Genomic DNA, 72,089 nt, shown 5'->3' on the forward strand with positions numbered 1-72,089 from the left:
TGTAGTAGTCCTTTCAGCCATCTGAATATACCTAATCAACTTTTTGTGTCAGGTAATTCCACAATTTTGACTGGTGGTTAGTAGGTGTGTTTATATATTTTGAGCTGATTCACAGAGAAGGAATAATAGTTGCTTGGAGCTTCAGACTGTCCCCCAAACAGAAGTAAAAATTAACAGTGTACAGGCTACATAATGCATACTTACCACTTGCAATGTGCCATGATAACTGGAGCTGTTACAACACTGATATCTTACCTTTGTCTTCTTGTAATCACAGAGGAACTCCACCTCATAGTCGTTGATATTGGTTCTGGTGACTCCGAGCTCTTCACAGTGGAGCTTCTCACTGCGACACAGGGCTTCCAGCTCAACCCAGGACGTTTTACAGGCCACGCTGCAATCTGACAACAGCAAATCCCTTAAACCAAATTAACTTCGCACCAAACTCCATTTAAAAGTCAGTCAGTTTTAACTGAGGCTGCCCATTGCTGAAGATGCAAAGCACATGAACATGACTTTGACATCTATTAATATTGTCTGGATGCATGACTTAATACGGCATATATATATATAATCCAGTGAGGAGCATTTTATCGCAATAACATCTACTTTTCTGGTAACTCCGCCTTCTACCGCCAAACACCGCAGAGAATGAAACTGCACGTTAACCGTGGAACGTTGACTTAAATAAACGGTGACTTCGTTGTGTCAGTGGGCTGGAAAACATTTGGCTCTCGAATATTGAACCTTACTTTTTAGTGTGTGACGGCTCCTGAACAGAAAAAAAAGAAAAGCAATGTGTGCTTTTAAGAGAAAACGTCACTGACGAGAAGTCCCCGCAGTAGGAACAAGGTTAGAACCAGTTTTTAGTACTTGAATCGTTGGGTGCACAACGTCACCTCTGACGGGAACATCAACTAGCCAAAACAGGTTTATAATTCAATTAAACATAACGTTACGCTGCATGGCGCCTGATGCTTGTGGAGGAACTTATCGTTAGTTTTGCCCGCTAAACCACACCGCCTGCCCATAAACTGCACAGGGCTAAAGTGACTTTACTAAGTCATTCATTTATGCTTCCTTAACAGATAACATACATCTAAACTATATCAGAGGTACTGTGAGTACACACGCGGAGATACCGAACAAAAGAGGCTGCATTTAACTGCACAAGTCCTCCGGACAACTGACGGCTTCCTACGGTCACCTTAACATACAAGCCACCGCTGTCGTTGATCTTATGTGAACTGGAGGATAGAAAATTATATTCGAGGGCTCCAAACAGTTAACACACAGACTTTACCATACACCAAGAGTAAATAAATATATAAAGTCATGAGTTACCTTTCAAATTTTCCGCCATGTTTTCCGCACAGCCGCCAAAATAGTAGAAACTGAACTGGTGGGGAGTATCGGACTGCGGAGATGACTGTAGCGGCTTCTGATTGGATAAGCGTCATCTATCAGGCCTCTCATTGGCTCAGGCGTAGTCAGCAGGGTCTGCCCGCCCGGAAGACAATAGAAAGCCAACCTGAGTGAGTGCAGTACAGGGCTGAATGGTAGTGATGGGAAGTTCGGCTCTTTTCAGAGAGCCGGCTCTTTTGGCTCAGCTCCCAAAGAAGAGCCGGCTCTTTTGACTCCTGAACGGCTCTTAATTTAGGATATTTTGTAGGCCTTTATTTCACAATAACTTTGCAAAAATTAATGGTTTGTGTTTTCATGTTTCATGTTCAGTGTTTTTATGAGAAGCCTTATAATTGCCTAATTTTGTGCATTTAGCCAGCCAGATGCTGCTTCGCTTTCGGGTGTCACTCATAGTTTCAATACACAACTACACAAGGCACTCACACACAGACAGAGAGAGACAGGGGCGCTCAGACAGACAGACAGAGAGGGGGGCGCTCCAGGGGGCGTTTTCACATAATGGTATGATCCTATATCCTCACATCTGATTGGCCACGATACTGACCAATCAAAACAAAGTTCTGCCTTGAGCAGAGCTCAGGCTGAGCACTGAGGTAAGCAGCGAAAGGAAAAAAAACTGGGAGCCGGCTCTCACTCCATGCGAGCTGATTCACTACAAAGCATCGGCTCTCAGAGCCGCATCTTTTGTGCATGACACCACATCACCACTGAATGGTTTAGAGCTGCGAGTGGTTTATAGTGTTAGTTCTACACATGTTAAACTCGTAACAGAATAGTAATCTACAGGTAGTCGGGTTAAGAACCTTAACGTAAAATCACTTACTATTCATTTCATTTTCCTATTAAAATGATGCATTTTAATTGCATAATTCGTACAGATTTCTCTGAAAGTCAACACTGTCACAAATTGACTTTTTTTTACAGGGATCTAAAGTTATTTATTTATCATTTAATAACAAGGTTGTAAAATAAGATTTAGTTGTTAGTAATAAAAACTTGGTAATAAAATGTATATATGAATTCACCTTGATAAACACTAGGGTTGCAAATTTTAAGCTCCTTCCTTAACTGATCATTGACAAAATCCATGCTTATCATCATACTTACAAAAGCTTAAAAAATTTTGCATATACCAAACAATAACAAACAAACCCCTCTCAATCGAAGTTTTATTGCCACAGCAACACGTTGCACATTCTCTGACAATGTTACATACATCCTTAGAGATGAAGCTGCTAACTAGAATCATATAGGGTTTTTGGGTTTGTCCTAATAGGAGAAGCATTTCTGGTTTGTGTTTGAACTTCTTCTAAAAGTTCACTTGTACCTTTTTCAGAGAGTTCTACCTAGAGCCCAACATAATGGGTTATACCAAGAACCATCTGTGAAAGGTTTCACCTAGAACTCCATGTGAGAGGTTCTACAGAGAATCCTTTTATGGTGAAATGGTTCCACCCAGAACCCTCTCTAGAGGTTCTCTCCAGAACCTTTTCTACTTTCAGGGTTTTATCTAGAAACAACCCAGGGGGGTCCACCGAGAATCGTTTTCTATTATGGTACAAAGAACAATCCTTGAAGAATTCTTTCTTCTGAAAAAGGGTCTTCGGATAAAAAGGGTTCTTCAGAAGCAAATTGCTCTGGGTAGAACCACAGCTCTTCAGGAGGAACCCTTTTGGAACCCTTATTTCTAAGAGTGTAGCCTATCAAACATATGAAGGGCTACGTATTCCAGATGTTTATTTGATAGAGGATTGATTAGTTTTACATGATTGACCATGTAAACTGTTTAAATCTTGTATATTCTTCTACTTTTTTCTTACATAGTGTTGAACGATGCAATACAGTTAATCCATTACAATTTAAGGGTGCAATTTTACAGATTGGTGAAAAATAATAACTCATCATAGTTGTTTATTTTTTCATATCAGCACTACATTTTGATTAGTGTATTAAATAAATGCCCATGTATCCGTCTGCACATCTCAACTTTCATAAACAAGTCACATCCATACAGTCTATGGTCACTTCGTTGTGAATGGAGAATATTGTCCCCCTGAAGCTGCCGTACATCTGACAGGCCACAGTTTGTCATAGGAAACACTTGTGGACTTACAACTAGTATGATTGCCACTGTCACTGACACTGTCAAACCAAGAGTTTAACAGTGTTTTCTACTCTCATGTGTGATCAAACCACCAATTGCAGCAAGTTTTACCCGATCACGGACTGCAGTCAAGCCAGCCTCTACTTCGAAAAACACGGTCAATCTAGCCCCCACTTGTTTTGTGTGCGCATATATACAAGACATTACGGTAAGGGAGCATCGAGGACTGATTTAAAAATAAAAGTACCCTTCTTTTGGGTGTGATCTCACTTCTATTCAATCAGTCAGTCAGTCAGTCAGTCTATGAATCAATAAATAAATAATTAAATTAATTCATCTATTAATTATTTAAACAAAACAATACAAATGAATACAATCGATGCAATTAATATAAAAATATATGCAGTATTTCCATCTAAATTCAGATTGATATTAAAAGGAAATTGCCTGTTTCCACAGACCAATTATGTTTCAGATTGATAGTATTTACACCTAAATTCAGACTGCTTTTATAAAGACACTATGGTTCCAGAGACAAATTTTAATGCAGATTGATAGTACACCACCTCACTGTGTCTCTCAGACAATATCAGGGAAGTCTGATGTAGATTTTCAAAATTAAAGCCCTGAAAAAAGTCCAATATTTTCAGCATTTCTACCTAAATTCAGATTGATATTAAAAGGAAACTACCTGTTTCCACAGGCAAATTTCAATGCAGAATGATAATACACCATCTCAGAATGTCACTAACACAATATCAGGGAAGTCTGGTGTAGACTTTCAAAATTAAAGCCCTCTAAAGTGTCAAGTATATTCAGTATTTCTACCTAAATTCAGATTTGCCTGTTTCCACAGACCAATTATGATTCAGAATGATAGTACACCACCTCAGAGTGTCACTGACACAATTTCAGGGAAGTCTGATGTACATTTTCAAAATTCACCTGAATCAGTCTGAATTCAGGTGGAAATACTGAAAATATTGGACTTTCCTCAGGGCTTTAAGGTGGTGTACCATCATTCTACATTGATATCGTTTCCTTTTAATATTAATTCGACTGAATAATAGAAATACTTTTGTATTGTTTGCATGGTTGTATTTCTTTTTATTATTATTATTATTATTATTATTATTATTATTTTATTGTTTTGCTTAATTAATAAATAGATGAATCGATTAAGGAATTTATTAATTGATTCATATACACACCGACAGGCAGACTGACTGATTGAATAGATGTGAGATCGCGCCCAAAAGGTTACTTTTATTGAAATCAGTCCCAGTGTTGCCAAGTCCGCTTATTATAAGCGACTTTGGGCTTGTTTTTCCGTTAAGTCGCTTATTAATATTTGTAGTCGCGGGTCGCGGTTTTCTTGGGCTTGTTTCTAAAGTGTAGTTGCTTATTTGGGCTTGTTGCCAGCTCCGCAATAAGTTGTCAAGCAGATAATTTCAAAATGTTATTTAAATGTAGGATAATTTGTCCTGCCTATATTCTGCCTGTTCCCTCTGCCCCCAACCCCTGCCACGCACAGGCACACACAGGCACACACACACACATTAGGTACGTTCGAGATGAACTGCGCCTCGCCTGGAGAGTAGACGAGATCAGGCGGCCGCAGCAGGAGGTGGAGACAAAAAGCTGCAGTCAAGTCGGACAGTTTTCAACAGACTTAGGAGAGACTAGAGGAAGAGACACGAACATCCTGTTAGATCACCTGTAGGTTACCTGTAGTCTGCAGATCACGCTCATAGCTGAAGAAATAAAGTGCGTTCTTGATCGCTAATTTAAGTTAAAATAGAAGAGATCCTCCTTTTGATGCTTGTAACATCTGTTCTTTTATCTGCCTTGTAAAGCACTAAACTGTTCTTTTGATAAGTCATATATATATATATAACCTTTATTATTATCAGACACTAAATATCTGCTTGCTGACAGATTAAAACTTCATTGCAGAACAGAAGACGGATATGTCGAGCATTAAATATTACAATTACACAGAAAATTAGTATTTTATACAACACGTGGTGTTTGTTGTCAAAGTTAAGAACCAATCAGAGCCTGTCAACTTGTCGATCAGGTAACAGCCAGGCGTTTGCAGTCGGTGGAAGGCAGCTGCGGCGCCTGGCTCTACAAACTGCGGCCGCCTCGATCTCGTGAGGTTATCGTTGCCCACGTGTGCATGACGTCAGAGCAAGTCGGGATCAAGTCGGACACAAATCTAACCGGCATGCATTGTGCGCTGACCGCCGCTGATCGATTCTGCGCAGGCCTGGCTCATCTCGAACGCACCTATTCACAGAGGAGACAGCAGAGTCTGTTCCCACCCACATCCTGCTTCTAATTGGCTCTGATCCTGATGGCAATGAGTACTAGCCAATCAGCGTCAGACTGAGCAGGGCAGTGTTTTTTTCTGTTACGGTAAAAACACGTCAGTGAGGTTTGAATGAAAAAGCGCGACTGCCGACTGATGGACTGTGGGAGAGTTTTTTTTTTTAAGCAGACAAAGTGGGCGAAATACGGGAAGAAATACAACAAAGACTGGGAGAAAGAGAGCGGGTTAAAAGAATGGATTCAACCTGTCGTGGGGGACGACTCGAGAGCCCTGTGCAGAGTATGTAAATGTGAAATGATGACATGACATATTGTTTCAAAGTCATGTAGCTAAAAGAAAAAAGGAAGATGCATAAAAGCAGCAATAAAGAATTTGTGAATTCAGGATATTTATTTGTGGGGGTTTACTATGTATATAATGTACTTGCATCAGTTTATATTTGTTATCCCATCTGTTTTCTAATGGTAAAAAATGTGAAAAGATGGTTTAACTCCCTCTGGTCATTATCCTGAAGCACAGGGGAAGAAAAATAAACAGTACCGTCGGTACAATTTTCCAAAACTGCGCACAGTTCACCAGTCTGTCCATATGGATGTACATTGGCAATCTGTAGTACCCACAGTTTACGATCCATCCACACAGATTGTAAGAATATGCACACAATTTCTGTATTTTTCTCTCCCCAGAGCCTAGGGGGGCTCCTTAGAAAAAGTCGCTGGTTTTGGGCTTGTTTTTAAAGGCCTGGTTGCTTATTTGTCTCGCGAGATCTGGCAACACTGATCAGTCCTTAATGTTCCCTTACCGTAGTATATGTGCACCACAAAACAAGTGAGGGCTAGACTGACTGTGTTTTTCGAAGAGGAAGCTGGCTTGACTGCAGTGATCACGGACGGAGTTGGACGGCTCTTCAGCAGGCAGCGGGTGGGACGAAGCTGCATTCAAGACGGAAATACGAGACAAACCCCGTCCGCACTGATTCAAAACGGGACGTGTTATTTAATCCTCGAATACGGGACGATTCCGCATTTCAGCAGACAGGTGACAACTCCAATGGCGACATAGACCACAGACTGTATACACAGACACTCTACCTAAGTCACGTGACGCGATTAGCCGCGCGTTAATTCTTTATAAGGTGTTATTGTTTCCAGATTAATCTCATGCGTTAACGTGTTAACTTTGACAGTCCTATATATGTATGGGTGTGTATGTGTATAATGTAAATGTAAAAATAAATGGCTGAATAATTTTTAGATCATCAAAATTGTGCATTATAGCCATAAATTCCGTATATTCTAACTCACAATGTCGTAGTCCTCATTGAACTATGAATGGAATTCCAGTCTGACAAAATATATCAGTCTTTACCAGTGACAACAGCTGTACTGCATGAAAATTGGTTTTATTGACAGTTAGAATTAGTGTTTGCTGTTAAATAGTTGTAATTGTTAGGGAAAAGGCCTTTTTTTCGTGCACTCTAAAACGTATAATCTGGGAAGCATTTCTAAAAGCTACTATTTAGATGTGAAAAATGCTGTGTCCTAAGTGACTGGACAAACATGGTGTTCAGATTTTGCCAACAGTGTGAGCATAATCAGTAATATCAGGAGGACGCATTAAATAGAAACCTAATGTGGGTTGTTGTTTGAAGTCTGGGGCTTTTGTTGTGATGCTGTGGTCTAGCTGATAGTGTGATCATCTGCCTATGATGTCACTGTTTTATGCAAGTGTAACAGGGTAGACTGTATCGGCACCTTCATCTTACCTGACCTGTATTACTACAGTGGTACTGTTTGGGGGTGGTTTGTGTGTGCTGTGGTGTTCTCTGTGTGTATGTGGTTGGAGGGACTTCACTTGTTGCGAGCCAATGGATATGGGGCAGTTACTGATTGAGGACTGATTAATCTGCAGACCTAAGACTGCTGCATGCCGCAGCCTTAAGGCCAAGTTGCAATTCCAGAGAGGCCCAAAAGTGATGCTGGCCTTGTTCATGGTAGCAATCTGAAGCCAGTCATCAGGTAATGATTAGGTGTGACAATGAAGGACAACTACAGAAGCAACCAAAAAGTGAACAAAAGTGGACCCTGGCCGGCTCTCCTCCTCCCCCTCAGCAAGTAAAAAAACTGACATTAACCTGCCCCTTTGAAACTAAAGGACTGACCATTTCCCCTTACCAACATTAGATTATCAGTCTGATTTTTATTCATGTGTAAATAATAAAATTGTATTTTTTTAACCAATTTTAATGGTGTTGTCTTTTGCCTTTACAATCCTGGTTGTGAAATTGGGAGTCTGCAGACCCACTGCAATTATCGCAGTAGGGGAGTTATACAAAAGCAGTTTAAAATGAAACAATTTGATTGTCTGTATACTTCTTTGTATACAGACAATTTGATTGTACATGTTTTTACGATGCATTTACAGAACCTTGTAACTTTGAAACCACCTGATGATGCACTGACTGGTTTGTAGAACCACTCTGCTACACAAAGTCTATAGAAACACCTATAAAAACTTCAGCATAGAAATGCAATCAAAAACAAACAGGACATTTATTGTCATTTTCTGATGTAACTGTATTAAAATCACTGCATAAAAGCAGATTGAAGCCAACTGTAAGGAGTTCTCCAAGTCTGTTAAATAACTGAGATTTCTGTCTGTCTTCAGAAGCAGTATATACATGAATTATGAGGTATTTTTCACCATGATAAAAACAATCCAACTTTAAATGCCGACCTGAAATAATGAATAATTATAATAACATCTTGAGATTTAATTTTGTATTTCTCCTGCTGTCACCATTACCGCTTTTTGTTTGAATGAAAGAGGGAGAGCTCGCTTGTTCTTGTTACAGAGAGCCCCTGGATGACGTATTTCCACTTTTACATCAGTCCCATTTGAGAGGAGCTACTGTGATTGGTTTCTTTCTGTGAGGAACCTAGCATGTGACCAATTGCATTTTAGAAAAAAAAAAAAAAAAAAAATGCAACAGCTGACTTCAGCGATTTGCTCAAAGTAACAAGTAACAACAACCTTTCTAGAAATGTGGTGGAGTCTAAAGTACAATATTTGTCTTTGAAATGTAGTGGAGTGAAAGTCAGAAGTTCCCAAAAAAAACAAATACTCAAGTAAAGTACAGATACTCAAAAAATGTACTTAATTACTGTCCACCACTGCACACAAGTTGCTAATACTTGTATTAATAGTGTCTCCAGATGCATCTTGTGACCAATTGTGATCGACCCTGCTCCATACGCAAATGGAATGTCCATTACTGTCCATTTAGCCGTTTAATCTTAAGTTTTATTTATCTTTTTGTTCCTTTTTTTTAGTTCAGTGCCACACTAAATTTCTATATCATCCTGCAGGAGCGTCATGTTTTACCACACCTGGCAGGAGTGATGCTGTGTGAGGCACTAGGACTGTATAACTAACTATGAGCAGGACACTTCTACGTGGTTTTAACGTGGAAAGGAACAACTAAATATATTGCATTTCATTGCTGAACTTACAAGAGAGCCCAAACAGTTGAGAATTTATCGTAGACAGCATTTCACAAATGTTTCTCCTAACTCAACTCACAAATTGCACATTTTTTAAGGAAGACAGCAACAGATATGTAGCCTATATTAGTTACCATTTACCATTTGTAAAAATGTTCAATAGAATGTTTCCTGTCATAAATCTAGTGTAAATGGTGAAATCAGTTTGAAATGGTGTGTTGCATCACCTACTAAACGTTAGCTGGTAGACATGGAGTAACCATTGGTACAGTGATGCCATGACTGACACGTGTCTCCCTGGAAATAAACAACTTAATGTGTTGCATTTAATGTTGAATTTACAAGACGAAGGTGGCACAAATGATTAAGAATTTGTTGTACCTGTTTCACAAAATTTATTACGTTTCTCCTAACCCAACATCTCTCAAACGTGTGATTTTTTTTGAGGGATTGTGGGGATATTGAGATTACTAGTTGAATGGTGAAACCAGTTGAAACAGGTGGTCCTTCAGTGTGGCAGCCCAGGACACATTGTGTACACACTGATGAAAGAATGTGTTCACTTCCAGTCCAATCCACCTCCAAATGTGGTCTGAGTGGTCGGATCTCTTATGCATTCAGATCTGTACTTACTTGTACTTGTTGCTGTCCACTTGTGATTGGATCAACAAGGCACATGTTAATACCAAGTGTAAGCATGCTAAAACCAGGTGTGAACATGCTAATGCACCTTAACACCAGGTATGAACATACTAATAAACATGATAATGCCAGACCTGAACGTGTTAATGACAAGTGTGAACATGCTAATAAACATGTTAATACAAGGTGTAAACATGCTTATAAATGTGTCCATACCAGGTGTGAGCATGTTAATGAATATGGTAATGCCAGGCACAAACATGTTAATACAAGGTGTGAATGTCTTTTCACAGGAGAGCACAGGAAATACTATATGTTGTAGCAGATACTATATTTTGTACTACAAAAAAGAAAGATGTCATGCTTGGGAGGGAAAAGAACTCTCTTTTATTTGGCTGAGGCTTTTGTGCAAAGTGTGGAAATGGGCTACAATCTAAGTAACTACGGATCAAGGAGAAGATGTGTTGCAGGTACATGCAGCGAGGCAGTGATGCTATACATTGTAGCACAGGATTTCAAGAGGTGAGCATTCCTCTAGCCCTTTGAAATCCTTCAGTGATATGTTCTCATGTATCCATCATGCCTTTTGTGCTCCACAAATTATCTCAAGTAGTGTGTGAGATATTAACAACTGCAAAACAAACACTGTTAAGAGTACATTAGAAAACACACATGGATTGAAGACCATGTGGTGAACATTTTGTCATTCTGTAGCGGCAGTGGACAGCTTGGAAGGTTCAAACTGTTTCCTATATGTCAGGTTAATGTGCATGTCAATGTTTGCCTGTTCTTCACCTGTTCATGCTCCTCAGGACCCCACACACACCCAGGACAGTTCCAGCATTTTCAGTGGTAAAGCTCAGACTTACACTGTCTTTAGTCTTCTGTTACAGGTCTTTCACAGACAGTCAAACCATAGTGACCTCTTTAGCATCCTCATAGTTAATATCAGCCCCCACAGTAATGTGGGTCAGACCCACACCAGGTTCCTCTGGTCCCGGCAATCCTGACTGCTGACCTCTGGCCTGAGGAAAACTGAAACCCTCCAGAGGTGCATGTTCTATCCTGCACAGGCTGTCCTCGCTGTTACTGGTGCAACTAGGATTGTCGAGGCAGTGGGTAGGCTGGGCCTCCTCTGACAGCAGAACGGGCCTGTGACATGTCATCTGAAAGTTGTCTGTCTGAACAGCTTTCTCCATCTGCCACACACCCACAGACTCCGCTGCATCCTCCACCACACTGGGCTCCACCTTACGGAAAGTGTGGCGGGCATACAGGCTGATGCAGAACATCTCCACAATGACACAGTAGTGGTATATCACTGAGGGGGGACAGAGGACATAAGACATCAACAGCTACTGTCTACGATGATATGATACATGTTTCCTCAACACAGAGGAACAGATATATGTATCACTGCCTTCTGTTCCACTTGTCTGGCAAAAGTGTCAATTCAATTTTCATTCATAAAATTCATTTTGAATGACTTTTGTTATATGTTATAATTGTGAGTAAAAGAACCAGTGGCCATTTAGAAATGTGAAAATCCAAATTCTAAGTTTAGTCGGAATTTATGGAAGCCAATGTCTGCCAGTGAAAGAAAAAAGTATCCTTAAGGTCAAAAAGTTGAAATTTTGAGATAAAAAGTCAAAATGATGAGATAAAAAAGGTATAGTCAGAATTATGAGGTTAAAAAGTCTGAATTATGATTAAAAAGTCATATTTATGAGATAAAAGCCATAATTATATAATAATAATTTAGATTTCCACATTTATTTTCTTATTCCCCTTCAGTTTTATTCTTTTTTTTTATGGCACTCTTATGACTCCATATGTACATTAGCAGCACCTTTATAAACAGATTCCTTGTGTTCTAGGCTGGCATCTATTTTCTGAGAACTAATATGTAATACCAGTATAACATCTGGCGAAGCTGAGATTGGAAGAGTCCAGATGTGCTGGGACTTACACTGGGACCTGGTGAGGACAGAGAAAGGTGGTGTACAGGGGATGACCTCCAGAGCACCCATGGTCTCTAAGATGCTGCTCTGCAGGCCACACAGCACCAGTACCATGATGATGCAGATGAACTTGGCTCTCAGTCCGTAGCCGTGCAGAGCGCTCTTAGTGGCTTTGTAGAACAGAAGGTGACCATAGAAGGACACAAAGGTGGACACGCCTATAATACCATTCACATACAGGTTGGGGTTCACTGAGTCCACCTGGAGGACAAGAAGGCAGTTGTCACAGATTTTATACTTCAGCTAATCCAGTCTGTTTGGAGCAGGACCTGTCCCAGAGTGTACACTCAGTCCACAGTCGTCCACTCCACAGTCCAAAGTCATCCACTGTTCTAAAGGTCCTCACTGGAAGACTGCACTGCCTCTGTGACTTCCAACAACTCTGTGTTTTGTTGTTGTATTTGAAATACTCGTATACATGGAGATAACAGCACCTCCTCACCCACCATACCTTTCTTTTCTTTTCTTGTTTATCTTCTTTCATTTTTGGTCTTTTTCTTCTGGGTTTATGACTTTTTTCCATTTATTTTTTTCTACTTCTATTTTTTTTTCTTTTTCTTCCAGTTCTGTTTTTCTTTCTTCTATTGAGTTTTCTGTTATTTTTTTGTCTTTTGTCTCCTTTTTATCTGTTTTTTTTTCTTTTTGTGTTTTTTTTTTGTTCTCCTTTTTGTCTTTTTTCTCCTCCTTTCTGTCTTTTTTTATCCTTCTTTTCTTGAGTTTTTCTTCTCTGTCATTCTTGGCTTTTGCCTCCATTGGTCATCTTTCTGTTTCTTTCTTGGACTTTTCTTTCTCCGTTTTTGTTTTTTTCTCTTTTTTCTTGTATTTTTTCCCTCTGTTTTATTTCTTTTTTGGATTTTTTCTGCTTCTTTTCAGTGTTATTTCTCCTAATTTTCTTATCTTCTTTCTGTTCTCACTTTTAAAAAACAGGTGTTGTAAATTAAAGTTGCTGAAAACTCTACAGTGTATCTGGTGCTTGCACATGTTATTATATACATATTTTGAAAATACAGAGACTGTTGAACACTTTAATAAGGGGAGTTTAAGACACTGTTACATTACCTGATACCCTAACACTTCATCTGAAGTATACAGTGGCCTTTACTCCTATTCAACTCAGCTTCCATCTAAACACCTCCAAACACTTCACACCTAGTCAATAAAGGTTGAAAATCATTATGAATGAGAAGCTGATTGTTGTAGTTTACAAAGTTACAAATGGGCTTTAAAAATACTCAGTTAAAGAAAGTACTGTCAACTTTATTTAAACAGTGGTTTAACAGGTAAGTTTTACTTTGTTTCCGTTGAGTTTGAAAGAAAATGACAATGATGGTGCTAAGTGTACAGTTTTTGAATATCTGGTTAGTTTGGCAAAAGCAATAACAGCTGTTTCTGGCTCAACAAAATGCATCTTTTTAACAAAAAGCATTATCTCTGTAGGGATCTTTTCCATAATGCCATCAGACGCTTGACAGTTCACAGTTGCACATGAGCCTATTTCGCAATCTGTTGTCCCCATTAGTCACTTAGAAACATGGGGAAAAGGGGTCCAAGCTGAAAATACTGAAGACTTTTTAAGGGAAGAAAATCAAATGTCTTAATGTGGTCAAGCACTGAAAAATAATCTGTTATTGACTGACAGATTAAAAAAATCTTTAGGCACACAGAAAATTAGCAAAAAGCTCCACAGAAGAACTATAATTTAACCAGAGCATGTAAAAGAAGAAGGGCAGGCAAAAGGCATGGATCCTCCTTAAAATAAAACACAACATATTACACCACCAAAAACCAATGCTCACCGGGATAACAAGCATAGATAGAGTGAATAAATGTCTTACATCACCATAGTCATACTGTTCATCTGTCCACAGGACCAGAGTGACAAAGAACAAGATGCTGCGGATTACAGAGAGCTGCAGCACGGCAGCCATCATCCAGCCACGGCTGCTGCTGCACACAGGAAGAGATATGTTAGCAGTAAATCAGCTCACACTTTCTGCACACTGACTTTCATACTGTTCTCTGTATACCAACACAATCGCATTAATCTGTTGAATATTTATGCTTGCAAACTGCCCCAGGTAACTGTGGGATCACCACCCAGAGGTGGAAGTAACCAAATACAAATACTTTGTTTCTGTACTTGGGTAGATTTGTCAGGACCTGTACTTGAGTGTTTATTTTTCTGACAACTTTTTACTTTTACTTCCTACATTTTAAAATTAATATCTGTGCTTCATACTCCTAACAGTTTTAAAATAGGCTCACTACGTCACTTTTAATGCATTTGATGGGAATTACTGATTATTTTTATTTGGCACATTATGTGCCACCTTCCAGAATCAAGAATTAGGGGTGTCCCAATCCGATATTGATATCGGATATCGGGCCGATATCAGCCAAAAAACGAGTATCGGATTTTATCGGACTGCATCTAAAATCTCCGATATAAACACTCCGATATGCAGTCCATTTTCCGCTCCAGCACTTCTATCCATAGGTGACTCTGGTTGCTGACTATTGTTCTCTGTTTGAGTAACATCATTTGATCAAGCCTTTTCTAACATTCCACACTACAAAATAAGTAATAAAAGTATGTATGATTCGTGCTGATATCGTATTGGATCGATATTGGTATCGGCTAATACTCAAGGCTGCAATATTGGTATCGTATCCGAAGTGAAAAAGTTGTATCGGGACATCCCTATCAAGAATGATATCACCCCAAATGTTTGGGACAGTAACACAGAAAAGAACATTTCTTAGTTTGTCAAACGGTGCATATCATGCAGGACAGATCCAACAAGATGAAAATGACAAAAAAGACATAACAAGATATGATATAACAAAACAAAAAACGCCATTAAAGAGATACCAAGATAAAAATGATGTAATAAGATGATAAGACATCAGAAGATAAAAAACAACATAGACAACACAGATGTCTAATACAAGACAAAAACAGCGTACAAAATATAATAAGATGAAAAAGACACAACAAGACAAAAACAAAGGTACAAGATCATAAACAACATAAAAGACATAACAAAGCAAAAACAAAGTCAAAAAATAAAAACAAGTAACAAGATGAACCAAGTGGAAAATGACATAAGATGAAAAAGACAGCAAGACAAAAACAACTTAACAAGACAAAGGCAACAAAATAAGAAGAAAACCACAAAAAAGATGCAAGGAGACAAAAACAATGTAACAAGACAAAAAAAATGCCTGATGAGATGCAACATGACAAAAACAAAGGCATGAGATGAAAACAACCTAAAAGACATAACAAGATAAAAAAAAAAAGACCTAACAAGACGCAACAAGACAAAAACAAATGGGATGAAAACAACGTAAAAGCTGTAACAAGACAAAAATGACAAGATGAAAAAGACCTCACAAGACAACAAACATTGTAACAAGACAAAACAGAGAGGGAGACGCATCCTCAGACAAAAAGATGAGGTTGTTAGCTTTTCACTGAAACAATCAGTAGTAAAGAATATGTGTACTTTATCCTCCTTTTTATTCTATATGATAGAAAAAGACGACATTTTGAGTGCAGACGTGTGTGTGTGCTCTAAATGTACCTGTTGATGGCCACCATGGGAAGACAGCAGCAGCAGCAGCAGGGGAAAGGATCTGGAGATACCTGTTGTCCAGATAGAACAGCCAACATACGAGCTTTCCCTCCAAAGAAGTCTGTGATCAGTCCCATAAACTTCAGCAGGGTGATGGAGTGGTACCTGCACACACGCACGCACACACACACACACACACACACACACACACACAGGAACAGCAGTGTGGAAGGACAGTGTCCAATGTGTGATCACAGTGTAGAGTGTGTGTGAAGACTCACAGTGAAGCAATGAAGTTACACAGTGAGGAGGAACGAGGCACGTACAGCGCTATGAGGGAGGTCAGGGCAAACACCTGAGATATACAACAACAACACAGCTGCGATTTTCATTTACATTGAAAGAAGTCCAGCTGTCAGAGAAATGTGTGTTTGTGTGTGTGTGTGTGTGTGTGTGTGTGTGTGTGTGTGTGTGTGCGCACGTGTGCATGTGTGTTACCGGGTACATTCCCAATATCCACAGGTAGAGGTGTTTGCGTCTGGATGAGGGGATGTGGCGCAGGAAGAAGCCCACCTCCTCCAGAAACAGGCCCAGTACGATGAGAGCCAAGAAGGCCGGGATGAGGAAAAGCCACAGCTCATCTTTAACGGCTTTCATGACAACACACACATCACACAGTCAGGTAAAACACACTTTTCTGTTTTAATCTACTCTTGTAGTTTCCTTAATTATTTCCCCTATTTATTTTCTTTCCCATTTAATTTGCCACTTTATTTATTAAAGGTAGAATCAGTAGATTTGCCTGAGCTATTCATAACTCTACAAACCAGAAAGATTACAGTTGTGGCTCATTCCCAGGATGTGACATACCAGCATTTTGGGTTGGTTCGGGCCCTGGCTACCCTTGAAATCTGATTAACTAACCCCAACCAAGTGCCACCCCTCAAATACTGCTTATCTGTCCAGTTAGTTTAAATCAAATGCTTGACCAGTATTTTTAATCTGCATTGTTTTCTTTTGTAATAGCCTACTTTCAATTTTTTTCGAGGTTGATTCAACTTTATGGATCATTTTACAACACAGGTTTCTATAATGAGATGCTAGCTGTGGTTCCCTTTAAGCTACTCACAAAAGCATACACAAAAATATATATAGCAAATAATAACAAATAATAAAAAATAATTAATTGATACTACCTCTAACATTACTCTGTATGTTTGGCGTGACCTTTGCCAACATGAACCATGTGGTGGTGACATGGGGATAGTAACACCGAGCAAGACCTTTGTGATTGTCATGATATCGATTTCAACTGTTTTGATCAGTCTTATTCCTCTTGACTTTTTATTTTTCCTCCATGTTGTTGTTATGTCTCATGTTGTGTTCTCCTTGGCTTGTTTTATCTGTCAGTCCCTCCAGGAATTAGGGATGTGCGTATCAATCTAGAAATATCGATACTTCCGATCTAGACATGTGTTTTTTAGAATCGATCTTCACATCAAAATATCGATCCCAAGTCCGCTTTCACGAGAAATATTTATGCTTTTATGACACCAAATCTCTAATAAATTCTAAAAGAGTAAAAAGTGAAATCTGTAGTCAGGATATAAGAACTACTTTTCCTTCTGGCTTCCGCTCTCTACTCATGCTTGGCACTCACGCGCACTGATACGCACACACACGGCAGCAGTCCTGTCAGTAATAACATCACAAGGGAGAAAGAAAGAAGCTGCAGTATGGCAGTATTGTTTGGTGTTATTTCACTCCACTAAATGCAAGTGAAGCAAGATGTGACTCATGTAAAAAGTCAGTGAGGTATTGTGGCAACACCACAAACCTAAACAAACATTTGAAGTTGAACCACATAGAAGAGCACAGTGAGTTTACAGCGGAGGCGAGTAGAGGAGCGTGAGAGAGAGGAGGAAGCACAGGGAAATGCCCCCACACCTGCCACCCGAACGAGATAGACCTCCATAATGGAAGCCCTTCAGAGAGGCAGGCAATATCCAGGTATATAGTTAAAATACATCACAGTGCCCATCACAGGCATATACACGTAGATTAGATAAATTTAGCCTACATAAAATACAATAATGTATTTTTGTCAATTTAACATTTTTTATTATTTTAGTGATTACCTTCCTGAACAATAGGTAGTAAATTTAACTTGTATTCCTGCCATCATCTTAACACAACTGTCACTTTTATCAAAAGTTGGATAATGCATTGTATAATTAAACTCTATTACATAAAATGGCACATTTCAAGTAAACCTGCAGCTATTTAGTCTATTTTTGGTTGTATGTGAGTTATACTTCCCATAAAAAGACTTCCTTGTACATCAAAAATATTTTTTATTTTTCATAGATGACTCCCAAAGAGATTACAAGAAGTCTGGGAGAAATGATTGTGAAGGACCTACAGCCAACATCAATAGTAGAAGACAGAGGTTTTAATGCATTTGTTAAGATTCTTAATCCACACTACAAAATCCCAAGCCGCAAACATATGATGGAAGGCACAATTACAGAGTTGTACAACAGCTGTAAAGAGAAAGTAAAGACAGCTCTACAACGTGCACACAGCGCGGTTCTCACAACAGATATGTGGACTTCGAGGACCACAGAAGCATATTTGACTGTGTCCTGTCATTTCATTGACAACGGGCAAATGCAAGACTTTGTTTTGGAAACTCAATGTTTCCATGGTCAGCACACAGCAGACAACATTAGTCTAGAGCTGAAAAGAATAACAGATGAATGGGCCATAACTCAGAAGGTGATAGCAGTTGTCACAGACAGCAGTGCTAATATAGTTTCTGCTGTTCACAAGGCTGGGTGGAAGCACTACCCTTGCATTGCTCACACCTTAAACCTTGTCATAAAAGATGGGATAAAGGCGTTCCCTGAAGTTGCTCAGCTCCTGACAAAATGCAGCAGCATAGTCTCCTTTTTCCACCATAGTGCAAAGGCTACAGAGAAGCTGAAGCAGATCCAAAAACAAAAGAAGGTTGCAGAGCATAAATTGATCCAATCAGTGGAAACGAGGTGGAATTCAGTTTTCTACATGTTAGAGAGACTCCATGAACAGAGGGAAACAGTGACCACAGCCCTTTGTCTACTTGGGAAGAGCTCCCTTTGTTTAAATGATGAAGAGCTCTCCATGATCCACCTAACTGTTGAGGCCTCGAGACCCTTTGAGGAGGTGACGAGAGGTTTCATCAGAAAAACATGTCTCTGTGTCAAAAATAATCCCTCTTGTATCACTACTTCACAGAGCAACTGCAGCCACTGAGCATCAATGTAGCTCTCTTTCAGCAGAGCTGGCACTGCAATGTCAACGCAGATTCTGTGGGATTGAAACCTGCCACAGTCTTGCTGCCAGCACTTTCTTGGATGTCAGGTTTAAAAACCTTGTATTCCGTGACTAAGACAATGTAGAAAACATGAAAAAGCGACTCCTCACTGAAATGCAGGAAACTTATCAGCTAACCTCAGAGGTGACTTCTGCAGCCCCACCAGCAGATGCCTCAGCACCTGGGCCAAGCTCTGCCTCACCAGGGAGTCCTGCACCTACTTCCAGTTCTGCCCCAGTGAAAAAAGGAATATGGGCAGATTTTGACACTCAGGTTTTGGCAGCCCAACAGCACTGACAACAGGTACTGATGCACTTATTGAAATGCGTCGCTATGTGGAGGAAAAGCCAGTTCCAAGGGACCAGGACATATTACTTTGTTGGCAAAGCCACGAGCAAGCCTTCCCGTCCCTCAGCAGACTTGCAACTAAGTGCCTCGGAATCACTGCTTCATCTGTACCCTCAGAGAGGATATTTTCCAAGGCAGGAGAGGAGACAGACTGAAGGGGGATCATGTCAACATGCTGTTGTTTCTTAACAAAAACATATAAACTGGAAATGACAGAGAATGTAGAATGTGACTTTTGTTGTCAAAGTTCAAGTTCTGTCAAGTTCTGACCACTCTGTCTGGTCCAGAAAGAATTATATCTAAGTCAGAGCAACTGTTCTTATTTTAATTTTTTGAGAGATTTTTTTAAAAATGTTTTTTGCTTAGATTTTCAGTTGACTTGTTGATTTGCACAGATAGTCTTTAATTGCTCTGATTAAAGAGAAAACAAAGTCTGATATTTGGCAACTTGTTTAATTCTTATACAGAGGTATAAAATACATTTTTCCTAATTACATTCACAAATGTTCATTGTAAAAGTCATCATTAGATCAACAGTAGACATCTAAAAGTATCTATATCAGTATCGGTATCGGGATACTGAGCTTGGTATTACTTGGTATTGGATCGGTAGGAAAAATAGCACATCCCTACCAGGAATTTGCGATGTTGCAATCGCAACAATTAACGCAAATTCAACCAAACTCTGTGAATTCTGCGCGACCTTGCAATTTTGTCCAATCACCGCAACTTTTCCGCAATTTTGACCAGCCTCGTGTAAGTTCCACCAATCATAGCAGTCCCCCGCGTGAACGTAATGCAACTAAGTCACCGAATTCACTTCCTTGTTTATGGTATGAACATGCAGATGTGCGAGTCTAATGTCTCACATTTACCAACAAAAATTACTGCTAAAGACCGTGCAAAACAATGAAAGCGGCGGTAAACTATTTTGCACCCCGTGCAATATTGTGGTGGAACACAAACGAAAATCATCGATTGACAAGCACTTTTCTACCGCGAAACATATCAGGAGAGTGGCTGAAACGAGCGGACCACAGACCAGACAAATCACCGTGATGGAGGCTGTTGCATCCAGATCTGTTGCGAGCGCTGAAAGAATGAAGGTAAGTTAGATTAAATATACATGGTTGGAAGTAACGTTAGTTATTATAATTACAAAGTTAGAGAAGTGTGCTTGCCTGTTTACATGACAAGCAGTGAGCGTTTGTGTGTGAATGTGTGTCAGGATGGGAAATTAACTTTTTAAAATGTCTACCAAATCTACCAGCCACTGACAGATATGTTCAAATACGATTAATTCAATAGTAAATTATCATTTTGTGTCTTAAATCTGCCAACCACTTCATGTTAAACCAGTATTTGGCTGGTGCTAATTTCGCACCATGGTGTGTGTGCTTGTGTAAATGTGTTTGTGTGTGTTAAAGAAAATAGTTTAGGAATAAACATTGTCAAATAAAATGAAAGCTGAAAGCTGTCTTCAGTTTATTAAGATGGATGCGTAATGAAATCCGAGATTGAGAGCATGAGTGTGTGAGAGATGTCACTGAGACAGAGTAATGAGAGGGAATAGTCAAACACAAGTAAGTTAAAACAATCCTATAAAAGATAGGGGTTTTTTTGTTTGTTTTTTACCAATTCTCATCAGGGTAAGAATTTTACACTAACCACCAGCCAAATACTGATACAAATTTAAAGTGTCTGATAGATTTCAGACCCAAAAGAATGATGTACTATTGAGCAGCTTGTAAATTTGAACTTTTATCCATCAATCCAATCTTGATTGAGATTGCTTGTCATCATGATTGCATGTATCTTCCCCCCCTAGATTTGTGAAGATTGGGTTGCCACTTGCACTGCTGTCAACATTCTACTCTCCAAAAGTGACCACCCTGCAATGAGAAGATTCTTGAAGGAAAAGGTAGTCAATGGAGGAGCCATTCCTGGCTTTCACCAACTTCAAGAGAAATACTTAGGAGCAGTATATGAGAAGGAAAAAGAAGCTCTCAAGACACATCTTGCTAAAAAGCCTGTTGCAGTTATATTTGATGAGAGTCCAGATGTCGAGGGAAGATGTGTACTGAACATCCTCATCGCACCCCTGGAGAAGGATGACTCTGGGAGGATCCTGGCCTACCTGGCAGACACTGTTTTCCTAGAGGGGTGCAATCATTCTACAGTATCCGTGTCTGTGGAAAAGTGTCTGCAAGAATACTGTATAGCCAATGAGGATGTCATTGTGTTTGACACAGACAATGCAGCATACATGAAGAAAGCATATAAAGCTGCATTGCAGTCTTTATTCCCCAACTCACTGCATGTAACATGGATGGCGCACATAATGAACCTCATTGGCGGTGCCTTCCGCAGACCTTTTGATCAGCTGAATGCATTCATGCTGAGTTTCTCACAGATGTTCTACCAAGCTGGATCCCGCAAAAGAAGGTATCTTCAGTTCATGACAAAAAAGCTGCCACCAGGAAAGGACATGAAAGGCAACCATGCCTCCAAATCCATGTGCAACAAGGTGGAACTCCTGGTTCACTGCAGTACAGTACCATTCAGAGCACTTTGGACTGTACAAAGAGTTCATAGAGATGGAAATAAATGTAAGATACACACCCAGCAAACATTTAATCAAAGATAACAGAGATGTAAAAAAATCAATTAGTAATCAATTATTAAATTAATTCCCAGCTATTTTGACAATCAATTAGTCAGTTTGAGTCAGTTTATAAGAAAAAAGGTCAAAATTCTCTGATTCTTGTTTTTTAAATATGAATATTTTCTAACAACAATGCTGAGGAGAAACTCAGCAAGTACATGTCAGATGCCTGCCATTAACTTTCTTCAGGAGGTCAGGGTGTTTGATCCTCGTCATACTGCGTTTATGAATGATGATGTGTCCAGCTACAAATACATCCCAGGCTTCAGTGCTGTTCCTAAAGAGGGACTGAATGCTTACTTTATCCGCCTTGCTCCAGCAGCAGTCAGAGCTTCAGCATCTGGACTGGTGGATTTGGATGTGTTCTGGGATGGACTGAAGGAGAGACTTCCCGTGCTGAGCATCTTGGCCAAACGATACAAAAATGTCATTATAAACTCAGCAGATGCTGAACAAAGCAACAGCATCTACAAGCTGGTGTTGTCCAGCCGAAGGAGATCCATTACAAACAATAACCTCAAAGCCTTGGTTTTCTTATACCACAACCAACGCCTCACCAGTGGGGCTTTTGAAAGGGATGAAGTGGAAGAAGATTCTGAAGAGGACATGGAGGATAGTGAGGTCTAGTCAGTTGTCAGGATTTGTTGACTGACTACATTTGATTTTGTTTACACATTAGTGTTATTTGTGTTCAGTTATGGATACTGAAAAGAAAACTTTGTTAAGCATTATTTGTCATGGATTTCTGTGAACCTGAATGTTTGGTTTCATGACTAGATGTAGATGTAAGTGCTGAAATGATTGGGATTCAGACTTAGGTCTTAGGACAAGTATGAGGTCAAGCAAAGTACAGTGGTGCTTTGTGCTGTATTTACTTTGAATGTCTGTGCACTTTAACTTTTTAGTTTGCTTAACTACCTTTTTTCGATTCAGGTACTATGTGGGTAACAAAACTTGGTTTTGTACTGTTATTGGCATCTTTCAACATAATGATGCTTAATGTTTACTGAGAGGCTCTGTGCACTTTAACATTCAACTGCAGGATTTAAATCATTTCAACATAAATGATACTGAATGTTTACTGAGAGGCTCTGTGCACTTCAACTTTTAATCCTGCAAAATTTTAGTTTTTTCACTATACATTATGCTGAATGTTTACTGAGACGTTCTGTGCACTTTAACATTCAACTGCAGGATTGTAACTGTTTCAACATCAATGATGCTCAATGTTTATTGATTAGTTCTGTGCAGTTTAACTTTTAAGCCTGCAGAATCTGAGGTCAGTAATGCATTCAGTAATTGTTATTAGAAGAAAACTGTGTTATACATTGTTGTGTTTGTGAACATGAGTTCAATTAAGCTATTCAGTCTTTACTGTGAGATTCTTTGCACTTTAGCTTTTGAACCAACTCAATGCGTTCAGATTATTCTATTGTATTTTTTTATTTTTTTATTTTGTCATGGGAGTCACAAGGTTTGTCATTGTTACTGACATTTAGCAATCTTCTGTGCTCACAGTTTTTAGTGAGTTTGAGCTAGAAAAAGATTTTGCGTTTGTGAAAGACAGAGTACTTTTGTGGGGCCTTCCAAAAATAAAGGATATTTTGTTAGAATTTTGTAATCCTGAGCCTTTTTGAGAACCAGAGAGCACATTTTTATTCCTGCTGGAACAAGTTACCTTTGATTTTTAATGAATTATACAAAACAAAGAAAAAAAGCCGCAACTTTTTTTTGCAATTTTCACTGTCTCTTGCAATTTAATCGCAACAAATATGCTTAAAACATGGCAACTTACATCTCAATTTTTTAGAAAAGTTGCTGCGAATTCAGGCATTTTAGGCCGCAACAATCTTGAAAAATGCCAGCGAAATCCTGGAGGGACTGATCTGTTTTGTTTTTTTGTGGGGGTTTTGAGATATAGGGAATCAGAATTATGCATGTATATTCCTCACATTCAGCCTTATTCACCAATAATCTTTGTAAGTATTTTCCTAAAGTTGTTCTCAAGAACAGTCCTAAGAAAAGTCTAACTCAGATTCATGAAAGCGTCTTATAATGATGAATGCCACTGATTTTGCAAGTGCCAGTTCTTCCTAAGTATTATAAGAAATGCCCCACCAATGCCTAAATAAGGGCATGAGACAGCAAGGCTGTGTGCATACATGGAAACCACACACAGACAAGTTAACAGAGAAGGCAAGAATCCTAAATGAAAATCTAAAGACAATGGAGCACCGTCTGCGGATTTAACTCTTTGGCCATCAGAATCAGAGGGTAAGCAGTTTTTTTGTTTTTTTTTCTTTAGAATAAATACAATTTGATGTTACATTTTGTTTAAAAGCTGTAAAAATAAGACATGCTGACAAATTTAATGGCTAGTGTGTAAAACCTAAAATCAGATCATCATTTTACGGAATATGTGTTCTCTTCTCCACCTTGTCCATTTGTATAAAAAGTGTTACTAAAGTGCTTAGTTTGTATATAGAATTTAAACATTTGCTTTTGCAGTGTAGACCAAACAATGAATAATTTTAAATCCCCAAAAGGTCAACACAATGGTTCTATTTTTATCATTTATTTACAGAACAACCTCTGAGGCAGACCCTGGCACCTCGCAGCCAGTATCACGCTCCAGCCCTGTTCAGCTGCCCCACATCTGATCTCAGATGCTGTCCAGTGTCCAGACAACCACAGACTGTTACGCAGACAACCTCGACAGTGACCAAGATCTCGGAGACACTTAATGAGTAAATTAATTATGAATTTAAAAAGTAAATAAAGATATGCAGTGAAACCTGTTTCACCTGTTTCCTGATTTGTGATGTGATTTTCTTCTGATTGATTGTAAGCTATAAATAATCACACTGAAAAGGCAAATGAATCATTTATTTTAAAGGCCATAATGGTTTGTAAAATATGGAAAATAATTATCAAATGAAAATATTCTAAATTATAAAAATCTTAAATCCAACAATATAGAACAACTGTGAAACTAAAGAAAATGCACTTATAAATTATTTTTCCACAGTGTCAGCACTCAAATGTGCATAAATGTGCTCTTGAGTGCAGATTCTGTTCTTTGTGAAAACTGCATAAGTGGGTTTTAAGAATAAATTTCTTTTAAAGAATGATTGGTGAATGAGGCCCATTGTTGGCAAAAAATATTGTAAACAAAAAAGAAAAAAATATATATAGAGAAATTATAAACCATAAAAATAAAACAGCTTTTCATGGTTTGAATGCTGAAGATGAATTTGATTTAATTAATTTATATTAATTTATATTATATTTGTATGGTGCCAGTATTTATCTTTTAGGAGTGAAGAAATTGTAAGGTACTATGATGTTAGTAATTAATTAGTAGATATGAGAATTGGTAAATTAATGCTATTCTGAGATGTGCTCCATGACATCCTTCTATAAATCAGTGCTGCACTTTGCTGCCCCCAGTCAAAAAAGTCCCCAACACGCCCCTGATGGTAGAGCAGCCTGAGAACAGCAAAATAATGCTGGCAAATAAAAAAAAAATCTACAGACAGAGGGCTGCACAATCTTTATAGATCAACAGCACACACTGACAGTGGGTCAGTGAAAAGTGAAAACAATACAGAAATAAATAAATACATTTAAAAATTAATTAATAAATTAATAAATAAAATGGAAGGTTTAATTGGAAAGTAAATAATTAGGAGAGATGATATAAAGGTAAATAAATCAAAACACCAATATCAATTTATGTCAGATTTTGTAAATTAATTAATCCCTATCTAATTTTTTTCACCTCTCAACCCTATGTCCCTGTCTTGAGAGGGGAGGCAGGTAAGGTAAATCTCATAGGCCAATCACCCGAAGGGGATAACATGATTACAGATACAGATACATATACTACTGTTCAGGGTAGGGTTGTTTTTTTTTTTTTTTTGGTTTTGTTTTGATACTACCCTGGGCGGTAGAAACTGATGGTCCACATTTACAGAATCCTAAATCTCAAGGAGAAATTGAATAAGTGGATGTACGTCATTATTGGTTTTATTACAGGGAGACTGTACTGAGATCTAAAACTCATTTGTTCCTTGTAGTTTATGATTTGTTATAAATGCTCCATGATGTTAATACCAACATTGATTTTATTTCTAGCAGTATTAGTAAAACTTTCTTTCTGTGTATAAAAAATCCTTCTGTACAGCAAATTCACAACAGAAAGAAAATATAGAATACATATCAAACTGTATAACATATAATCAAAAGGAATGCCAGCATATTATTCATCCCAGTCACACTTTACATACACTTTTGTTTAAGTTAAATTATTAAAGACAGTTATTAAACGATTAAAGTCAAGCTGAGCTGAAATGGTCATTCTTAACAATGAAGAAAAGAAGCTGACTCACCACTGAAGATCTGTGATGACAGAGGGATCTCAGGCCCAATCCAGCTGCAGTTGGCTCCTCTTCCCATTCTTTATATGTTACTCTACACTCTGTCCACCTGTCTTACAACACACACACACAGACAGGAAAACATGTCTCACAGTCACCTACAAGAAGCTGCTTCTGAGCAACTGAAGGACACAGCACCAAACGCACTGTGTAGCTCCCCTGGATAGGGATCAGGGAGGCCAGGCTGTGGTGCTTGTCCTGTTGCTTCCGTGTTGACACGAACAATCTGTCTGCCTGAGACATTAATGATTCACCAGGTACAGGTAAGAGGACAGGTGGGGGGGCCCAAGTCCATCCTGCATGAGGCTACAAGTTCACCTATTGGAAGAAAGGTTTGTTAGGTAAAGATCCATTCATCAATCTAAACAGTGGGTCAGATGGCTGCATATGATGTAAAATGTTCATTCAGCTCCACAGTGTTATAGCATAGGCATAGTTGGGAGGGGATTATGCGACTGCTTCCAAGTGTGCAAGTCAGTGACCGCTGGACCTGTATCTTGTCCGCAGCTAATTCCGAATTCCACAGGAAAGATTTTTGAAAAACCTTGACAAATGTCTTTATGGCCACAGGCAATATGGCTTCAAGTTATCCCATCCTTGTGACTGTGATGTCTCACAATCATCTCTTTTGAGAAAAAAGGCAATCAGTCTTTGGCCTTTGGTTGGCAAGATCATCAGTGGAGACTGTTTTTTTTAATATACAAAAAACAGGAACAGCAAAGAGATAAATGATAAATGCATTTATAGATAAACGTATTTTTAAAATTTGTTGAATTAAAGATATTTAAATATTGCTGTTACAGTTGGAAAGATCATGGTTTGTCTCTGCCATGCTTGTCTAAATAGCCATATTGGCTAGTATTTACAAAAATGCAAAGTGCATGTTGGTGCACCATTTGGCCATTGACAAAGAGCATCTGCCTAAAAAAAAATAAATAAAAAATCAGTGTGAAGCCTCCAGGTTCATATAACAGAAGCAGCCTGTTATTGACCATTCCAACCTGAGCGCAAATGGCTCCATTGGCTATTTAAACCCGGGTGCAAATAGCCTTTGCCAAAAAAAATCAGTGTGACCCCTAAAAGTCCACACATCAGAGTCAATGTGTGTTAGATCACAAACCAAGAATTTGTTTACATTTACAGAAATATTTAATAGAAAAAATTACAAAAAATACAATAACAGCAGTAAAAAAGAATAAGCATACACTGTATAAAACAAACAAAACAACAAACAAATATTGTAACTAATCTATATAATAACGTCTCTACAGTTAAACATATTGAAATGGTTTTGGACAAGGATATCAACATTAGAGAAGGGTTATTCTGAACCTTGCCCGTCTCCACACAGCTGTCCACACGCAGGTCATGGTAGGTTCATGATGAGCTCTTCGTTGTAGTGTTCTTTCTTTCTTCACATCATATTTTTAATGAAGTCAAGTTATTGTCCTTAAACAGTCCTCTAACCCAAGATGTTTGTCTCAAATGCATTAACCCTGTTTCAAACAAGTGTGAAGAGGTTTGTTCATGAACATCACCTCCACCCGTGAAAACCACCTCAGCACAGGCACAGTCATAAATCTGTCTCAACATCCTGAGATTCACTAGTATTGGATTATTAAGTGTTTGGTGTTGCCAGCCATCCTGTCTGCTCCAATCACATCAAAGGATTAAGCGGTAAAAGACCCAGCAGGTGAACACAACCCAGTGGCTCGCCCAGTTCAGCTCAGACCACCTCTGGATGGTGTGGATTGCTGTGTAACCCTGCAGACATGAATGACAGACAAACCTCATCATTGGACTGTTTCATTCATTACAGTTTTAGTCTAGTAGTCTATTCTATTTTGGATCAATTAAACTCAACACTTGCACTCGCACAGATGTTTCACACTAAAAGGGTTCGAGCAACTCAAAAGGCACAATCCCTCTCTTTCCTGGTAGCTCACTGTCCTGCACTATATCTTATTGACATTTAGGTGGGATGTAAACGTTCCTTGGTCCTGAAGGCTCTCTTACCTCTTCTACTTCCTGTTCATCAACTCCAGGATCAAACATGGAGCCCAGGTAGGTGAGGTGGAAGATGGCCAGGAGGCTGAAAACCAGGTTCAGCAACTTCACCCAGTACTTCTGCAGAGCAGAGGGAAGAGAATGCAACTGAACAGCTGCAAGAACATCTTCACAGATCAACCAACAGCCTGACCGCATAGTTACCTAGCTCGTTACCTCTTAGTGTATTTATGTAATAATTAAATTGCACTCCCACACACTGTCTAAATTGCAATATATAATTTATTTGTGACATTTTGGTACTAGACCTTCATCAGGCAAACAGTTTTTTGATCATGAGAAGCCATCTTAAATAGGGAATGGTCATTTCTCCACAACCAATCCCATTCCCATGTGCAAACAAAGAGGGACAGAATTATCATAGGGTTATTGAAACACACAACAAATTGAAACGCAAATCTCTCTGTATAACAATCTAGAATAACCCCCACATATCTAAAAGGGAAATGCATAATATAATGAATTGATTACAAATAAATACATTTCAACAGCAAATATTGCAGATTCCCTTTGTGAGTAGGCTGATAGGGGTGTATTGACATTATAAGTTAAAAACAGACATATTAGATGAAAAAAAGCCATATCTGATGCATAAAGACACGTCATTCATCAAAATATACATATAATCACAATGATCAAAGTATGTTCCCTATCTGAACTACACACAATTACAATAAGTAATAGCAGCCAAAAAATGTTTCCAAATACCAGCAATTATGGCTGTGCCTAATTTCTAAAAAACATGGCAAATGAAAGGATTAATATCAAAAAAGTTCAAATCAACAGGGGCTCAAAAAATATGCAGCAAAGATGCTTACATGTATAAATGGACACAATCAGCAGATCACATTAATAGATGAACCTGATGATGTATGTACGTATTCATACATATCCAGAATTTTCTGGAGCTGGATAAAGAAGCCTTACAAATGTTCTTTCACCAAAAAAAATAAATAATAATTTGCCTGTGTGAGGATGGGAAAATCATCTGGTCTGCGCCAACTTTAATGATAACATGGGATCCAGTCAAACTATGCAGACAGGTTTACACCTCCTCCATCCCCAATAACCCTATGACAATTTTATCCCTCTTTGTTTGCACATGGGAATGGGATTGGTTGTGGAGAAATGACCATTCCCTATTTAAGATGGCTTCTTATGAACAAAAAGCCGTTTGTCTGATGAAGGTCTAGTACTGAAACATCACAAATAAATTATATATTGCAAGTAAGACAGTGTGCAGGAGTCCTTTTGCAACTTTTTGGTCTTCTCTCTCCGACGCAGCTGCTTTGTTTAATAGATGTGGAAAGTCTTTCCTTTATGATAACAAATCATTAATAATCTTGTAGAAAGTGTAGATTTTTATAACTGTTAAATTAAGCAAAATGTTTGGCAGGCAGTGAGACAGATAGCCACTTAACTCATCATCCAGAGTGTGGATAACAGGCTGAACTTTAAATTGACAGACAACTGACAGGTAGAAACAGCTGACTGACTTACAGTGGAGGACATGTCCTCGCTCGTTATTGTCAATATATGAGTTTGTCTCCTTCACTCAAGCGGAGCTGCAGCCTGCCTGTCTCTGCTGTGTCTGAGGAGGAAGGGGTGGGGAAAAACAGGTATTCCTATCCCAGGGAGGCCCTTCTTAACCACCGAGAGCGCATAATCTGCGCACCGGTGTATTAATGTAAAAAAAAAAAAATTCATACAATTTTTTTTTTTACTTTTTAATTTTTTTTTTCTATTTCTTTAACTTGAGCCATAAACAAAAACACCAAATACTCAATAATTGTCATATTTTTCAATCCTTTAAATGCCATGTTTGTAATCTAAACAAACCACTTTTTTTAATGCAAAAAACATAAAAAAATGTTTGTTTTTTTCCCCAAAATACTAAAATAGGATTACTTTATTTTTGATTTTTGCAGGCTGGCATATGTCAATGATTAACAGCAATATTGGTTAATATGCATTATTATTTTTTGTACTAGGTTAAATACTCCCACTTAGCACCCTTAGTGCAAAAAATGCGCACCTATAAATCAAGCTATTAATTATTATATATTGATTTCTTTTTCTACTCTAGCTCGGTCTGTTCATCCACGCAGATGTCACTGCTGAGGTTGAAGAGCTGTTGATCTCGCTGTCCACCTCTCCCACAACTCATGGAGGGCCGCCAGCTTGTCTTCACCGCAACCTCGCAGCCGGGATAGCTGGGCATCGAAGCGGATCGTGGTGTTGCTACGGGCGCTTTTTACGCATAAGTTCAATGTCATGCAATGTACACAACGTACACACACTGACATGCACATACAGACACTCACACCCACAATACACACCACATTACATGCCGCCTCAGAACCGTGGTGAAGCGGGGAACAGGGAATAGTACGACGCTGTCATCTAGTGGAAAAACATGTAATTTCACCCTCTTCCAAATATGGCAAGAGTGACGTCATGGGGCAAAAAAAACGGCCAGGTGAAAATTCAATGCCTCAGCTTTCAAACGAAGGCCAGTCATCAGAAAATGCATGATTTATGACTTAATGGCTTATGGATCAAAAATAGTGGTTTTAATGGGTGTCAATGAGCATTTTTCGCACACTTGGGAAGTAAGTGTGAGTGTAGTATGATTTTAGTGGCTGGGTCAGAATTTTAAAAATCATGCAAAAATGAACAACTTTTGAATTCTCATCTATTACAAATTGTGAAAAATAATATAACTTTCTTTAACATGAAGTGCAAAGTGTGCAGATTATGCACACCCGGATACCAGAGGGTTAAACAGGATTACAACCTATTTAACCTATAGACTACAGCTCCAACTAACTATTTGGACTGCTGTACTCATATCTGCATATACAATAACTACATTTTGCTCCCTTACATCCAGATAGTTATGGAATACATACCATTCCATGTCAAGTTTCCTCTAACTTTAAGCTTTTCCCAGACTGGTGCATAAATGTAGGATACTCGGACTCAAGATACCAAATTCAAGTATCGAAATTTGCCCTTCTGACACTAAACACAGTGGTGTTTCTTAATGCTCCCCATAACATCATTATTGCAGGATTTTATGCAGGTTACCACTGATATCTTAATGTATGTCTGTTTGTTTGGATTGGCTCCACAGCATCACAGAGCCAAGCACAGCTGGAGATGTACCTTCTTGTGCTGGTGGCTGCAGTCAGAGGGGCATGGTCTGGACAGGAGACAGGCACTGAAGATGGACGCTAGCCTCTTTCTCAGAACTGAGGAGGACAAATAAAATCAACAACCTCAACCATTCAGGTGTGAGAAACACACCGACTGTCCCTTAACATGATCACAGTAGTCTGGCAGTATTTGTTAATGTGGATACACTCAGAATGTACAATAATGTCATTGTTATCTGTATCGGCTAGGGCTGGGCGGTATGACCCAAAATTCATATCACGGTATAAATTGAATCCCTTCACGGTAACGGTATTTATTGCGGTATAAATGTTGCGGTGTAAAACTTATAATGGAAGTGTTTCTGAATGGGTTTTGTAGTCCCTTAGCAAAACTAAATTGATTTAAAAAACAACAACAACAAAAAAGCAAAGATATAATATAATTTTTTGAGCATTTATTGTGTAGAAGAACAACAGAAGTAAGGATAGTGCATCAGAAGTACAAAAATTCTTACAAAAATAAAGTGGATATTGTAAACAGTACTTCAAGTAAGAGAGGTTTTCTATTAGGCAAATGGCAAAAACAGTGAAAAGGTTCTATAATCCTGTAAAAATCTGTAAAAAAAAAAAAAAAAAAAAGCAAAGAATGTGAGTATTTTTTCCATCACAGCAGGTCAGTGATCAGTGTTTCAGTGACTCTCTGTGGATCAGTGAATAGTGTTTTATTTATGGCGGCCGCCACATTAAAAACATCGGCACCACGACATGAGTTTCTATTTTTGGAGCTGCGCACCTTTTTCGGTCGTGTCTAGAAGGTAACTCTTTATTTGCACAACTCGCGCGATCTTTCGGGTCTAGGGTTCCCTTCTACACATGACCCTCTCTGTCTCTCTGTCAAACTACAGACAGCAGACTGTCTGTAAACAGCACGATGTTACACTCTGCAGTGTTTCACACAAACACTTTATTTGTGTGGACACCCAGGTTTGGTTTGTCACAAATTTTGGCATTTTTATTTTTTTTAATCAGTCCGAGAGGACGACGGTATCAGTGATTGATTAGTGATCAGTGTCTCTCCTGTTTTACGTATAGACCTCCTTATACAGTTGTTTAATTTTTTAAGTGCATCTGGTTGGTGTCAGTGTCATTACCATCATGTTAGTTACGACTGTTGTAATAAACTAACATCATTAACAACAGTCTCCTCTACATGCAGCTTCTCTGCAGTTGGTCTGTGCATTTCCTGATCAGCTAAACGGAAAGACTAGAAAAGTTGCGCCAGTTAAAATAGAAGTGTCCCGTAAAAAATAAAATCTATTAATAATTTACTGGTTATAGGTCCGGGTCCATATAGGATGGCGTCTGGGTCCGGACTCGGACACACATCTTGCAGATGACATTTTTCTGCTCAACATCCGACTTTTCAAACCTGAACCACGTCCAAATCACGGATGTAGCACCGTTTTTTTAACCAGCCACTCCTTCTCCGCGTTACTGTGCTTGCGGCCATTTTCACAACGAGGCAGGTGCGATGACGTCATCGACGGTATGACGGCAGTGCACAAATCTCTACCGTGGCCAAATTTATATCCTTTCTACCGTCATACCATGTATACCATGCAGCCCTAGTATCGGCTAATAAAGGCTTCATAATGAAATATCTTTATCAGATAGTTTGCTATTTGCAATGATTGCTCAGTCAGCGCTGCTCATGTGAGGAAAAGTCAAGTAACATTCTTTGTACCCTACAAATATAACTGTACATCTTAGGAGCTGTCATACAGATGATTATGACAAATTTCTGAAGAATAAAGAGAAAAACTTTCAGCAGAACTTTTCTTTGTTACCCAGTGAATGTGCCAATTTTGAAAATAACTGTATTGTGTCTGTTTCTGCCAGTGGGTCATTATGATTAGAGATGACACAATAACGTGTTAATTCCATTTCAGGAAAATTGATGTTCTCTGGTACTAGGTGTACAAACATATTAGCATATAACAGCATCAGCACTGGCCAAAATGAGTTGGAAACCGTAAATTCGGCATCTTGAGAGCAAGTAAAAGTGATTTTCGGTATTTCAACTCTCATAGTTCGAAACGTACAAGCAAAAATGTAGTTCATACCATGTTCTACATATGTGATGAAACCCAAAGAGAGTAGAACAGCTCCAAGATGAAAACTCAGACCCTGAAAAAAACCAAACAGCACAGTTAGCTCATTATCATTAGGCATTTTATACCATACTGCCCACATGAAACTCTGACCTAGTCATTTAACATGCTGTGCAAATGAACATTTGTATCTTCCTTAAAAGTTGGAAAAGTTCATACACATAGTAAACAGTTTATGTCACATGGTGCAGTATAACACTCATTTCAGAAAATGAAAATAAGGTTGAATGTAGGCTGTGCCAGAATAAACTGATATATAACCACTCAACTGGAGCAACGTGATCACATTCAGCACAGACATGGACATTAATCTGCAAGCAGAGCAGCTGCTGCTGCTAGCACTGCTAATGTTGACCACAGTGACCACAGCTCCGGGTAAACAATGTTGTTTACCTAGAGATACTGTGATCCTGTTTGTTCTGAACAGCTGAAGCATTTAGTGAGTTGTTGTCATACTTTGAAGAATAATGTGCAGTCGTCAAAATGCACAGCAAAAAGTGCCACACATTTAAAGTACAATTTGGTCATTGAAGAATGTGATTAACGGCTTCAATGACTCTTAATACACACAGTATCTTTTTGGCCAAGGTTTAGCATTATCAATAAATAAACTGCACTCAATTTTACTTGGATTCTCTTAATTTAGACTAGTCTAAATTAAACTTTGCATTTAATCGACATGGAAATTAGCCACCAGTAACATCCCTACTTGAAAATATATTTTTTTTAAAAATCAACCTCTTGTCTATTAAAACTTGTAACGGGGCAAGCTCCTAGTAATTACATTTTTTAATTTAGGTCCCATTTTCATAAAACATATATTTTAAAACAAAGATGATTATAATAGCACATTTTATACCTGTGTTACCAGTAGGTATTGCTAGTTGTAGATTTTGAAGACTCAACACATGTTGAAATTAATTAATTGTTTTAACTGTTTCAGTTTAAAAGTTGTGAATACTTGTCTGGGACAAGGGTGTTTTCATGCACAGAGGAAGTTTAGAAATAAAAAAATTAAAGCGAACCAAAACAGTTTTATAAAATACATATATTTCACATATACATATATATACATATACATATACATATATATATATATATATATATATATATATATATATATATATATATATACATATATATATACATATATATATATATATACATATACATATATATATATACATATACATATATATATATATATATATATATATATATATATATATATATATATATATACATATATATATATATATATATATACATATATATATATATATATATATATATATATATATAATTCCTTTAAGAATAAATTTTCACCCAAAAAATAGGAGTGTTGATGGACTAACTAAAGACTAACTGTCTCTAACATGATTGTAGTGTGGTGTATTATAAAAAGGCCATCACTACTGTAAAGGGCTATGGATCAAAGTGTGTAGGATGTTACCAACATGCAGTAAGGCGCTGGCTGTGTATGTCACCAGGATGGCTGCAAAAGTCCCCAGTTTCATGGCATTTTTAAACACATCTGAGGACAGAACACAGTAAACACACCAACATGATGATCACGTATTAATACAGTTTGTAAAGGAACTTTCAGTAACACTTGTAAATACAAACTGTCAGTGTGATTTAATGTACCAAAGGAGTTGGTACTTAAGGGTATAATACGTAACATTTGTCTAAATACAACTACACCCATATTATATATTTAAGTTAAGTTGTGTACTTACATCATCCAAAATATTTCCAACAGTGTTCAAACCAGAGAATTCAGTAATTTATTCAAGGTAACCGAGTATCATTTGGTCACCTGTCATATCTCCTTTCTCCTCCTCCTACCCCTCTAATCCGTAACTCTTCCAGGGAAACATGGGTCCCACCATATCTCAGAGAATGAGGAAGGAAGCTGACTAACTAGCAGTGTTTTGAATGTTACTGAAATTTCGTAATTAGTTACAATGACTAGTTATTTCTCCAAATATATATAAGTTCAATTACTTTACAACTTCATTTAGCAGATGCTTTTATCCAAAACACACATATGATTTTCTTTTAAAAAGTCATTAAGCCCCAACTGCTTGAAAGTTAGAAGCTGATGCATGTTGTGCATAAGTGAAACATTTGGTCAAATAACAGTAATGGTAGAAACCGTCGGGGGGGTATCATTGTCTGGGGACAAAGAATGTCTTGCTGTTAATTTTAGAACTATCTCACTCCATGTTGGATGGACCACTGACAACATTCTTAAGTATTTTAAGCATTTGGCAGAAGAAAGACATTGAGCGGTTTGTTGATCAGGCAGTAGTGTTTAGTGATGCTGCTGTGTTAAACTCCAGGTCTTACAAGTTTTCAGCCATCGAGACATGGGGATGTTCCAGGACGTCACCACCAGCACCATGGAGTGAGGCATCTCCACACTGAGAGGCTTTACCACACTCATATCCCTGCATAACACACACAGACATATTATCTGGGTTCCTCCACATTTTCCAATGACAAATTCAAGCACTTTTCAAGAATTTTTTTCCCAGCACCTTAAATCACATATTTTTATACACATGCTCAAAATGATTATTTCACACCTTTAACACATCAGATGTTATTGAGCAATAAACAACCAAAGTTATGTTTTGTGATAGCATTCTACAGAACACAAATTAAACTAAAGGAAAACACCACAAGGTTTCATGTTTTCAGTGTGTCACCTCTTGGTGTGTATCTCTCTCTGACTTGGCATCTAAAGCTGCAACAATTAGTCGATTAATTGATTAGTTACCAACTATTACATTAATAAATGTTAGTATGTTGATTATTTATTGGCATCATATACAACCTGGCTGAGGCAATATCTGACTTATTTTATTTCTTTATCTAAAAAGTGAGTTTAAAGGCTTCCTCTGGTTCCTGGAGACATGGCTGAATAAGACTTTATCAGATGGCTCGTACATTAAGAAGAGAGATCCTGCTGTCGTAGTTTCCTCTAAGACGTCAGGAAATATAACGGCAAAGTAATGCATCTGCACTCCCAATCCAAGATGGGGAGAGACCTCTGAAGAACTTTGTAATATTCTTTTAAAAAGTGATGTATAAATCCAAATCCTAATAAAGGATCAGTGTGGAAAATAAGTTATGTGGTGAACAGAAGTTTATGACACTGACACGTTTTGTCATCCTCACAAATGAACAGCAGCTTTAGTATTTTTAGTTTTTTACCAGAAGTAAAAAAAAACCTGTTAGATTATAACTACTACTAACGTTACTATAATTAAGTCATTTTGAGATTCTTGCACTTTTTAGAATCTTAAATATTTTTTTCCAATGTGTAATTTTACTCTTACACATATATTCATTACACTATGTAATTTGTTTCACTACTTTTAGAATCACAATTTGCTGCTAAGTAGGCCAAAGATTTTTATATCACAGCAGCTGATCCCCAGCTGCACTCACCATCTGATGTTGTCCCTTTCTTCCGTGAAGCCAGCTCCAGCCAGCATCGTGGTGCCTTCACTGAGGTGACCCACAAAGTAGTTACTGAAGTGGAAGGACACGGCATTCTCATAGGCATGAAGCCACCTGTGCAGCACAGCATATACATATATATTAGTCAGACATGACCTTTGTTTTTGTTTTTTTTTTCAACTGCTGTCACTTAACTTCTCGTACGTGCAGACCTCTGGTATAGCTTACTCACAGGCACTTTACTAATCTGTTTATTCCCACATCCTATGATTTCAGAATAATACATACACAAGAAGTTCACGCAGAGTCAGGAACATAAAGCAGTAGTTCACCCAAAAATGAAAATTCACTGAATATCTACTCACCCCTGTGCTGATGTGAGGATGGGTGAAGATCTCAGATCACTCCTGAAGTTTCCGTAGAAAACAGCGCTGCAGCAAAATCCAGTACAACTGAAGTGAATGGTGACCAGTTTTTTTTTTTTTAAATGAACACAAAAAACCCCACAAAATGTCTCCATACTACTCGTGTGGTGTAATCCAAGTGTCCTTAAGCTGCAACATTAAAATTTGACTGTTCGCGTGCACATACCTGAAACTGGTAAACAAGGTTGCCCAAGTGGCACAACATAAGATATTTGAGATCTTGCAATACCTTCACACCTGTGTTTACATGCAACCTGGAAGCGACTCAGACAACAGAGAAAGGTCTGCTCTGAAATAGTGACTCTTGTTATGCATACAGTTGACTTCGCAAACTTTCAACAAAGAAGAAAATGTCCGAAGACTTCGACAGAGAAAAGGAACATAATTTCTTTGCTCAGCCATATTTGTTTGAGCCGGAATATACTGATGAGGAACCCCGGACTACAGAGCAAGAGCAACAGAAACCTGGTGGTGTAGTTGTACAAAATCCTTCCTTTCCAGACTGAGAAAGGCCCAAACTGTGTACCTGCTTCATGCGTGTGCTCGCAAACATGCATACGGCTCCAGTCTAAGAGGATACAGTTGACATTTAGGCTAAAAACATGGTGGAAATGGCATCTTTTTGGGTCAAATTCAAATGTCGCAGCTTAGGGACACTTGAATTACACAACATGAGCGGTATAGAGACTTTTTTTTTTGGGTGTCTGTTTTTAGCTTAAATGTCAACTGTCACCATTCACTTCAATTGTACTGGATTTGACTGCAATGCTGTTTTCCGCTGAAGATCCGGCAGTGTTTTGTGAACTGGAGATGTTCACCCATCCTCACGTCAGCACAGGGGTGAGTAGATATTGAGTGAATTTTCATTTTTGGGTGAACTATCGCTTTAAGTTACATAAAAACAACCTTTATAAGATGATTTAGCACATGACATGATACCATTGGTTTTGCATGTTCAAGCCAAATAACTTCTGTTCACCTTCTGTTATTTCCAAAGTATGCAGCCAGATTTGAGCCTTCTGTATAGGTCTGCATTGGATCAGTTAGCAGAACAGACGTCCTGTCTACGAGTAGTTCTGATTGTTCTGTTGACTCTTACAATGGTCCTGCAAAACTGCACTGAAATCAGAATAGCCTGTCACACATCGGGTTCATTCATTCAATTCCACGATTTAACCAGTACTAAGTCTGGATTACTCCCAAACAGACATGAACACTAGGGGTGTAACCCTTAACTCACGTATCCCATGCATCAGACTTTAGTGTATGAGATGATTAATTCAGATAGCCTGTATCAGCAAAAAGCTAAATGTGAATTGGAAAAAAAAAAACATTGATACATCTCATTAGGACATGCATAGATTTCATTTTAGGCATCAACAAACTACCGCTGTGGGGTTGGTAGTTGGTAGGGTGTGTGCACCATGTGTTGAGGCTATCAGTCCTCTGCAGCGGCTGCTGGTTTGATTCTCGCCAGCAGCACATTTGCTGTGTGTCATGCCCCCCTCTCTCTCCCCCTTTCCTTTCATATCTTCAGCTGTCCTATCCTAATAAAGGCTAAAAGCCCAAAAAATAATCTTAAAGAAGAAACTACCACTGTAACTTCTCTCCTTTTCTCTCTCCTCCTAACTCTGCCTGCATCTCTCTCACTGAATGCCTGCTGTCTCACTCACAAGAAACAAACACTCCCCCCTCCCTCTCCTGTGTCTGCACTTCACTTCCTCAAAACAGACAGTGAAAGAACTGACGTTGCACCACCAAGTGTCAAATAAGTTTGTGTTTTCTTAGAAAGACGAGAAACACTGCCGCAAATCATTTATACAAAATGTGTCAGACAGCAGAGTACAGAGCCACGAGTCCTACAGCACTCCACATATGAATCAGAGCAGCAGATCATCTTACTGCAAAAATGCATTTTAAAAGGTTTTAAAGTTTAAAGTTTGTTCACAGGTTCTCATTTAGGCTAGAGTATCTCATTTACAAATGAGATTCCTAATAAGATGTTAACACCACTGTAATGTCCTCTTCTCTCTGTTTCTACTGTTACTGGATTTAGTAAAGCTGTCAGGATTTCTTTTTCAAATGGTACCCTACATATATAGCATTAATAGAATCAAAATCCAAAGATTAACACATTGCATGTCAGGCCTAAATTGTATTGCACCTAATCATAAGCTATTGAAAAAAATGCATCATATCATTGAACATGTATGAAGATATGCATTTAATTGTTGTTAGTGAGATGCACTGATACCATGGAGGCACTGTGTGCTCCCAAAACTTCTCCAGTTAAAACCAATGTCTCTAATGTCTGTTAAAACTTTTTTTCTTTGTGCTGCTCTTCTGTATCATTTCTTTTGTTCTTGTTCCTGAGTTTAATGTCACCTGTCAAATGCTAGTGGATTGTTGCTTTGTGAGTTTTATGGATTTACTGTGCATTTCCATATACTAATTGCTAGGGATGTCCTGATCGGATCGCGTGATCGGAAATCGGGGCAGATCACGTGATTTTCAAATGATCAGAATCAGGTGGAAATTATCAGTTCTAACCTTACAAAGCAACAAGCATGGCCATATTCACGTTTTAAATTCATCCTGAGGTACAAAGAGATTGTCAAATGGAATGACAATGGCTTAGTTTTAATTTTAGTAAGTTCCACAACGTCAATATTCATTGCTGCACAGACGAAAACAACACCGTAAACTAGGGCTGCACGATATTGGAAAAAACTGACATTGCGATTTTTTTTAACCCTGCGATATATATTGTGATATGAAAAAATACAGGATTTTTTTTTCGGATCGTATCACGGTTTTGAGTCACAGATCGGATCATTTTTCGGCTCAGCAAAAAAGGAAAAAGTGGTGGCATTAGGGTTAAATTATTTCTAAAATCCACTTGTCTTTGATCTTTGTCTGTCTGTAATTATCACCATAGTTATGTAATGTAATAATAATGATAATACTAATGATAATGGTAATATATTAAAAAACTTCAAACTTATACAGTGCTGTACTATGTATATACTATACATATATTAGATCATTATACACTGTACAGTATAATACACAACTACACTCTGTAGTCTGGCTCAATGTCCCGCCTACAGCACAGCATCTGATTGGTTAGAAGTCATGAGTAATCAATCAGCAGACACACTGTGTCACAGACGGGGTGAGACAGAGCTGCACCGGTGAGCAGAGAGGAGCTGTGTAGAAGTTAAGACAGCTGATATCACCAAAGTTTCAATGAACATCACAGTTTTATGATCTGTTTCTTTGGTGATAGCATAGTTACATCAGTGAAAAAAGTTGTGGTCTGGATTTCACTCAAGGCGATGTGACAGCTTTTAAATCAGTCGCTCTTCACAGAGATGCGCTGCACACAGCAGCATCTGTCTGTATTGAGATTTCAGGTATTATAACTTATACAAAAGTAACATTGACAGTAAAACTATGATGCTCACATGTGGTCCAATTCAGATCTGGCTTTGCATTTGTCGTACTGAGCTGTGTGGTGCCGACAAAAATGGTCAAACAAATTAATTGTGTTACCTCTCGTTGTGGCAAGAGGTGCAAGGCACTGTCGACACAGAACACGTGTTTGGTCAATATCATCCTTCTTGTAGCCGAAATAATTCCAGATAACTGACGTTGTTTTTCTTTTTGGCACCAAGTCTTTGTTTTCGGCGATTTTCTCTTGTTCGTTGCTCATTTTTCAATGTTGTTACCAACGACTCACTCCATATGCAGGGGCGTGGTCCACTTTGACAAACTGATTAAGAACGATTGTGATTGGTGGATCGCTGCACGCAGTGCGTGTCAGGTACCCTTGAAATTAGATGAGAACACGTTTGCCTCCTACATCGCAGGACCTGCGATATGACTATTGTGCACACATACATTGCGATGACGATGCTCAAACGATATATCGGGCAGCTCTACCGTAAACATCACAATGAGTAGGCTAACGCAGGGCAAACATGTCACCTCAGGACAATGTCTGCAGTTTGGAGGTATTTTGAACTCGACAGCGAAGGCAGTGCAACAGCCACTTGTAATGTGTGCAAACTGGGCATTTCGCGTGGTGGAAATGTGGATGTGATTTTTCTTATAATTAATGCATTGCTGAAGTATCAGATCAGGACTCGGTATCGGCAGATACTCAAAATCAAATGACTCAGACTTGGGGGCAAAAAAATGTGATCAGGACATCCCTACTAATTGCAAACTTCCTGGCATGCACATCCAATTTAAGATCAAACATGATTCACAAACACCTTCAGGTGGGTAAGAGCAGATTTGGCTGTTTCATGAATCCCATGTATGATTTTTTTCCTCCCACTGTTTTGTTTAAGAACAAATGAAGCTCAGCTTACGTTCAATCACGAAGGCTATCTTCATTCATCTCTCATTCATCCCTAACTGTCTTTCTCTCCCCTCTCTCTTTAACAACTTATTCTCAATCATCTTTCCATGGGCATTCACTCTTTAAGTTAACCAACCACATTTAGCCACATCTCCATCAGCCAATCATGTCGTGTCAAAACTTTACATCAGTTCTCCTCTCTGTCACTTTCAGCTGTCATTTCTGCACAGAATTATTGCAACCCTCCTCCACCCCATTCTCCTCCAGTCCTTCTAATCCAGTGCCCCGGTTGAGCTCATCAGAAGTCTAGTCCTCATCTCATTCAGAGATGTCAGTCATCCCTTCACCACCACCACCAGTGTCCACTGGGGGTTTTCCTTTACTAATCATTGTTTCACTACCCCCCTTTCTACATGATGATGCCACAATGGAGTCTAACTGCCAAAGACTTTTGATATATCTCTTTCCATTGTGCTCATGTCAAATAAATATATTTTGTATACTCAGAACAAAGTCTCTCCTGATTGAAATATAAAAGAAAAGTAAGAAAACAGTCATGCATGTGGCCCATTGTTTCTAGCAGTATGACTACAGTAATGATGGGAGTAGAAGATTTTGTCAAAAACATGATCCCATAACGTATATTCCCTGTGCATGTGTTGTTTGAAACACACTGCAATAGAACTCTGGCAGCCTGTGGTGGATATTTTGGTAAGATAAAGACTATCATCTTTTGCATTGTGGCTACGAGTGTGCAACCATTTCCTCCCATGACTTGTGCTTTTCAATGGTCTGCACCTCACTAATATTGGGGTGTGTTCATCCCTCCTACAAATCCTGAGAGCCTGTGGGGGGAAAAGCATTTGATTCTAACCCTGAAAACAACCCTTACCTTTCCTAGATGGATCTTGGAAGCAGAGAAAAAAGACAGACAGTATGTTCTGTATGTTGTTGTTGCAGCAAAAATAACTAAGCTGCAGCGAGACATAGATTTGACTGAGAATGTGCCTTACTTCTGTGTGACTGCATTTCCATGGAAGGGGATGAAGAGAGTGAAGAGGTATGGGGCGATGCAGGCGGACACCAGCAGACAGATCTGACTCTTCAGGAGACTGAGGGAGGAGCTCTGCAGCCATGACCAGTTCTTAGGAACAAAACAGCTCATCACCACCAAAGGACTGTACACGAAACATGGCATGCACATAGAGGGAGCAGGAAACATCAACTACCCACCAGTTTCCTGCCTTCAACAGCGTTCTTGTAAGTGGAGAAGCTGATCCACGGGCCGAAGACAACAGTCCCCACAAAAAGAACATAACCCAGGAATTCAGCTGGGGAGGGCAGGGTACCCACTGCTCCTCTGTCCAGGTCAAAGGCCAGAGAGATCGCCTTCATGGCCACCACCATCTGAGAGCCTGACATGCAAAAAGTAGAATCCCTTATTTTGTAACAGCTGCTTGATCTTGACAAACTTTCACACCGACGTCTGTTTCAGAACATGTTGCAACAAGTTTAGTGAACACAACAAAGGTGGAAACATATTTTAAGGGATAGTTAAGATTATTTGAAGTGTGGTTATATGAGGTTCTTCTCTGCAGTCAGTGTATTACCTACAGTAGATGGCAGTTGACATGCCTCCAGTTTGGAGAAACAACAGGACAGTACTGCAGTACTGCTGTAGGAAACTAAGCAATGTAATGCTATGGACAGGGTCAGCAACAAAATGGATTTTAGCTGTCTTGACTGCTTAGTTAGTTAGTTTGTGTTGTTGTGTGACTTAAGTGGATCTCAACTAACGCTTTAAAAGACTTAAGTCTCACAATAACACTAACAACAAGTAACAGATGGAGGCAGCAGTTAACCAACAACTCCTCTGTTCTGTGAGGTAAAATTACTAGTTTTGCTAAGGGAGTATGGTTGGTTTGGAGACAGTGATATAAGGCTTATATATAACCATGCTTTGCCATCAAAAACATCTTTCTGATAGCAAACTGCCATCTAAGTCCAAATTATCTCTTTAAAGTGGAAACACAGTACAATATAACTTCTACTTGACATTAACAAATATGAAAGGTACTGGTAACACCAAAATCAAAAATTTCCCCTGGCCTGTGATGTTATTTATCCTCCCAGATAGTTTTGCTGTGAGTTTTGGAGATATCGGCCATATAGATGTCTGCCCTATCTCCAGTATAATGGGACTAAATGGCACTCTGGTTTAGGTGCTCAAAGCACCAAAAACATACATTTAAAAAATTCAACCCAGTGTCTTATCTACAGCTCCACTTGTTGTGAGGTCTTATAGGAACTATTTTCTTTTAACAGTGGAATCCATTGGAACTACTTTCTTTTCTAAAAGAAGGAAAACATTTCCCATATGAAACTGCTCACAACATGGTCTGTGGATTATCTTAAATAGCCGGGTCATGATTTCTGAAAAGAGACATTACATGTATTATTTGGCTCTTTGAGCACCACAAGCTGAGTGCCATCTAGTTCCCTTATATTAGAGAGACGGCAGATATCTCTACAGCCAGTAACTCCAAAACTCTGCAACTCACACCAATACTAGCAAGATATATTATACTATAATATAGACTAGAACTACTGGTAAGAGGAAAACATGTAGTTTTGATTTTGGAGTGAACTTTCCCTTTAAGGGGTCACTTTACTCATCTTGGTTAGTTCTACTCCTCCACAAAAACTGTTTAAAGAAACTGAGCTGCATTATGGGAATTGCAGGAGATTTTTGGAGCTTGACTCATATTCACCACTAGAACAGGGACTGACTTTTTGAGTAGACTGAATGTTCAAAATCACTATTATAGTGTGATTAAAATACTGAAAAGATGCTTAAAGCTTGTAATATTAAAAACATATGATCACTGAAAAAAGATAATGATAATGATCATACATACAATACAGTACATACAGAAACTCTTCAAAACACACACTGTGAACTGCTGAGTCAACACTGCTATGTGTTTTCACTATTTAACAGACAAGCTTCCTCTCTGACACACAGCACTGCAGTATTGCAGAAAACAACTTTAAAATAAATCAAGGACAAAAAACTATTAACAATTACACAAAACTCCAATGGCAGTTTTCTCAGAGCAAATGATGGAATATTTACCTCTTATTTTATGCCAGGTCACCATGTCAATTAAATGCAATTCTCTGAAATGAAGAGGCAGATAAATAATAGAACAAGACTTAAATTGTACACCAGAAACTATCAAATGAATTACTGTGGAATTTTCACAAAACTGTGAAACTGTACAAGGGAGTATAGACATTAAAATCATTCAACAAACAATACCATTCAAAAGGACATCAACATTACTGCATACTGCCTTAGGACAACTGATTTGGTCCATTTTCTTTTGAAAGCTGCAATAAGTTTCAGTTTGTGTTTTTTTGCAGCATTTCTTACCCAATGATGAGGTAGATGAGGATGATGAGTGAAAGGAAAAGGCCTCTGCTGCAGGAGTGTCGGGTGAGGAGAAGAATGAGGTAACAGAGCACACCAAGCGCCAGCACCCACAGCATGTGATGTTCAAAGAAAAGGAAAAGGCTGTACATCCCAGCCAACACTGACGTGACATGCTTCACAATGGACACACCTCCTGAGGAACACAGAACACTGGAATTAGAACAGGCTCTTGTTTCCATGCTGAGGCTTAAATCTGACACAAATATGTTTCATTACATCAACATTGGTTGAATTTGTGTTCATTCTAATGAGCTGTAATAAATGTGTATGGTGTGAAAAACCAACAAACTAATTTGAGAGTTCAATTTATTAGCAATTTATATGGCAAGGTTCAAATATCAACCAAATACAATCTCAGAAAGGAACATTGTTAAAAAAAATCAAGCACGATCTCAGTATGTGCAGGCAATATCCAATCTGTCCATGTGACGACCAGCTGAGAAGAACCATCGTGCGACATGCAATCAGTGCAGCTCACCCAGTCTGAAGCAGAGTCTGCAGACAAGGCAAAGCAGCAGCAGCCTCCAGACCTGCTGCACGCCCTGCTCCACTGTACTGAGACCACAGCTCTCAGCTAGCTGCTGCCACAACACCAGCCTGCTGGATATGTCCATGTCCATCCTGCAGCTACACAAACACGCAAACAGAAGAAAAATTGTTTTTGAAATGCAGAACAACTTTCACCAGCATGTCTAAATGAAATAAAGACACATTCAAAGGACAATGTTCTCTAAATCTACATGCCACTGTGGACAACCCTGCAAACCAGTGAAGAGCAGTTTTGGATTTCCAGTGATCAATGAGTCACAGTAAATTGTTGTGCAGTGCTTCAGTTATTTTAAATCAGGGCTGCGACTAATATTTCTTTGTGGTGATGTTCTCAATTGACAGTTTAATCATTTGGTGTTTCAAATTTCAAAAAATGTCTATCAGATTTAGGGCTGCAAGCAACGATTATTTCCATTATCAATTAATCTGTCATTTATTTTCTCAATTAATCAATTAGTTGTTTGGTCAATAAAATGTCAGAAAATGGTTAAAAATGTTGATCACTGTTTTCCAAAGCCAGTGCGAGGTCCTAAAATGTCTTATTTTGTCCACAACTCAAAGATATTTAGTTTAAGAATAAAGAAACCACAAAATATTATATTTAAAAAATGAAATCAGAGAATTTGGATACTTATTTCGATTGTCAAAATAGTTGGTGGTTAATTTATTTTAGTCAATAATCAAGTTGCAGCTCAGAATACAGCTTCCCAGAGTTAACTATAATGTCTTGTTTAATTCAGTCAGAACAAAGTGTTTTGTGGACTAAAAAACTACATTCGACCTTCAATCAGCGTGAGAATGAGTAGATAATGACTGAATTTTCGTTTTTGGGTTAACTATCCCTGTTATGCTATTGCCGACACATTTATACCGTCGAAGTTCAGACTAATGATTGGAAACACATCTTGTCCATGAATTTAACTGAACACATCTGAAACTGTGATGAAGAGAGGAAATAGACTACTTTAGTTTAAACTCGGTGGACCTAATAAACTGGACACACCTCAAGCCTAACACTCATTCACAGACAGTAACTTAATTAGCTAATATGTTTGACCCAGTGACAAATACAGTATAGGTTCAGTAACTAGCATTAGCTGAGTAGCTAACGTTAACAAACACTAACTAAGCCAACTTTAACTCCTCTAACTTTGTAAACACAGACAGAGAAGTTACAAAACTTTAACTACTTAAACGTATATGCTCTCAAAGGATGTAGGTTAACTTACTAACTTTAGCAAGAACTTGTTTAGCTGGAATTATCGGTGGTTAGACTTTAGGTTTATATTAGTTCTGCAAAACAAACCGAAGCCGATTCAGAGAGAACGGTAAGAGCAGACTGTCACCACTAGTTGTAGTTGAACAGTAGTGTAGCGAACCAAGGCTAACAGCTAAGAGCTAAGAGCTACACTGTGTGTTTAGTTAATCAGTGTGTAGACGTGTAGCTGAGCTGTGACGCTAACCGGAGCTGTGGAAGAAGAAAGCAACAGGCAGCGGCTCCAGACCTGATAAAACCTGCAGAACTTAAAACTTCCAGTCTACCTTCAATTCATTCTCTCTTCTGTCGTGTCTTGAAGGGAACCTTTGATTTGCGACACTCTCGCGAGATTTGTACACGTTGTTTCTTTACCGCACACCTTGTACAAACTAATACTGTTTAATGATATGACTGTTGCTGTGGTTACGACGTGGGTAGCTTAAGAGACAGCAACTCTAAACGCAACCATTCTTGTCATCGTTGCTTCTTTTCTTCTTTGAGGTTTACCGGCGGTTGGAAAACAGCGAATTGGTGCATTAACGCCCCCAAGTGGTATGGAGGGGAGGAACAGAATTTCTACATTATAATTTTAAAAAACACTATATCTCAGGCAGAAACAGAATTCAGCAACACTAATTTCTTGAGTTCTTGCCTATCAGTTGGATGAAAGTGTACTTTTATCTTCCTGAGGTTATGAATCACATGGCTTTTTCTTCTTCAGTGTTACTCAACTTGTGGGCCGAGAACAGATGCGGTGCTGTGTTGGGTTGATTCACACTGTCCCAGGAAGGAGGGACAGATATGCCTGTTTTGTATGATAAGATAAATTAGGCTGTAAAAGTTTCAGCAGACATGAGGATAATTGGTTAAAGTAAAGTTAAATTTATTAATCACTTAATTTTAAAAATAAAGAATTGCAAAGAAAGATGTATTATGGACCTTTGAATGTAATAAGGTGTGTTTATTAGCTGGCACCTGGCCTCCTGTCATTCATCAAAACTGGCCCACTGGCACAGCACAGTTGAGCATCCCTGGTTGGCTGGTGTGTCCACAACCCATTTACATCTACTATTAACATGTGATCTGTATCTGGATACATTATCCAGATTGATGCATGGATTGCATTTATAACTTCCTAAAATCTGAAGACAATGTAAGTCAGACTACCTCCATATGTGGTCAGACAGATCTGATCTGATTCTGATCATGTAGTGTTTACACCTTGCTTTAACATGCATTTTTCATTATTCTGGATACTGATCGTATTTTAATAGCAGGTGTAAATGGGGTGTAAGTCTTAACACAACTGCCTCATGCCTCTGCCCTTTGAACTCTGTAAAACCACCGTCCTTTCCATTCTTACTCTCGTTGCTTTTGTGATCTCTCCTTCAATCTGTTTAATAAGGGGTGGAATAACTATCTTATTGGTGTATTACTGCCACCAGCTGGACTGGATTGTGTAGTAGCAGCAGGAGCTGACCAATTACTGCCTTACTGCCTTTCCAAATGACTCTTTGGTCAAATATTATAACTGTATGTTTTGTATTATCCAATGTATTTATATTTGTCCTGCTCAATATACCCACTGCAGTACAACATGATATTATTTTGATGTCATAGCATTATCATTTTATGTCATGTTATGTCATGTCTTGGTATTTTTGTTATATGATGTGATGTGATGTGATATGATGTGATATGATGTTACGTTACGTTACGTTACAATGCATTACAATGTTATGTCATGCTACTATATCATGCTATGTTAAAATGTTATGCTGTATGTTACAAAGTTATCTTATGTTGTTTGTTGTAGTGTATGTTATGGTATGTTGTTACTGTATGGTATGCTATGTCGCTGTATAATATTATATTAACATGCTATTACAACAATGTCATGTTATAATGTTGTTTTGTTATGTTAAAATGTTATGTTGTTACAATATTAAGGCTATGTTACAATGTTCTGTTATGTTATATATTACTGTATGTTGTGTTATGTTAGTCTGTGTTATTATGTTACAATGCCATGTTATGTTAAATTACTGTATTATGTCATGTTTACATGTTACATTGTGTTGTTATTGTATGTTAGGCTTTGCTAATATTGAAAATTTTATTGTAAGAATAACATTCATATTGTTACTAATATTTGAATATGAATATTTACTTAAGTGAAGCAACCTATTGGTACTTAATATTGTGTACCTTCTTTTATAGTAAATTATTATTATTTTGAAAATGTGTGTATCAAATATGATACAGCAGGTACATAAGATATTTAGATTTGTGAATCTCTCAATCAATTATTCATTTGAATTTCACAATGCATTATCCCACCACAATCACAAATACACTATTAAATAAACTAATTTAAGACAGAAATTTCATCTTAAGATAAATGTAGAGTGGAAAAGTGAGATATTTATTTATGTTCTTTATAGATGCAACTCGTTATAGTCACTTGGATGTTGCAAATAGTTATGAGCAACTAAGCACTTGCTAATGATTGTCCTTTTAATTAATTTTCACTAAAATAATTCCAGGCTGATCATAATTGTATGTCATATTGACAAATTCAGCAGTTTTAGCCATCCACAAGGTGAAATAAAAAAGTTCCCATTTGGCGAAAAAAAACAAAACAAAACAAACAACAATAACAAAACACAATTGAAATGTGCCAAATTTTCTAAAAGCAATGAACAATACTGGGTTTCCTTTCCAATATAAAATTATTGTGAACAATTAATTTTCTTAAATGCCTGAAATATCAAATATGATGCAAGCAAAGTGATATCGGTTTTTTTAGATCAATAAACAATGAATTTTCTGGCAGTTATTTTGTGTGTCAGGTTTCACTATGTAGAAATGTAATGTTCTACAGCTGTGCTGGCGGCTGAGCTGGCCACCAGACGAGTTGCTGAGTGGTCTGCTGGTGAACCTGATAAACCACTTTTTGTGGCTGAATCACTCCTGTAGCCCAGAGGGTTAGCTAAGCCATGAAAAAGAATAAATAAATAAATGTCTGCATTAACATACATAAATTCATACCATTCCATTTGAAATAAATACAATTTTATTAAATAGCACACATAAATATGTTTAAGAGTGTATGAGTGTATGTATATATGAGTGTGTGTTGCTAAAACAACCACGGTTGGTTGATAAACTTGGCAAATAGCCAGTAAACTCAAAGATCACTTTCATCTTAGCCAGATGCTTTAGCCTACCTCCTGACCGATCACTGATTGGTCACAGTGAAAGGAAGGGGCAGAAAGTCAGTTTTGGCTGACCCCTTGATAAGAGCAAAAAAAGACAATCTTTACAAAAGTGGTAAGAAACTGAGCAAAAACAATAGAAACATTTAATAAAAGTTAATTTTGCATTTTCATTTACCAATTCATGTTTTATGTGAAAATATAAAACTGTTGTGTGGATAAAAGGGGAGAGAATGCTACCTGTTTGTGCACAGTAGGCCAGATGCTGATGCTGCACTGCACCAGTGAGTTGAGTCAGCTGTTAGCATGTAGCTAATTAGCATCTGAAAGTCCGCTGGGATCTTGCTAACTAGCGCCTAAAAGTCGGCTAGCTTTGAATGCTCATGATCACCATGTAAAATCCCATTTGATCATGCTAAATTTGTTAGCGGTTTAAAATAGGACATGTAATTGTGTTTGAGACATACTGCTGATATACAGCTGAGGAGATTGTAATTTATATTGTGTTCATGCACTTTTTATGCCCTTTTTGAGTCATTTGCTGCAGTTTAGCTGCTGGCCAAGATTTACTTAGCTGGGGATTTCACAGTTAGCAATGGTTATTTTATACAGTCCACAGGTATTTAGCATAAACTTAAAGGCGCATTAGTGACTACATTACCTGTTTTAATGTCATGTGCCTTAACTGCAATTGAACTTACTACAAGTATAGCTGTTTAGCCTAGTGATTGTGATTTTTAAACTGAAGTGAACTACATATGTTGTACAACAGAAAATGTGAATTGGAGAATATTTATTCTATGGAGCAAATTTTATTTATTATAAAATTAGCATAGAGGTAATTTTATCTTGACCTCATTCATAGGTCAGGAGGAGTCCCCTTAAGACGAGCTGAGACTTCAGAGATGTGAGAGATTCACAGATGATTTCAGATAGAACCTTGTCCAGTACTGGATGGTGAGCCCAGCCCATGAGATACAGAACCTGTCACTGCAGTGTAAGGTGCCGGGAAGAACTTCATAGGCTTTGAAAGCTTTATATCTCGTTATTTATTTATTACTGGATTAAAAGCTTAACTTTGGGGAAAGGGGAAATCGGAACAAAGGAGGCTGAGAGTCTCTTGAGCATGTCTCGCATGCTTTGTCTCCCCCCTCTGGGATTCACTCATACCATATTTGGATAAGTACATCACTGGGCAGGTGGAGGTGATTACCCTCGTTAAACTAACAACAGGCGCAACATGCAGTAAGGAGGATGTGAACCGAAAGCTCACGTCAAGTGTGGTAGGATTAAACTGAACACACACATGCACTGCCTGGCAAAAATAGGAATCACCAACAGGATGTAACTAAACAAATAGGTAAGAGTCTTCCATTGAATAACTACTGCAGTGATTAATATGTTTCAGCTGGCAACAAGTCATTAAACCCTAACTGTTGCAGTGAGTAGGTTCTCATTTCTTAAATAACCATGTTGGAAGACATATCGTGTGGTTGAGGAAAAAATGTTAGTGTGTTTCAGAAGGGTCACATTATTGGCCTGCATCAAGCAAAGAAAACAACTAAGGAGATTGTTCAAACAACCAAAATTGGGTTAAGAACTGTCCACCACATTATTAAAACCTGGAAGGATAGCAGTGAACCATACTCTTCAAGGAAGAAATGTGGTTGGAAAAAAAATTAATGATTGTGATCAGAGATCACTTAAATGTTAGGTGACATAAAATTGTAAAAAATCAACAGTAGAACTCACAGTTATCTTTGATAGTGAAAGCACTTATCAGTGAGGCTTATCAGAAAGAGCTTCAGTTTGCAAGGGAACATAAAGATTGGACTCTGGATCAATGGAAAAAGGTCATGTGGTCAGATGAGTTCAGATTTACCCTGTTCCAGAGTGATGGATGCATCAGGGTAAGAAAGAGGCAGATGAAATAATGCAGCCATCTTGCCTAGTGCCTACTTGACAAGGCTGTGGGGGCAGTGTTATGATCTGGGGTTGCTTCAGTTGCTCAGATTGAGGTTCAGCAACGTTATGTGGCTAAAAAAATTAGGTCAGCTCACTACCTGAATATACTGAATGAACAGGTTTTTACATAAATGGATTTTTTTTCTTCATTAATGACATGGGCATATTCCAAGATGACAGTGTCAGGATTCATTGGGCTCAAACACTGAAAGAGTGGCTCAGGGAGCATGAGATATACATACATACATGGATTGTCCACCACTGAGCCCAGATCTTAACCCCACTGAGAATCTTTGGGATGTGCAGGAGAAGACTTTATGCAGAGGTCTGACTCTCCCAACATCAATACAAGATCTTGGTGAAAAATTAATGCACCTCTGGACAGAAATAAATGTTGTGACATTGCCAAAGCTAATCGTGGTCCAATGAAATATTATAGTGTGTGCCTTTTTTTGCCAGGCAATGTACATCTCTGAGCACAAGGGCTATACCTACCTTTCTTCATGCCGGTCCCACACCAAAGTTAGATTGCAAACTATGACTCTTGATGTTGGAATAATATACCAGAGTTTTCAGGTTTGTTTGTTTTTTTTATGTGTGCACAGTTTATTTTTCTATTTAGATATTTTCTAAGTGAACCTGTGGATTAAACATTGAACCTACCCGTTCAGAAAGAGGGGGACATATGATAAAGAGCAGAATCAGCATCAAGCTGAGAGTGGAAATAAAGTTGATAAGGAAAAAAAAAAAGCCCAAACCAGTGAGAGGTCAGGAAAACAACAGCCAGATAAAACAAAGGTAGAGAAAATAATGGAAGCTGCAGTTACCCTGTTAGGAGGGTGGTTGGTTGTGGACTGCACTGGAAGATTTTTCAGACAATGATGAAGAAAATGGTTAACTTTTTATTCTCTTCAAAAATTAAAGACATGTCTGGTAAAAACTAAAGGGCAAAGGGCAATTAACACTGAGGATTTTTTCCCCCTGATTTGAGAGGTTTTCTCACATCTGTGGCACAGTTACAGACGGAAGAAGATGCTTTCAGTTTTACAGGCTCAAGAAAATCATGACCAAATTCAAAGTTCAGACTGATGATTAATATTAATATTAAAGATCCCATATTATGCCCCTTTCTGATGTTTTTGCAGGTTTTAGAGGTCCTCAAATCATGCTTTTGAAGTGTTTTTTTTTTCTAAAACACCATTTGGGTCTTGCAGTTAAGCATATCTCTATACCTCTCTATTTCAGCCTCTCGAAAGAAGCTGTTTCTGTGCCTGTAGCTTTAAATGTAAATGGGCTGTGACTAGCAGCACCCCTCTCAGGAGGTGGGCGTGGCTTGACCTATCCAGGTCCATGCTGCTATGTTTAAGCTGAACACTAACACAGACATGGCTGGTATCAGATCCGCTGCAATTCAAACATCCAATTTTGAGCCAGAATCTGATCCAGATGGAGGCTCCTGCAGAATTTCAAACACGACAGATGCAGCAGGGCCTTTCTGAATGGTAAGTCAACAATTTAGTGTGTCTTGTTAACACTCCGCTTGTTCATTAGTGAATGAAATTTTGGCAAATAAGTAATGAATAAGTATAATTTGTGTATATAGTTAACCGTCATGCCTTTGGTGAGACATGTTGGTACTCTGTGGACAAAGGACCACTACAGGTGTTACATGCACCAATCAACATATTTTGATGATGATGACAATAAATTGTTTTCTTGTTTTGCAATATTCTCAGCAGAGATCAAACAGCATTCATTATGTAGCCACATTTTATTTACATAATACTGTATTTGCTGTGGTATTCATAAAATTTGTCAGTCTGTCTGTATTATCATATATTATCATTTTATCATCAGTTTTCAGAAGTCAAGGCTGTGTGCAGTTGTTTGTAAACTACACTGTGCTCCGTCTCCACATAACGTGCAACAATTTACCTGTTAAAAAGTTCCAACATTATGTATTTGAAATTTGGCAAAGCTTCCTGCTCATCCACCACAGCTTGTCTAATGTCTAATGTCTGAGTTTCATAGGCCTTATATTTTGTTGAAATATGTACATTTTTTCTAATTTTTTTGGATGTACTCACAACAGACCTTAGAACAGACTCTGGGTGAGCTGTAAAATTATTTTAAGATCAATATTTTGTGTCATTTATAATGCTAAATCATTATATATTAATCAGGATCATGTACAATGAGCAGGTCTGTATTGTGACATAAACCCCTTTAGGATGAATTAAGACCCCTCCGCTTTGTGTCAGGGTCCTGCATCACCCTAAATAATCCACTTCGTTAAACCTGAATATTTTAACTTCATGTAAACCACTTTTGAACGTGGGAGCAAACCACTTTTTTTAAGTTGTCTCAAATAAAAATTTAAAGTTGTCATAATTTAATGTACATAGAATTGAATTTTAAAAATGCTTTTAATACATTTTGATTTATATTCTCATTCCTTTTAAACACATTCTTATTTACTGTTCAATGAAGATTTTTTTAGCCAAATGGCTAACACTACATGTTTTTCAAAATGTATAAAGATGAACAGTCCTCCTCAACCATAACACAGGATTTTTTTCTCAAATACAAAGAGCAACCAAGAAACATCTGCATTTTCAAGTTATCACACTGTATGAATATGGGTACATTTTGTTCTCCCTGAACATAACCAAACTAAATACTCAGTGACTAAAATAAATTAGAAATAGTAACAGTTCCTAAAGCAGAAAATGGTCATTTTTCAAAACGGAAAGTAATACAGTCAGACAGGAATTATTCCTTAAAATTAAAAGGGTTATCAGATGATCTGTGTGAATCTCATCAGTTCCATAACCTGCAAATATGTGTGAGGTAGCTCCTGGCCCTCTCTTGTTCTGAAAAATATCACTATCTGCCATACAAAAATCAGTACGAACACTGCAGTACAAATGCAATTGCTCTCCAGGTTTTCAGCACACTGCCTACTTGTGCCTGTGATAACTTGGGCAGACACTTTTGTCTATACTGCAGTGGAAATGCAGTCATGCAAGTGCAATCTCTGAACACCAACCTCATACAAAAGGGTACAAAGTCTTGGTTGTAGAAACACTAAAATTTTCTCACCAATGGGAAAATAAAATCAGTGGAGTAAGTGGAATTCAACTCTGCCTACTCTGGGCTGTAAAGTTGGGTGCTCAGCCTATGAACTTTTGGGGACATCTTTTTTTCTGATATTTTAGGTTGAGTGCATATGTGAGCCCGAAGAACATGGCAACAGCTGTTGCAACTGAGGGCACCTCGTTCAGGATCTGTGTTCCATCGATGACTATCTTAACGTTTTTGAGTGGATGGAAAGGATCCTCTTTTCCAGTGACAAAGATCAATGCTCTCTGCTCCAGTTTGTCAGTTGAATACAAGTTAAATAGTTGAAAGTCTTGTGACCATTTTAGAAGTTGAATGAAGTCTGTAGCTGAAAGTATGTTGAAGTAGTTGAAGTTGAAGGAGGCTTAAGTTTTAAACAGCTTTAAGACTATTCTCATTCATTTCAATGAGAGAAAATTTTCAGAAAAAAAGTAGTCAAAGGCTCTAACACTTTTTTGTAACTATAGACCTTGACATTATTGCTATTGATCAATGCATCCAAATAAATAGAGGACAACGAGGAGTGACAACCAGGTGGCAGATTCCCTAAAATCCAATACAAGGCACAGATTTTGCGTTCTTTACATTACATACCAAGGGGATTGCATATTTCAAAGTCATCAACACACAAAATCAAAGAAATTGAACATTCTTTTGAGAGAATAGCATTTCTCTTAAAGAGAAGTCCATCCCAAAAGGATCTATATACCTGTTTATCACTCTCCACTGGGTGATGTTTTTTCTTCAAATTTCTAGTCTTATTTAGTGTAGTTCCACACTTTAAAAATGCTACAAGGATTTTAGTAAAGGTACATACTGAAAAGATTTATTATTCTTTTAGTCTAAAACATATTCAACAGGGTCCACAACGTTAAAGTTTTTTCTATAGTATGTCTTCCATTTCCAAGCAGTGGACAGTGGACCATGGTTTCCTATTGCAGCTTGAATGGGACTAGAAGTACAAAGTACAGTGGCTAACTCTTTAACAACAGATTCATCAACTCTGCAACTGTTATTTTGTAAGAAGTCGAATCCATAATTCCAGGCTTAAAATCGTGAATTGTGTGGGTGGAGTGTTTTCTCCATTTGTGAGTTCTGAAAGCACCGTAAAGATTTGTTTTCTATGAACAATCAGCAAACATGGACTTGACAGACTGATGATTTTTCTCAAATGTGTCCCAATGTGTTTAAATAGTCTGTCTCAGTAGAAAGTTGATTGTTGTCGCAGATGTGGCCCTTGAATAGTGAAAAGCTATCTTTCTGTGAGGATTTTTGAGCAGGGTGGGATTTGTTTATAGATGGGATTTGCTTAAGTGTGTGTCAAAATACCATTTTAAATTCCATATTGTCATGCTATGTCCTGGCATACACATTATTCTCCAACTCCTCTAGAACTCTATTCATATGGCCATCTAACATTGATGACCTGTATTAAGGATTATCAATAGAGGGGCTAAAAGCAATGAGTCATATGCAGAATACAGTTACACACTTTGCCATCACAAACCCAGCATCAAAAACACTTTTTTTTTATTTTGCTATTTATACATAATGACTTCCGAGGACATTTTCAATAGCATTTAATTTTCATTCACTCGCGTTTAATTAATATTCAATCCGAACAAGCTCTAAATTGTGCGTTTTTAAAGGCATGAAAGAAAAGAGACACTGTGCTATCACTCACGAGTAGGGGTAGCGCCAACTAGTCCCCACCTGGACAGTGGGAGCCAGAATTGTGATGTTTCTGAAACTCAGTCTGCCTGCTATCATGACAGCTAGCTAGGCCTCCTGCTAACTCTTCTAACAACACCGACACTCAGGGGCGTGGCTAGAGGTTTGGGCAGGGGTGGCCACGGCCACCACCAGAATCTCATTGGCCAACCCAGTGGCCACCCCTAGAGCAGACCCTACTCTGATTTTAGTTGTTCCATCAACCCATACGGCCATACAAGAGACAAACACTGATCTACTGATTCAACATCAGTTTGCCATTTCCAGCTACTGCCTGTTGGGAAGAGGAGGAGCTAAATATGATCATTGGCAATAATTCATAATTATTAATATTAATTACAGATTATTAAAATATTTGATTAATTAATTAATTATTACATAAGCATAATAATCAAATTAGCTTACAGCGGGGCACCACCGGGAAAACCCGGACCAATGATCAGGCGTAAATTCAGTCTCAAAAGTGTTCACTTAGGAAGCTAATTCTAGGGAGATATCAGCAACCATAAGACGAACAGGAAGGAGTGGAACTCAGGCACTGACTTTGTCAACCAGCTTCATCACAGTACACACGAAAAACCAGGGCAACTTCTCTTTGTAGTATAACAGGGTTTATTCACACTGATGACATTAATTTACAACCAACATCAACATTGCTCTATAAACCCTATCAACTATAACACATTACAAAAATCAACCAGCAAGCATCAGGAAGGGTATGTGTGTGTGTGTGTGTGTGTGTGTGTGTGAGAGAGGGTGTGGAAGAAAGTGGGTGAGTGAACGACAATGTGTGTGTGTGTATGTGTGTGTGTGAGTGGGTGTGTGTGTGTGTGTGTGTGTGTGTATGAGCGAGTGGCTGTGTGAGAGAGAGTGGGGTGTGTGAGCCCGAGCGGGGTGGGTAAAGCGTAGCAAGATGACGGCTGTGAAGCTGCAGGCTATGTCACGCGAGGGTCACTGTTCACGTCATGTAATGGTGGCTCGCCAAGAAAGCACGTGACTCACAACAAAATGAGGGGAGCCGGTAGAGAGGGAAGTTTGATGTAGATTAGTGGAAGAGAGGGAGAAAGGGAAACACTCAGAAGTGTGGTCATGCAGGCGGTATTGTGATGCAGTAAACCGTCTGTGTTACGCAGAGACGCGCTCGGCTCAGCTGGTGAGTGGCATGAATCTGGACATTGAACCGACACAGCCGAAGTACTGACCAATTCCGCGTGCGGCATGACACAATAGCGATCCGATGAGGTCAGATCACTATGTATTACAAGCAGACACAAACGAGCAGAAGAATAACAGGCAGCAGCAACACAGACAATATTTTTACAAACTCAATGCAGCCAAAACCGGACGCGGTGGTTCGTATCAACAAGCCCTTACAAATCTTAAAAAAAACCCCACACACTAACTAATATCTGCCCAGACCTAAAGCCTCTTACTTTTGCAGAAGGTGGAGTGATGTGTCGGTCGTTCCTCGTGCGTCCTCTGTTGCGGCAGAGGTTAGGGTTAGGGTTAGCGGCTCACAGCGGCTAACGGGTCCTCGGTGAGGGGGCAAGTCTCTGGTGAGGCAAGTTAATTCCGGCTCATAGCGGGGAATCACTCGGGGAAAGAAGGGGATCCTTGTCCTTCTTCTTGAAGCAGGCAGTTACCAATTACCAAGCTTTGCATCCGCGGGCATCCGGGCGAGAGGGTCGATCCATGGTCTCGTACCAGGCTACTCTGTGTTCCTCGGTGCACAGAGTGAGGGAGAGGAGAGGTGATCAGCTTGACCAGCGAGGGAAATCCGTAGGCCTAAAACGCGTCTAGTTGTGCACAGTAATAACTCTTTCTAAAGCGTTCGCCACGCGGGACGAGTTGCTAAGCTTCAGGAACAGTTACGGTTACTTCCATCGGCTATGAAAGTCACAGCCGGAAGCGTTTCCCTCAGGTACGCTTCGTGATGATATACCCCTGCTGATTGGCTGGGGCTCTGTGTTGGGGGTTGAATCAGCTAATTCACACAGAGAAAGGGGGTTGACTGATTCCTTTGTTCTTTTGGGCGCCAACATGTGATCTCAGGCTTTGATTGTTACATGTATGCCCAAAAGTTTGTGGAGAAAGTGTAGGCCTTTGTTAGGAATCCTTGTACGGCACAACATGCCATAAAGCTAAACTGAGTCCATAAGAACTGATTTCTGGTCAGCATAGTTTTGACCAATGAGAGCTGTGGAGCAGCGCAAAGTTTTGTCACTGCCTGGAAGCTGAGAGTAATTTGATACTACATGCCATGCTGCACTGGTCGTTGAGATGGATTAAACCACAGACATCTATCGATTGAAAGGTATGTTAATATGTAGTTATGTTGACTTTTTTCCTGCATTTGTGAAAACTTTATCTAGCACACAGCAGCACAGCAGTTATTCTGACTGCAAACTTTTTTTTCTGGATTGAAGACTGACAATGTCTAAAAGGTCTGTGCATGTATGTATGTGTTATACCATTAGTTAATCTAACCAGTGTGTGTGAAGTTCGGTCAGTATTTTTGTTCAGAAACATAGATTTTTAACACCCGTGGTTTCAGAATTTCTGCAGAGAAAAATAAACATTCCTCTGTTGATTGGGCTGCATGTTCAATTTCAATTTTCTTTATTGGACGTTTAATGCAAGACAGACAGAGCAATGTGCAAAGCAAATTGCATTCTAATGCCTTGAATGTTTTGACTTGCAATGTGTTTATTGTGTTACTATAAAAATCATCAGAAAATGTTGATGGTTACTTAAAGATAAGCCACTTGATATTTGGGGTCCTATAAATTAAGATGATTGATTTGCATTACATTTTCCACAGCCAGGGAGAGACAATACTTCATGCCATACATGAGGCATACAACAAGAAAGTGCAAGAGAATAAAAAATACATCAAAACAGTGGCTAAAGTACTTCTGACAGCAACTCAGAATATTGCACAGAGAGGTCACCACGAGACAGAAGAGGTAAAGAACAGAGGAAATTTTTTTGCCATTTTAGAAATGATTGCAAAGCATGACCCAGTGGTAAAGAAAAAAATGGGGAAGCAGGAATGCTAAGTATACAAGTAATATCATACAAAATGAGACCCTAGAATGCTTGGCAAATATGGTCTGTGAAGATATAATTCAGCAAGTGAAGGACAGTGAAGTGTTCTCAATTCTGGCAGATGAAACCAAAGACTTGGGGAAAAAAGAGCAGTTATCACTGGTACTTAGGTACTACTATAATTGAGCAGTTCATGAAAGCTTTCTTGACTTTCAACAAGCAACACAATTAGATGCAAAAGGACTTAAAGACAAAATAATCCTGTTTGGAAAAGTATGGACTTGAGTACAAATCCAATCTTGTTGGACAAGGATACCATGGGGCATCTGTAATGAGTGGGAAACACTCTGGTGTGGCAGCCAGAATAAAGGCAGAGGCAAAACATGCTGTTTACATTCACTGTAATGCACATTGTTTCAATTTAGTACTTGTTGATTCTGTGAACGCAATCCCGGAGGCTAACTGCTTCTTTTCACTACTGCAGAAGCATTATGTTTTTATGTCTGGGTCCTATATTCACTAGAAGTGGCTGGATGTGCAAAAGGAAATGTATGGAGGTCAGTCAAGGGAACTGCAGAAGCTCATTGATACAAGATGGGCGTGTAGATACTTGGCCTGCAGGAATCTAGTGGACAGAATTCCCGCAGTATTTTGTGTCCTGCATCAAATTGATTCAGAAAATAGTGGAGAAAGATCTGTAGATGCTCAAGGTTTGCTAAGTCAGTCAGACCTAAGCTTTGTTAGTCTTATTGCAACTTTCCGAAGGATCCTTGGGGATGTTAAGCTGATATCTGACACCCTTCAACGTCCTTTGCTTGACTTAGCTATGGCAGTGGATGTAGTTAAGGCAGTAAAAGACTCATTTCAGGAGTACAGAAGTGATTCATTATTTATTGACGACCTGTGGAAACATACTGTGGAGACTTCCACACAGTGCAGTATAGCTATTAAAGCTGCAGCAAAAAAGGTCTCAAAAAGTAAGCTCCCGATTAGGTGGATCTGTCATAACGTCTACAATAGGCCAGCGCAAATAAAACAATGGTGACAAGGATACCTTTAGAAAGACAATCTTCTACCCCATTGTGGACATCATGGTTGGAGAGATGGACAGGTGGTTCTCTACAGAAAACTGTGACCTAATGACAGGAATACATGCTCTGGACCCAAAAAGTCAAAGTTTCATTTAAGAGGGAGCAGTTTTTCGCTTAGAAGAAATTTAGGAATGTGATTCTAGGTATCTCAGTCATGAACTTCACCAAATAAGGAGGCTTTTGCAGAGAAAATACCAAAGTGGAATGTTGAAGTTGTCAAGTATTACTGAACTTGCAGTATTCCTTGAACCACATAAGGATATATTTCACAAACTTTTTCATCTGTGTAAGATAGCCATAGCCCTGCCAATAAGCAGTACAGAATGTGAACGCTTCTTCTTCATTTGCGCACAACTATGGCGGACAACAGACTGAACAAAAAAGGACAAAAAAAAAAGCACAAAAATATGAGAATTGATCTGATTTAAGATGGATGAACACAAAAGTTGCCTTGTATTATGGTCTATATGAAAGCACTTTGTAGCAGGAGAACTGAACTGTGAAGTGTAAGATACCAGAGCTAGCTAGCTTTATTTTACTTGTTTGAGGTGTACTGTATGTGGAAGCAGTTTGTAGCAGGTGAACTGAGAAGTCAAGTTTAAGATAAGAAGTAACAAGCTAGACATCCCTCTTATTATTATAATTCCATATTGTTCATGAGAGTTTAAAAGATAACATAATATTACTAAAGTCCAAACTTTGTTTGGAGTTGAGGTTTGGTTTATGTTATTGTATAGTATAGATTTCGTAATTTAATTTATGTATACATTGTAATTCACTTTAGTTTGAACAAAAAGTGAATTGAATCATTAGTTTGACATGTATCATTTTTCATGATTATACATTATATGTCATGGTTTGGGATTCTTGTTGGTTGTTTCCTGTTTTATTTTGATAGTTTCTGTTCCTCCCTCATGTGTTTTGGTTTTACTTCCTGTCTTTGTCTGTGTTCCCTCCCTTTGTGTTCACTAATGATTTTCACCTGTCTGACTGCCCTCACCTGTGTCTTGTTTTCTTCCCCCTTCCTAGTGTATTTAATCCTGTGTCTTGTCCTCTTTTCTTTGTCGGTTCATTGACTCTCACTCTCTTGTCTTGTCTCTGTCTTGGTCAGTGTTTCCCAGTGTTTTCGGATTTATGGATTTTTGGTTTTGTTCCTCCCTACCTGTTTTTTGGATTCACCCTCGTCATTCATGTAAGCTTTTGTCTGGTATTTTGTTCATTAAATATCCTTTTTGAACTGCTCTCCTCTGCCTCCTGCATTGCCTGCGTTTGGGTCCAACCCTGCCTTTCCTGAGCCCACCACAACAGGGTGATATACAGTGATCAGGTTGTTATGGTGAAATAAATCCTGACAGGGTGATGTCAGGGTCTTGAATCATCCTGAATAATGACTTGCTCACTGCAACATCAATATGTAATTTTTTTTGATGCACTAACACTTTGGCTTCAACGTTCGTCAATATGCAGGTTCAGTAATTGTAACAGTGTATCCTCTTCTGTCAGGTAAACAGATTTAGAAGAAATCATCCTCTGCCATACAGATAAAGATATAAATGAAATCTAAAATATGCACAATCATGAAAATTGTGTGCAGTAAGTCTTACTCTATTTAACTAGTTGCTGTGATTAAACTGTAGACAACTCTTTATAGCACTAGATGGCACCAGAATTGAAACTACAGTAAAACAGCATGGTGGAACAGCCCAGTTAATGTTGTTTATTACAGCTAAAATTCTTCATGGTGTCTGCATTACCAACATGCATCTTGGTCAAACAGTTAACCCGCCCCCCCCCCCCCCCAAATCTCACCCATTTGGATCATTGAGTGTATTGGATCAAAACACCAACAATAGCTCTCATTCAGAAAACACACACTGTCACTCAGAATACTTTAACTTTTTCTTTTTTTTAAATTTGAATGTTTTTTTCACTTTCATTATAGAATACAGTAATACAGTGGCTGTTTCCTCTATTTTTCTCTTTCCATATAATAATTTGCTTGTGAAAACTAAAAACGTTCTTGAAATTCTTCTTTTGTCTGTTTGGTAACAAGACAACTGAAGCTGCAATATGTAATAAAATTCTCGTAATACTGTCTATATAACGTCACTGTCGGAAGACAGAAACCTCATATGTCCACGACTGTTTCAGGACATGAACTGTGAATAGTTCACCCAAAAATGAAGATTCAGTCATTAACTATTCAACCTCATGCCGATAGAAGGTGGAGACTTGAATGGAGGCTTTTTATGTTTTTGTGTTTGTTTTGTTTTTTTTGTTTGATTTTTTGTTTTTGTTTTTTGAACACTGGTCACCATTAAATTCCATTGTTTGGTAGATTCTGCAACACTGTTTCTGTAAAACTCCAGCAGTGTTTTGTGGACTAACAAAATAAACCTGACCTTCAATCAGCATGAGGTTGAGTAAATATTGACTGAATTTTCATATTTGGAGGTACTATCTCTTTAAGCAAATGAAATGCTGTCAAAGTTAGTAGCTTTTTTATACCTTTCAACAGTTAAAAAAACTGGTAAAACCCACAGACAGACATAAAGGGTGACCAACAGCAATGATTTATGAAAAAAAGTCAGAATATGCAGATACAAGGTTGCACGAAGTTGCAACAATATTTCAGCATGAATACTGCAAAAATACACAAAATTTGATGTTATCGTTTTTAAATTTTGAAAACAGTGTGTAAGCATTTGAAAAATGTGCTGTAGATAAACAGTGTTTTGCAGCTGGTAGTGTATAACAGAAAAGAGTTAATTGATTTTTGAAAATGTGGTCATTCACTCTATTTTATTTGAAGGCAGTGACAAATGATTCACACTTTGGTCCACGTAGACTTCTGTTTCACTGACTCTTTGAAAAGTTTTGAGAATGTGACTAATCCACATGTAACAGATTAATCACAATCAGAAATACTTCCTTGATTGCAAGGTGGAAATTGTTTGCATTACAGCTGCTCCCATTCAGGAACAGAAGCATATACAAACATGGAGATAATATAAGAATGGAAATAGAAATAATAAGTATGTAGAAACGTGTGGGAAAAAAATATCTGTATTATACAACAATAGACAAATAATAGAAATAAGAGGTGTAAAAATATGTAAACAACAAAAATACTTAACAAAATATAGCCAGTGGTTCTTATAACAGTGTAAAAAACCAATAATGCTGTAGAAGGGGGACAAGTGTGTCATGATACAAGTATTATAAATAACAGCATAGGTTGGTTTAAATGCATAGTATAAATAAATATATAAAAATATATAATGCAGTAGTGATGCCAGTTTAACCAATGTATTGCATTACTGAATTATTATTGCACATTAAACAGTATTAAACAGTTGAAATGATTGCACATACATATTGTTAGATCAGTATTCCATATATACATATTCATATATATATAAATATATACAGTGCTTAACAAATTTATTAGATCACCGCCCAATATAAGGTTTATGCCACAGCTGCTCTAAATTAACAGCATTGGTAAATACCAAAATCTTTTCTTTGCTTGTTTCTGTAATGGTTAATACACCAGTATGTAGAAGCTCTTTAACTGAAATGATATTTTTAATACTAAAATATCAATATTATTGTTGTTTTACAAAAAACAGAAAACATAGTAAAGCACATTATTATTTCTTGATTAAGATGTAAAATTTTTGTTATTTATTTGCATTCCTGAACAGAAAAAATTGTTTTAGTGGTTGAATGCTATGCTTGATTAATTTCTGACTTCTCAGAGAAGCCCAGTGAGCCAGCTCAAATTTGGGTACAAAAAGGTGAATTCAGTTTGAAACTCCTCATTCCTGTTCACAATGGTAAAACGTCGAGAGTGCACTGAGAATGAAAGAGTCCACATTAAAACACTTCATGATGCTGGATGATCTCTGAGACAAATAGGGAAAGACATAAAGTGTCTCACAGTGTGGTCAAGTATGCTTTGGAGTCAATTGCAGAGTCTGGTACTTATAAAATGCACTAAGGAAGAGGCAGGAAATGAAAGTTAACTGAAGCAGATGTCAGACACCTCAAGATTTTAAGTACTGAGAGAGAAGGAAAACCACTGCTGATCTTCAGGCAGAGACAAATGCTTCTAGATCAGAGTCAGAGAAAGTCTCCAGAATGACCACAAGCTGATGGAACAAGGTTTAAAGAGAAGACTAGCTGCTTAGAAGGCATTATTGAAGTCCAGAATCTCCTCAGATTTGCCAGGGAGCACAAACACTGGACTGTTGATGATGGGAAGAAGGCACTTTGGATGGACCAAGTCCAAGTTTGAACTCTTCAGTCAGCATCATCGTGTTCATGTCCGCAGAAAAGCTGGAAAACGTTTTGATGCTAGATGCATTGCACCCACAGTGAAACACGGTGGAGATTCCTTTATGGAAGTAAGTAGCTTACTTAAGTAGCTTCTGACAGTCATTTGGACTTGTGTTATGAATTCCATCAAAGCATTCCCATGTATTTGTTGTATGAGTATCACTCTAACATGTTTTTCTTTGAGGAATAAGCATATTTCATCTTTATTTAAGTACCCAACCAGGTCATCTGATCGCAAATGGGCCAATGAAAACAATGGCATAAACAAAAAACAAAACAAAATGCTGCAGCAGCACAAAGAGTAAGGATGTTAATGATCAATCATTATTTAATTGCCATTAAGAATGTAACCAGTTAAAAATGTATTCATTAATATTTAATCAATAGTCATGGCTGTAATTGCACCTCATTTGACATTTTGTCTGGTGGAGACATTTGTTGAATAAGAAAAATTAAACTTAGACTCAAAATGTGAAAAAAAAAAATGACCAAACAAAAAAAACTGAAAAAAAAACAAAAATGAGGAAATACATATTTTGTATCTTATAAATTATCAGTGACTAAATGGTTGTTAATGTTTTCAACTACTGATTCAGGAAAATGCAAAAAAAAAATGCAACCCTAGTTTGGAGAGGTGACTGTGATATCAACGGTTAAAAGTAACTAATACTAATACTACGAAGTAGTTTTTGTGACAAATACTTTGTACTTTTACTTGAGTATATTTTTAACAGTAGTGTTTTTACTTGTAACTTTGTAATATTTTAGCAATGTAACAATACTTGTACTTGAGTACAGATTTTCAATACTCTTTCCACCACTGGGAATACTGGTAATACTAGGAAGCCTTGTTGTAACTGTCCCCATTGCAACTGTCCCGAGTCTACCCTATCCTACAATACATCACATAACTTAAAGATTCATGTAATTGTAACAGATTAATTGAGACATATCTTGTGGATGTTAACAAATCTTTCCCATTTGTTAATTTTTTTGTATTACATCTCCTACTTGTGTCCTTGTGGCGTGTGTGCGTCTGTGTTTAGCTTAGTTGTGGTGTGTGCATGCCAGTGACAGCTCCTTCCAACTAACTGAGAGGTAAGCTGCATCAACTGATACTCCCTGATATTTTTTAGTGCATTAAATGTGATATTAACATGATCTAATGGTTTTATCATGTTTTTTGACATACAAACGTCATTCAATGTAAATCCCGTCAATATTTCAGATTGCTAATTGCATTTTTTTTTTTTTTTTTTTTTTAAAGGTTATTTTTTTGGCATTTTTGCCTTTATTGACAGTGACAGCTGAAGGTATGACAGGAAAGGGGGGTGAAGAGATAGGGGATGACATGCAGCAAATGAGCCGCAGGCGGGATTCGAACCAGCGGCCGCTGCAGAGGACTAACAGCCTCAATACATGGTGCGCACGCCCTACCGACTAAGCTATAGGGGCGCCCCGCTAATTGCATTTTTTTAATTATATTTTGAGAAGTTGAATTGGTAACCCTTTATTTTCCAGGCCTGTAATTATGTAGTAATATAAGGGAAATTACCGAGAAATTACAGTAAATTAAGAAGTAAAATACAAATCGTGGCAAGTAATGGGAGTAGAATAACTTGAAAATTACCAGAAATTATTAGGTAATTACTAAATAAAATGAGACCAGAATTAGGATATTAGGTTGGTTATTCTGTAGGAATTAATCGATCTTTAATATCAAATAATTGGGTAATTACTTGGGTGGTTACTCGACTAGACGTGAGATGTTGGGTCAGTAATTATATGGGAATTTATTTATTCATTTCTTACTTATTACCAGTCTTACCTGTTCACAAGCCAAGACGGTTTGCAGCAATTGTTGTAGACCTTTCTGCCTGTAAAATGTAGCGTCCACTTTCTCCTTTGAATGGCCAGCTTCATCACAAATAAGGGCACACTGGATGAACATGAGCACGTACCAGTAATATCACTGTAGTTAACCCATAATTACCTTTTTCACTGCCTGCAAAATGTAGTGAACGCGGTTCCGTTGTAACGTCTGGGTAATTTCAGCAGAACTACTGGCACGTTAAAAGGATGTTCACTGTAATTACCCAAATAGGCTACTATATCTTTTGGTGCTACTCTATTGTATCAATCAAGCAAAAATATTTCCTAAGTACTGCATGAAAAGAAGTGCGTGCCTGTAATGTCACTGTACTTTACCCATAACTACCGCTTCACTGCCTGTAAAATGTAGTGAACACTGTTCATTTTATTTCAGTGTGCGTTCTGCTGAAACTACCCAGACAGCACGCACAATGAATAAAGTTACATCGCTGCGACGTCGTATGGAGAGCGTTTGCTCATTGGGAAGACGTCGCCGAGACAACAATATGCTTCACCATCAAAATAGCTTCCTAATTTAGTGTGTTAATAAAATAAAGAGACACGAAAGATTCAAGTTAATGATCATACATTTATTTCGGACTGCATAGTCAAAACAACTCCAGCACAGAAAAGATAACCAAGACAGAACAGATGAAAATACAGAGGTGGCCGGTCGGGAGACTCACACGGACAGCACGGTCTGGACTGCTGGCAGACTTATGAGCCTGCAAAGGGGAGAAAAAGACAAAACACATGAGCCCATGTTGTTCAGTTAACTTATACTATACAGTATTATACCCATACTTCACAAATAAACATGTACAAATAGACACACCAAGGAAGGAAAACGTAGCTGTGCCTTTTTTCCCGGCCGCTGTCTGACCTTAGAGAGCCACCGTAGTTGATAAGAGACCTGGAGCTAATAGTATTAGCCCTATACTCTTTAGCTATTAAACGTGTTAAAAAGCACCACAAGAAGACCTCCAAATAACCCATGTTTAATACAGTGTCACAGGCAACACTGTATGAAGCACCAGCAGAAAGCATGACCTGAAAATATGAACCACAAAAAGCCCCGGCTTGACCGCAGGTAGCTGCTGAACTCTGGCCAGCTCTACAGGAGAGGCGGGGGGGTGACTGGAGGGACATGACAGAAACAACTGGAGTCTGTTGTGTTTTCCACACACCTACGTGAAGTGGATATTAACTTCACTTACAGTACAAACACACCAACAATAGTCCATAACCAGTACCAAACTATGAGAAAATGTTACACCGAGTCATATTTACAAATGGAGCAGAGCCGAGCCTCCCTTCATTAGCTGCCTTAGTTGACCGCTAAAGTTAACTCCGCAGCTGTAAAAACACCGAAGCCCACCAGCTACTAGCTAACAGCTAACGCTTGCTAACGTTACCTGACCCTTTCCCAAATTTGAATTTGTTGTCTAGATAGAGACTGTTCACGTGCTGGAAAGACTCATGGCTACCTAGCAATGGCTAAATGAAGTTAGAGCTAGCTGATACATTTGCTGGTCAGATCTAAGCAACTAACGTTTGTTAAGCTAGCTAGCTAGCCTGTTAGGAGTCGGCATCTGGGCTCTTCACCTGTGCTAACATACCCAGTCAGGGCTTAACAACTTATGTTGCTAAATCCCGATTTATCTTGCTAACCCTGTATGTCATATTTATAAAACAGCTATTTTTTTTATATATATTTACGTTAAGTGAGCTTACCTGAAGACTAGTCCTGGCTGACATGAAGTAGCCTCTCCGTCTCCAAAGCCTGCTCTCAGTTCCGTTGACAGTGGCACCAATTGGATAACGTGCAATGTATCGATCCACAGCCGACCTATCGCCGACTTTGAAATGGCGCGCATAATCCCGCCCTCTGGCAAACCATGTCCCTGCTATGGGCTGATGCTTCTCCGATGCATTTACAGATGTCAGGAGGAGCATGCCGACGCACGATCTGAGGCCGACGTCAGCGAGACGTATGCGTGCTATCTGGGTACCCAGATATTGGGTACCCAGGTATTTCTACTGAACAGTGTTCACTACATTTTACAGGCAGTGATGAGGTAATTATGGGTAGAGTACAGTGGTATTACCTGGTAGTGGCTTATTTTAATGCAATGTGCCCTTATTTCTGCTGAAACTACCCATTTATTTCAAATGAACAGTGTTCACTACATTTTGCAGGCAGTGAAAAAGGTAATTATGGGTTAACTACAGTGATATTACTGGTACGTGCTCATGTTTTTTATTTTTTATTATTTTTTTATTATATTTTTATTTTTTTCTTCTTCTCTTCTGTTTCTATTGTATTTCTGCTTTGTTGCCTAATTGTAATCTCGGCATCATTGAAAATGAGGGCCACCCCTCAATGTATTCCCGAGAAATAAATAAAGGTTGAATGAATGAATGAATGTTCATCCAGTGTGCCCTTATTTGTGATGAAGCTGGCCATTCAAAGGAGAAAGTGGACGCTACATTTTACAGGCAGAAAGGTCTACAACAATTGCTGCAAACCGTCTTGGCTTGTGAACAGGTAAGACTGGTAATAAGTAAGAAATGAATAAATAAATTCCCATATAATTACTGACCCAACATCTCACGTCTAGTCGAGTAACCACCCAAGTAATTACCCAATTATTTGATATTAAAGATCGATTAATTCCTACAGAATAACCAACCTAATATCCTAATTCTGGTCTCATTTTATTTAGTAATTACCTAATAATTCCTGGTAATTTTCAAGTTATTCTACTCCCATTACTTGCCACGATTTGTACTTTACTTCTTAATTTACTGTAATTTCTCTGTAATTTCCCTTATATTACTACATAATTACAGGCCTGGAAAATAAAGGGTTACCGTCGAATTTGAGTTTGTTGTCAAAATAGATTAACAACTCTGCTGTACAAACACTACATTTATGTTAATTGTGTGCTTTTTCATCTATCAGGGGAGCTTAGCTGATTGTATCCAGTAGTTGTATTTATTTTGTAACTGTAAGAGAGGGGTGCTATGAAGGTACTTACATGCACACTGCCAACTGATGTCCTTGTTTTATATATATTTTTAACAGAGAGCACTAGTGAGATCCAGCACTGCTTTCTGTCTCTTCATTTGAGGTGCTAAGAACACAATGCCACCACAGACTTGACACCCCAGCGATGCATGTTAGCAATTAAACTGTATTTACGAAACATGGCATGTAAGGTAAGACAAGGTTCCAGACCCTGGGTCCTCTTTATAACAGCTCATGAAGCATGACAAAACAGAAGACAAAAAATGACTATAGACCCTAGCTGTAAAACCAGGTGAAATACACAGGAATTGAATCTGCTCTGAATCTATGATTGGTGTTGTCAGTAATTTTAAAACAGCTCTGCCCCTCCCAAATCCCTAATTAGTCTATTAGAATCTGTGTTTTGAGTTGTTTAAATTTGAATTAAATTAAATTAAATTAAATATATAATAATAATAATATAATAATAAATGTCCATAAGATTTTGTTTTATGACCAGATAATTCTACACTAATGGCACACCCATCAGCCTCAGCTGTACTTTGTAATCAGTATCATTTATATTTTAAGGGGTATAAGAAAATGTTTAAAACAAAAAAAAAAAAAAAGGCTAAAGGCAAAAGTAAGAACTTGACACAAACTATACTCACAGAGCCTCCAATCAGTTAAACAGACTTGTTCTGCATGCATGCAACAGCCAACTGAAAACAGTGAATTTGTCAAAAAACATGTCAGTTGAATATATATGATTGTTAAATAAAATACATTGCAATGCATACAGAGAAGTGTATAAATAATAGTAAAAAATTAAGTTTAAAAAAATCTCTGAGGCACAGGAGATAATCTGCTCAAAATTCATTCAGATAGCACATTTTAAACTCTCTGCAGTTGCTGTGTTCATTGTTGCAGTCTATCAGTTGCTCTGGACTGTTACTGTCACGCATGAGTCATCCGGTTACTTAAAAATAAAAAAGGTTTTCCTTAAGGAAAAGCATTGAGAATCACTGATCTAACAAAGGCAATAATACCTAAAAACACCTAAAAAATACCCAAACCTGTCACTATGTTATTTCTCCACTCTGACAATTTCTTGTTATGGGCTGGAGTGTGTATTTGATCCACCAGCTTAACTTCTATTGTTAACTAAAAATTACAATGAACGTCGCCCGGATTGGCGTTACCATGAAATTTTGAATATTGAAATTCTCTCAAATAACAATTTTAGTACTGGGATCATGAATCCACAATCAGTTGGGCTTTATTTAAAAGCATATTTATGCCAACCAACTGACT

The 72,089-nt window shown here is 38.2% G+C and overlaps 3 protein-coding genes across 3 annotated transcripts in view; all 3 read right to left on the reverse strand.

Moving 5' to 3' along the window:
* LOC146326253 (histone-lysine N-methyltransferase SUV39H1-like) overlaps window positions 1-1,472 on the reverse strand; it is an 11,243-nt gene extending 9,771 nt beyond the window's left edge. The window contains exons 1-2 of the mRNA XM_084722015.1: window positions 1,345-1,472; window positions 256-401 (exon numbers count right to left, since the gene is read on the reverse strand). Coding sequence (XP_084578141.1) covers window positions 256-401; window positions 1,345-1,363 — 165 coding nt within the window. The 5' untranslated portion in view covers window positions 1,364-1,472. The remainder of the gene's footprint in view (window positions 1-255; window positions 402-1,344) is intronic.
* A 7,413-nt stretch (window positions 1,473-8,885) lies between these two features.
* On the reverse strand, window positions 8,886-26,664 carry LOC146326254 (organic solute transporter subunit alpha). Its single transcript, XM_084722016.1, has 7 exons — window positions 26,368-26,664; window positions 16,107-16,258; window positions 15,890-15,963; window positions 15,618-15,773; window positions 13,866-13,974; window positions 11,979-12,231; window positions 8,886-11,330 (listed from the first exon to the last, which is right to left on the reverse strand). Exons 1-7 carry the CDS (start codon window positions 26,432-26,434, stop codon window positions 10,918-10,920), a joined length of 1,224 nt encoding a protein of 407 aa, XP_084578142.1. The 5' UTR covers window positions 26,435-26,664; the 3' UTR covers window positions 8,886-10,917.
* Window positions 26,665-27,541: 877 nt separating this feature from the next.
* On the reverse strand, window positions 27,542-46,199 carry LOC146326255 (protein-serine O-palmitoleoyltransferase porcupine-like). Its single transcript, XM_084722017.1, has 12 exons — window positions 46,051-46,199; window positions 45,513-45,705; window positions 45,213-45,256; window positions 43,310-43,491; window positions 43,090-43,220; window positions 37,271-37,396; window positions 36,164-36,264; window positions 35,269-35,345; window positions 33,764-33,827; window positions 31,651-31,736; window positions 28,432-28,542; window positions 27,542-28,179 (listed from the first exon to the last, which is right to left on the reverse strand). Exons 1-12 carry the CDS (start codon window positions 46,190-46,192, stop codon window positions 28,078-28,080), a joined length of 1,359 nt encoding a protein of 452 aa, XP_084578143.1. The 5' UTR covers window positions 46,193-46,199; the 3' UTR covers window positions 27,542-28,077.
* Between the last annotated feature and the right edge of the window lie 25,890 nt (window positions 46,200-72,089).

The sequence above is a fragment of the Lutjanus erythropterus genome, chromosome 6, assembly GCF_056507025.1.
Source record: "Lutjanus erythropterus isolate fLutEry1 chromosome 6, fLutEry1.hap2, whole genome shotgun sequence".
Lineage (NCBI taxonomy): Eukaryota > Metazoa > Chordata > Actinopteri > Lutjaniformes > Lutjanidae > Lutjanus > Lutjanus erythropterus.

Coding starts and splice junctions, on each gene's coding strand:
- LOC146326254 (XM_084722016.1), bottom strand. CDS start 26,434: ATGGGAAGAGGAGCCAACTGCAGCTGGATTGGGCCTGAGATCCCTCTG. Junction 15,964..16,106: donor GGATATTGGGAATGTACCCG/GTAACACACATG, acceptor TGTATATCTCAG/GTGTTTGCCCTGACCTCCCT. Junction 11,331..11,978: donor TGTCCTCACCAGGTCCCAGT/GTAAGTCCCAGC, acceptor GTCCCCCCTCAG/TGATATACCACTACTGTGTC.
- LOC146326255 (XM_084722017.1), bottom strand. CDS start 46,192: ATGGACATGGACATATCCAGCAGGCTGGTGTTGTGGCAGCAGCTAGCT. Junction 36,265..37,270: donor GAAAGGGACAACATCAGATG/GTGAGTGCAGCT, acceptor TGTGTTATGCAG/GGATATGAGTGTGGTAAAGC. Junction 28,543..31,650: donor GCAGCCACCAGCACAAGAAG/GTACATCTCCAG, acceptor TCTGCTCTGCAG/AAGTACTGGGTGAAGTTGCT.